Source organism: Ranitomeya variabilis, chromosome 7, assembly GCF_051348905.1.
Source record: "Ranitomeya variabilis isolate aRanVar5 chromosome 7, aRanVar5.hap1, whole genome shotgun sequence".
NCBI lineage: Eukaryota > Metazoa > Chordata > Amphibia > Anura > Dendrobatidae > Ranitomeya > Ranitomeya variabilis.
The window spans coordinates 59280504-59352592 of NC_135238.1; the positions used below are offsets into that span (position 1 = coordinate 59280504).

Here is a 72089-nt window from a genome sequence, read left to right on the forward strand (position 1 = left end):
GGATCTGGATGCTCATAACTAACTTATGCTTGCCCATTTTTTCTTCATTTAACGTATTAACTTCAAGAACTGATTGTTCACTTGCTGCTTAATCCATCCCTCTTCTTGAGGGTTCAATTTATAACAATATAATTTGTGCTATATACTTTGTCTGTTTTAATGTTATGGCTGATTGATATATACATAGTTCATTTATTTTATTCCATTTAATCTGTAAAACACTGGGGGAGAAAAAAACAGAAACAGTCAAATTCTTCCTCCTCTGATAAACACCTCATTTTCCTCATTGTACAACTACATAAAATGCACTCAGCCGAGAAAAACAAGTTATGATTATCAAAGTAAAAAAAAATACAATGGAATCCTAATAGCATTTTGTTATTTTAGCATGCCATTCTTTTCCATTTGCAAATACACAACACTTCATCGACTTCTGGTGTTTTTTTGACACGATATATTATTAGTATAAAGAATCCATTTTCTCAGCATGCCATTCAGATGCAAAATACCTTCAGTCGTGAAGTGGCTCGGAGTCAGATACCGAAAGAATGGAGCCATGTATGACTGCTTTAATTTCCTAATTACCTCTGCTATGTAATGTTATCTGGTATTCAAGTATATTTGATTTGATGGGCTATCCAATGTAAAATCAATGTAAAGTCAAAAACCTCAAAAATTAATTAAAGGAAGCCTGCCAGGTTCCCCAAGCCTCCAAAACCAGCACTATCCCAAACTAAGAATTGCATGTGTCCCAAAATTACTTATTTCAGAGTTGCTCACCATATATTATTTTTCTAGGGCTCGTTCATCAGGGCGTTCCTTCATTGAAACTCGTCTGACATCGGATATAGTGATCACGATCCCCTAGTCCTTGTCAAATGGTTGGCCAAACAGGACTCAGAATCAGCATGCCTCTCTGAGCATGTGCAGTAATGCCAGGTGTACTCTCACCAGCTTCATCACTGAACTATGGAAGTCCAGGAAAGAATCTCGGCTGACCATTCAGATGATCGTCAATATTAAAGGGGTTACCCAATCCTCTGACCCTCTCAGAATGGTTGGAAAAAATAAATTTGGTCTACCGACTAGAAGAATTGTCCAGTTGGGAAACACACACTCTTCATTCTGGAGATCTTGGGCACCTTGGCTACGAAGGTTTGGCGCAAACAAAAATCCAATATAATCTTTAATTCAGCTTTGACCCCCCCCCCCCATTCACCCCCTTATTTCATTGACCACCGCTGACCTCCAATTGCATTTATCTATTTTTTTTATTATAATATGCATTTTTTTTCTCCAAACATTTGTGAGGAAAATGGGGAGTCTAAATGTAGCTTACTGGAGAGTGGCAATGGTGGATCGGGGTCCAGGAAGCAGGGTCGCTGCTGCAGAAAGCCGGTGGCAGCAGCAGGAGTGGTGCAATGCTGAAAGTCCTGGGCTGGGAGGAGGGCATGTCCCAGCGGTGCGAGACTGCAGGTCTTGGGCTTCAAGAAAATGTCCGCGTTGAGGCAGGAGCAAAGTCCCCACTCTTTACATTGATTTTCTGGCTGGTTTCAGGAAAATGGCTGCTGGAGGTCTCTGTGTGAGCAGTATGGTCCTCCTGGGTCTCCTGCCATACCATCTTATTTCATTGAAATGATGATGAATAGTTCATGCTGACACTGATGCACCCTGAGCAGCTTATAATATAGTTGTGCTCAAAAGTTTACATACCACAGAAGAATTTTTGCTTTCTTGGCCTTTTTTCAGAGAATATAAAATATAATACGAAATTTTTTTCTCCACTTATGGTTAGTGGTTGTGTGAAGCCATTTATTGTCAAACCACTGTGTTTTCTCTTTTTAAATCATAATGACAACCCAGAACATCCAAATGACCCTGATCAAAAGTTTACATACCCCATTTTTTAATACCGTGTATTACCCCCTCTAACATCAATGACAGCATGAAGTCTTTTGTGGTAGTGGTGCATGATGTTCTTTATTTTCTCAGATGGTAAAGCTGCCCACTGTTCTTAGCAAAAAGCTTCCAGTTCCTGTAAATTCCTGGGTTGTATGGCATGAACTGTGCGCTTGAGATCTCCCCAGAGTGGATCAATGATAATGAGGACAGGAGACTGAGATGGCTACTCCAGAGCCTTCACTTGGCCTTGTGTTTTGGATCATTGTCATGTTGGAACGTTCAAGTACGTTCCATGCGCATCTTCTGGATTGATGAGTGCAAATTTACCTCCGGTATTTGCTGATAACATGCTGCATTCATCTTTCCTTCAACTTTGACCAAGTTTCCTGTACCTTTATAGTTCACACATCCCCAAAACATCAGCGATCCACCTCAGTGCTTTACATTAGTAATGGTGTTCCTTTCATCAGAGGCCTTGTTGATCTCTCTCCAAATGTAACGTTTATGGTTGTGGCCAAAAAGTTCAATTTTGGTCTCATCACTCCAAAATGACCCTATTCCAGAAGTTTGAGGCTTGTCTCTGTGCTGTTTTGTGTATTGTAGGCAAGATATTTTGTGGCATGTGCGCAGTATTGGCTTTTTTCTGGCGACCTGACAATGCAGCCCATTTTCTTTAAGTGCCTCCTTATTGTGCATCTTGAAACAGCCACACCGCTAATTTTCGGAGAGTCCTGTATTTCAGCTGATGTTATTTGTGGGTTTTTCTTTGCATCCCGAACAATTTTCCTGGCAGTTGTGGACAACATTTTTGTTGGTCTACCTGACCGTGGTTTTGTTTTTACAGAGCTCCTGATTTTCCATTTGTTAATCACAGTTTGAATGCTGTTGACTGGCATTATCAATTCCTTGGATATCTTTTTGTATCCCTTTCCTGTTTTATATAGTTCATCTACCTTTTCCCATAGATCCCTTGACAATTCTTTTGCTTTGCCCATGGCTCACAATCCAGAAATGTCAGTGGCTGGATGACAGATGCAAGAGTCTGTCTGGATCCCAGAAACTCACTCAGCTTTTATGCACACACTGATTACACGAAAACAGGTCACAGCTGAGGATGTTACCTTTAGTAGCCATTCAATCCCATTTGTGTCAACTTCTGTGCATGTTATCAGCCAAAATCACCAGGGTATGTACATTTTTGATTAGGGTCATTTGGATGTTTTGAGTTGTCTTTATGTTTAAAAAAAAGAAAACACAGTAGTTTGACAATAAGTGGCTTCACCCAACCACTAACCATGAGCAGAGAAAAAATGTTGGTGTTATCATTCATATTCTCTGAAAAAAGGCAAAGAAAGCAAAAATTCTGCTGGGGTATGTAAACGTTTGAGCACAACTGTATATAAAAATGGCTTTTCTCATCACAGACAACCCCATTCACAAGGGAGCGATAACAAATATCAGTTGATTGTCAAAGGCCCAACTCTCGTCAACCCTTACTGCAGCTAATTTTACAATGAAAACAAACAGTCAGAAGCAAAGGTGTCAATGAAAAAGAAGTTTTGCATAGCGGTCATTCAGATGGATGTCCATCATTAAGGAATGTCCCTTCTATGGTGTTCACTATTAGTTGAGGGTCAAAAATTTGGTCAGTTTGTTCTAAAGCCCCTCATACAGAAAAGATTGCTGTTAGCTGATTGTTTGGAGAACGTAGGTGTGCTCGGATAAATAGTTGCCAAACAATTGGTAGATAATTTTGCCGACTGCCATCTCTCCCGAATCTGAGTGCTCCTAAGAAACGCTATCAAGACTCCTCTGATGGCTTAACTCAAAGGGAGCAAAAGGATAGGTCATCTGAAATCTGATGTGCCGGATCCATCTCTCACCCAACATAATCTGTCGGGGAAGAGTCAGGTACATATTAGTATGCAGATTTGGCCAACATTAGTATATGATGGTCTTTATTGTCATTGGTTAACAAAGTTACTCGATTTCCCCTTAACCCCTTTCTGACCTAGGATGGGATAGCACGTCCGAGGTCAGATCCCCTGCTTAGATGCGGGCTCCGGCGGTGATCCCGCATCAAAGCCGGGACATGTCAGCTGTTTTGAACAGCTGACATGTGCCCACAATAGCGGTGGGTGGAATCGCAATTCACTCGCTGCTATTAACTAGTTAAATGCCGCTGTCAAACGCTAGCAGCGTCATTTAACTACCGCTTCCGGCCATCCGTTCGGAAATGCGGTCATCGCTTACCCCGTCACATGATTGGGGGTCAGCGATGCATCGGCATAACAACTTTGCTACATAGAGGTGATGCACAGATCACCCCTATGCAGCAGAATTACAGCATTGCTATGAGCTCCACCCTGTGGTCGGCGCTCATATCAATGCTGTAATTCTGCTGCATAGGGGTGATCTGTGCATCACCTCTATGTAGCAGAGATGATCGAGCTGTGCCAGCTTCTAGCCTCCCATGGAGGCTATTGAAGCATAGCAAAAATAAAAAAAAATGTTGAAAAAAATAAAAAAAATATAAACGTTTAAATCACCCCCCTTTCGCCCCATTCAAAATAAAACAATAAAAAAAATCAAATATACACATATTTGGTAATGCCGAGTTCAGAATGCCCGATCTATCAATAAAAAAAAGATTAACCTTATCGCTAGCGAGAAAAAAATTTGAAAAGCCAGAGTTACGTTTTTTTGGTCGCCGCGACATTGCATTAAAAGAACGTATCTGCACCAAAATGGCATAATTAAAAACATCAGCGTGGCATGCAAAAAATAAGCCCTCAACCGACCCCAGATCACGATAAATGGAGACACTACAGGTATCGGAAAAATTGCGCTTTTTTTTTTTCTGCAAAGTTTGGAATTTTTTTTCACCACTTAGATAAAAAATAACCTAGACATGTTTGGTGTCTATGAACTCGTAATGACCTGGAGAATCAACATGGCAGGTCAGTTTTAGCATGTAGTGAACCTAGCAAAAAAGCCAAACAAAAAACAAGTGTGGGATTGCACTTTTTTTGCAATTTCACCACACTTGGAATTTTTTTCCCGTTTCTAGTACATGACATGCTAAATCCAATGATGTCGTTCAAGAGCACAACTCTTCCCGCAAAAAATAAGCTCTCGCATGGCCATATTGACAAGTTATGGCTCTGGGAAGGAGGGGAGAGAAAAACGAAAACGAAATAACAAAAATACCCAGGGTCTTGAAGGGGTTAAACATAATTTCTATTTATCTTCATATTTTAAGAACTAAGAGCAATGAACAGCTCAATTGTTTTAGCGCACACTGTAGATAGTGTTAGGCTACATTAGGTGGCTTTAATGTGTCTTGCTGCTTATATATATATATATATACACACATACATATATACATATATACAGCTCTAGCAAAAATTAAGAGACCACTGCAAAATATTCAGTTTGTCTGATTTTTCTCTTTATAGGCATATTTTTGAGTAAAATGTAAATTGTTCATTTATTCTTTAAACTTCTGACCACATGTCTCCGAATTTCCAAGCAATACATTTTGTATTTTTTTTCTGAAAAGGAGAATTGGTCAAAATTTTAAAACAAACAGTGCTTTCAGACCCCCAAATAATGCAAAGAAAACAAGTTCATAATCATTTAGAAACAACAATACTAATGTTTTAACTCAGGAAGAGTTCAGAAATCAATATTTTGTGGAATAATCATGATTTTTCATCACAGCTTTCATGCGTCTTGGCATGCTTTCCACCAGTCTTTCACACTTCTATTTAAGCAGTTCTTCTTTGTTTGATGTCTTGTGACTATCGATCATCGTCTTGATTATATTCCAGAGGTTTTCAATGGGGTTCAGGTCTGGAGATAGGGCTGCCCATGACAGGGTTTTGATGTGGTGGTCTCTTAATTTTTGCCAGAGCTGTATATCCAGGACATGGGCTACAAGTGTCGCATTTCTTGTGTCAAGCCACTCATGACCAAAAGACAACACCAGAAGCAATTTACTTGAGCCAAGGAGAAAAAGAACTGGACTGTTGCTCAGTGGTCAAAGGTGTTGTTTTCAGATGAAAGTAAATTTTGCATTTCATGTGGAAATCAAGGACCCAGAGTCTGGAGGAAGAGTGGAGAGACACACAATCCAAGCTACTTGAGGTCTAGTGAGAAGTTTCCACAATCAGTGATGCTTTGGAGGCCATGTCATCTGCTGGTGTAGGTCCACCATGCTTAATCAAGACCAAAGTCAGCGCAGGTGTCTACCAGTAATTATTTGCGCACTTCATGCTTTCCTCTGCTGACAAGCTTTTTGGAGATTTATTATTATTATTATTATTTATTGTTATAGCGCCATTTATTCCATGGCACTTTACATGTAAGGAGGGGTATACATAATAAAAACAAGTACAATAATCTTAATTAAACAATACAAGTCATAACTGGTACAGGAGGAGAGAGGACCCTGCACACGAAGGCTCACAATCTACAAGGGATGGGTGAGAATACAGTAGGCGAGGGTAGAGCTGGTCATGCAGCGGTTTGGTCGATTGGTGGTTACTGCAGGTTATAGGCTTGTCGGAAGAGGTGGGTCTTCAGGCTCTTTTTGAAGGTTTCGATGGTAAGCGAGAGTCTGATGTGTTGTGGAGATGGAAATTTCATTCTCCAGCAGGAATTGGCACCTGTACACACTGCCAAAAGTACCAATACCTGGTTTAAAAACAACAGTATCACTGTGCTTGGTTGGCCAGCAAACTCACTGTCATGTCGGACGCTGTTCAGACCAGGTCGTTCGACAGACAGCGTTAATTCCGCTTTTGACCACTATGTGCTCATTGGCGTCGGCTAGATTTTATCTAGCTGGTCCGGGGTTAATTTACCTGATGCTCGGATTGGAAGCTGGGCCATGCCCATTGCCTTTAAATAGTTCTCCTGAACATTGGGCGTCGCCGATTATAGCTTCTGTCTTGTGCGTTGTTATCTCGGTCTGGAGTGGTGAGCTAGTTGTTGGAGTATCGTTGCTGGTGGTGTATTTCCCTTTGTCTTATTTACTCCTTCCTATATTTGTATTTATTTTGCCCTGCGCATTTATTGTGTATTCCTGAGTGACTGCGGCGTGGTGTATATTTTCCGTTATCCTTGTCTGTTCTAACTGTGGGTATTGGTGTATGATCTTTTCACTGGGTGGTGGGCGGTAGTTTCAGCCTAGGGTTGAAATAGGAGACAGGGCGAGGGTCGAGGCCTAGACATGCACACCATCAGTGTAAACTCTAGGTAGAGGGTCAGTCAGGATTTCCCTAGTCTGAGGGAAATTGTAGGGGCCCGGGTTATTAGCTCTTGCCCACCTAGTATCCCCGTGACACTCACCTGACCTTAACCCCATAGAAAATCTATGGGTTATTGTCTAGAGGAAGATGAGAGACACCAGACCCAACAATGCAGACGAGCTGAAGGCTGCTATCATAGCAACCTGGGCTTCTATAACACCTCAGCAGTGCCACAGACTGATCGCCTCCATGCCATGCAGCATTGATGCAGTAATTGATGCAAAAGGAGCCCCAACCAAGTATTGAGTGCATTTACTGAACACACATTTTAGATTTTAAAATCATTTTTCAAGCTGGTGTTTTAAAGTATTCTAATTTACTGAGATAATGACGTTTGAGTTTTCATTGGCTGTAAGCCATTATCCATAATCATCAACATTAACAGAAATAAACATGTGAAATAGATCACTCTGTGTGTAATGACTCTATATAATATACGAGTTTCACTTTTTGTATTGAAGAACTGAAATAAATTAGCTTACTAATGATATTCTAATTTTGTGAGAATATATACGGTATATTCTACTTTTAAATTAATGTGAAAGTATTTAGCGAACAGTATGTTGCTATGTTGAGGAATATGTCGTTACTATAAAACCTATGAAAGAAAAATTAAAGCTAATTGCATTATATCCGCTGGAGGCAACGTCCAGAAAGTAGATGAATCACATGCTTTATGGAGCATCTCATTGCTTCTGATGTCTTCTTTGACGCCATAAACTCCAAAATCCCATGAAAAATAGCACTAACCACTGCCCTTTGGCACCTGTATTATGTTCCCTTCACAGTGTGAGATAGTGAGAGCAGTTTATTAGATATATTGTAATTAAGTCCTGCCGTTACCAGATGTACTTCTAAATAAAGAAACCAGATCAATTCTTAAAATTACATCACAAAAAGCAAGCTGTGAATACTGACAGCATAATAACTTCCCCCCCCCCACCCCTGATAACATTAAAAGAAGGTAATTGCTCCAGTATGAAAACAATGCAACAGGTAGTTCTGTAAATACACCCAGTGCAACCATTAGGATGGCTTCCCAATTGAAAACTCACATTTCGAGCACGCTCATTTCATTAGGATGGTTCTTACATTCTTCTAGGCAGAAAATGTTCACACTGCTTACATTGCTGCATATGGAGAACAAAACACAGAATCTCTGGGTAAAGAAAGAATTTGACGATAGTCAGCGATGGAATGAAACTACCATGGAACTGCAGCGCCCCAGGGTCCTGGTCGTTGCAGTACTGATGCTCCGCCGCTAAGGGGGGCTATGGTACGTCTGATGGCACTGAAGGAGTTCACCTGACCAGGTATCACAGACACCAATACACTTCATAGTCTGGCCTCCAGGGGGAGCTAAGGGTGCTATGTATTAGGCCACTCCTCACAATCTGGTAAAACTGGGGGTTAGATAGGAAATTAGTCAGAAGCTGACTGGGTTGGAACCAGGCAACATCCTGTGGCAGAGGGTGTTGCAGGGGAAGATTCAGGGGGGTCCCTGTAAGGGGTGGGATCCTGACAGAGGCCTAGCGAACAGAAGGAACGTTACGGGACCGCGCCTGCACTTAATCGCGGCGGTACCCCAAGAAAGGACAAGAAGCGAGGTTTATTGTGCTGAGTGAGAAACGAGATCAACGCAACAAGGAGAAATACCAGTAGGAGTCATGCTGTAAGACGAGGCAACATCCTACTGAGGCGCGTAGCCGGTGGCCGGAAACGCCGAGGAAATATTGAGCTCCAGGCCTTACTTCAAACCTACAGCAGGACAGTCGGTTATAGGCGGGCTGTCTCACTCAAATCACCTAAGAAGACATAGGGGGCAACATTTGGAGAGGGGCGACACTAGGGTCCCGGAAGAGCTCCGAGCCTACCCGTCATACGGGTGCGTCCTAGCCATATCATCTGGGGGGACGAAGAAGAACATCATAATCGAGTTGTGAGGGAACTTCAGAAACAGACACAACAGTTGTGGGGACTATCCCATAAGCACAGCAGGGGAGGACCACAACACACAGGCGCTAGAAGGTAGGCACAGATTTCCACCTGCAAAGGGAACTCTGGAGGTGCCATCAGACCGTCCGGACTCAGGTAGCCTGGTTAACCGTATTCCGGACTGAGGATCCTGAAGCCTTCAGTAAAGAGGTAAAGAGACTGCAACCTGGTGTCCTCGTTATTCACCGCGACCTGCACCACACCACAACATCACTCTCCACCCTCATTGGACGCCCCTCAGCAGGGTCACAGGCCGGGTCTAGCCACCGTGACAACCCCAGATCTGCGACAGAGAGGCCCGGTACCAGGTACCCCTCGGCCCTGCGGCAGTGGGGGCGCTCCAGAACCTCAAAATCAATTAGAGGAACCTGTCACATTGGAAAACACTATCTACCTGCAGATACATGGTTAATTTACAGGTAAATAGAGCTACAATGCTGCTAGGCCGCCACCCTGAAAGTGTGGCTATCGGGGGAAATTTTATTTATTTCCTACCCTGGCCGCCGGCTTTCAGTCATAGAGTAGTGCATGGAGTATTAGAAAAAAAAGATTTCCTCCTCCATGATGGCGCCACCCGCACCTGCACAATAGCAGCTATCGGCGATCTCCAAGCGGCACCATCTTGGAGGAGGACTTTTTTTCTTCTCCAACAAGATGACGCCACCAGAGCCTGCGCAATACAAGCTATTGGATTTCTACACACCGATAGCTTCTACTGCGCAGGCGCGGCATTTTCAAATTGACTTTTTTTTTCCTCGCTCAATTAAATAAGCAGAAGTGATTAAACATGCGATTATGCTGCAGCGCAGGTGACAGGGCTGGCAACTGCCTGCAGGAGCATTTTTTTTTTATTCAATGTGTGCTGGTATTCATTATGCAAACTAGGAGGCAGGTCAGTGAGGGATCAATGACCTGTCAGAAGCCATACTGATGAATGCCTAATCCAAGCATTACAGGAAGATCCCCCACAGGCCGCCGCGGGGCACAAGCATATCATTAACCCAAAACTGAAAATAAAGATTACACAACAACCACAAGACGGATTTCACCACCCAATGTATCATTGTAATCAGTATAATGGCGCCGACCTGACACTGTCTGTAGGATACTGAGCACAATCCTACTGACAGGTTCCCTTTAATAAACTAAAATTTGGTATGTCTACTATTGAACACAATTTTACATAAATTTTACCTAAAAAGTTGAGCAATTTTGAACAGTATAGTAATTGGGTACACTTTGTCGCACTGGGATGGCTTTTATGCTTTTTTTTATCAAAATAGTTTTAACTAAGTACTTTATGAAATTTACATGTGCTATTACTATGCAGTATAATTACTATGGGGGTATATGCTATCTCTTGTTTTTTGGGGGGTTTACCTGTGAAATCACCCTTGTGAACGTGCTCTAACACATTACACGTATACCGACTTATGCTCTGGCTCATTGCTTTGATTTTGCAGTATAGTAATTCTTATATTGTTTAACAGTTACAGCCTATATTATATCCTTCCATGTAATAAATCCTGCAGGTGATTGATATTTCTTAAGGGCTAACCCTTTTCAAATGTTCTGCCATCAAAAATATGTTAGAATTGAAAGAATAATACATTGCCGAATTTGATCTATAAAGATGCAAAAATATATACTGTATGTATTGGAACAATAAGAAATCTTTGCCATGTCTAAGGAGAAAAAAGGGTCATGGTGCGTAATCCCATGAAAATGTAGTTTTCTCAGAATAATACCCATTAATTGGGCATTCCGCTCTACATAATTTATCACCTATGTCTGCTGAAATTGGGTGCTTGCATCCCTGTATATCCCCTAACCATAAAGCCACAGCCAGGAGTGGATGGTTAATTGATTACTTATGTAGTCCGGACGCTTAACATTGTAGTTTCCTCTTCCTATATATTTGTGTTATCTAAGGATCAATTTCCTAGAATTGGTGTCAAGACCATTTATGTTGCAAATATTTTACCTACATCTCTAGCAAAAAGGTTTATATTATAATATTTCTTTCAAAGCCTGGTAATGCTTGAACTGACAAAAAGAAATAATAAAAACAGGAAAGAAAGCAGTAAGGACAACAAATTGCAAATAATAACCCTTACTATCCAGATTCTGCATCCGTCTGGAATCACACCGAATGTAAGAAGTAAGAATACAGATTCTTGTTATTGTCATCTATTACCCACATCAGAAAAATATCTGTGTAAGTATGTTTACTAACGTTTAGTTCTTCAGGAAATATCTGTAAAGTAATATCTACAGAACACAATTTCCAGAAGATCCTGCTGCGTTGCTTATGCCTAAAACTTGATATTACAATGCAGAAAAGATGTGAGCACAAGTAAACCTGTCACCTTGAATGGCCATTTGATGAAATAAAACATCAAAACTATCTAAGTGCACTGCTGTTCATGTTCGCCAGAAATAGACACTATCTAAGTGATCATCATCATGGCCACTAATGAAATCACCAGAGATTTCTAATGGCAGCCCTGAGTGTCGGAAAATCACTCTGATCCTGTTGTGTCTTTTCAGAACTTCCTCTTCAGAGTCTCCACGTGATGAAATCCATGCTCTAATCAAGGTCAAGTTTCATCATCTTGGTTCTTTTGCAAAATTGTTTTGAGTATTCGAGAAATGTAAGGAAAAACACAGAAAAAAACAGCCTTGTATTGGTTGCTCCATCAATATTTTGCACCTATACTGCCCTTGCCTTTATCATGGGGGTCTCCTTCATCCTAGTAGTGCATTGGCAATCTAACCTGGAGTTGGTAAGGCTGTTTTTTCTGTGCACATTTTTTCATTCTGCCTCCCAAAGATCGCAGTAAGGCTCGGCGCACATTTATCCTGCACTCTGTGCTGAGCTCTTACAAACAGGCTCTTCATGCATGTGTTGTGACTGTGACACAGCCGCGACACATACAGCTGTGGTGCTGGACAGCTGATCAGCAGGAGCGATCCTGTATTCGGGTTCCCCTTTTCAGCTTATTCGGTAAGTGCTATAGCTTGCCAAATAAGGAGGGTGCCAAACATATTTGCTCATCTCTAATGATAATCTCCTGCTGAAAAAACGGTGATATAAAAACTACACTAGAATAGAACACATACCAATTATTGTCTATGCTGCTGTTCATATACCCATTTTTTTTGTAGACTGTATATTCACAAAAAACAGGTACAAAGCACATATCTACATCACACTTATAAGTCATAAAAATTGTAGACAGCGTAAGAATAAAAATTTGATCCGAAACACTGGTGAAAATCAGTCTGTTTTTTTCATGCATGTGAAAAATCCCTATGAGAAAACTTTTTTTTGAAAAAAATATGTATGTGGTCAATTTAAGGAGCGCTATAGCAATAAAGCACACTGCAATGAGTTAGTGGTGAACAACCTTTTATTAGACCACTACGTGTTTCGGCAGCGGACCGCAGCCTTCCTCAGGTGGATTTACAGACAGTGGAGGAAGTGACACATTAAATATTGGTAGTGACCCATAAGATGAAAGCATTTATTAATGTCAATTAACCCTTTGTATACCAGTCAGCTATCAGAAATGCAGCAATTAAAACCAGAAACCCTTCCAGGTGAGAGGCTAATCCCCTCACCTCTTATCATATCCCCATCGAACCACCAGGTGCTTTTCATGCTGCGCTCTTTCATGTTCATTGTCCTATGAAAAAAACTTGGCACTCATCGACGCTATCCATAGCCTCAGCACGTACTTCCATTCCATAGCGTTGATATATCTCTGTTCCTTTCACAGCAATCCTCTCTACTCATGAAGGTCATTGATTTACCAAAACGTCTACATGTTGGATTGTTTGCACCTAATAAATTTGCTTCTAGAATACCATGGAGTGTCAAGTTTTCTACATTTTGATCTATGGGATAGGAGCCAACTTGGCCATCTAGGACAGGACAGGAGTGCCGTGATTGTATCTTAAAGGTGTAAAATCACTGACATATAAATGAGGCCTTACAGAGGCTATCCGGTACTAATATATTGATAGGGCCTATCCTAAGGATAGGGCACCAATATTAAGTTGGTGGGGGTATAATATCAGGGACCCCTCGCTGATAAGCAGCTCCCGATGCCAGTGGCGGCCGGATGTGATCAGTGGCAGAGCTGCAGAGAACAGCTTCATCAATTGTATTGTGGTCGCGGCCGGGTACTACACATATGCCACTATTCGAATTAATAGGTGTGAATCTACAGTACCCTGCTGCAGCCACTATACAGTTGACGGTGTTGTTCGGTTCCATTCCGCCAACGGCACCGACGGTAGTGCCAGATGTCGCATCCCCACCAATTTGATATTTATTGCCTATTCTAGGGATAGGACTTTCACATAAAAATATTAGACAACCTCTTTAACTGTATTTATTTTAATGAGCAAAAACTCTTCAAACATCAGTTATAGAAAGGATTGTCATGTAATAATAAGTAGATAAGTATCCTAACATTTGTAATAAAGATAACGTAACAGCGATTTGTCGATAAGTTCAAAAAATTAATTAAATCTATTTTTTGTACCGATTTAAACCAACCCTCTATTGTAAAACAATGTTACATGTAGGAGTTTGCTATTCGGCTGAATAGAACAATGAGTCAATTTCAGAAGCTTTGTTCCAATTGCCAATAATAATACCAGTAATTGTTACTCATTCTTTGTAGCTGCGGAGCATTGTAGACGGCAAAGTGAAGTGATGGGACATGTATCACACACCTGATAGAGCTACGCGGATCAGTGACCAGTCATCTAGCATTGACCCTATTACTGTGGCATTTTTCAATGCTTAGACTGCAAAAGCGAAGGTCCTACAGGAAAGCAGAAAGAGGGACGAGTGCGTTCTGTCTGTCAAAACTGGAACAGCAAATTCTGCAGGCTCAGTTGAATACCATATGTTACTGCAAGTAGCCTTGCAGGAATAAAATAATCAGGCAGAAACAATTTGCAAAATTAACCAAAGGGTGAATTCACTGCAAAGGCAGGAAAGCGCAAGAACACAGGCTTTCAATGTTCTGCACTTGCTGCTGTGGCAGATGTCAGCTTGCCATGTGATATAAATATATTAAAGACATTTAGTCAGACATAGCAAGCCACTCGGGGAAGATTGTTTAAGGCGAATATGTTACGCAACTGGTATTCTCAGTTTGTGAGCAGCGATGTTCCCACTTAGCAAGGTGTAACAGAGGTGACGGAGGGTGAAAAATTCAAACTCGTTAAACAGCTTTGTTGCCTCTCGAATATTTCACTAATTTTGTGTTTTAAATTTGTAATAAAATTATCATATTTCTTTCATTGCATTCCTTATCCTCGTCTTTTTTTTTTTTTTATGGGTGGGTGGACAAGTGCAGTGCGAATTTTCTGTACGGTTGAAATGTAATAAAATATGTTGAAAAAGATCAAAGATGAAGTGGTTACTTTCTAGCACAGCAGGATCAAAAAGGGTAGAAAACGATATCAAAGACTATATAAAAGGCTGGATTTGAAATCTTTCGGAATATTACTCAATTTTTGGTAATGTAAAGGTAATGGAAAATTAATAGAATTTTTTTTCAGTATGAAATCAGTTCTAGGTGTTGGAAAGTTTCTATGTATAATTTATGGCTTCTATGAATATCTTTATGCTGTAATACGATAATCAGATGATAAAAGTAAAAGCAGAATCTCTTATTCAATCCACACTAGGGCACTCAGCTAAGCTAAACCCTAAGCTAAGTGCATATAAATGTACATGCAAACTTTGCAGGGCGATGTACTGGGTAGAGATCAGAAGCTATATGCATTTTATTATTTGTCTCCCTATGCAGACAGCGTTCTGCTACTTTGGTCTCAAATCATAAAGATAAGCCAACTCCAAGCCTTAAAGTGACAATCCTCTTGAGACTCTTAGTCCTCTACCAATGCCAATGTGCTTCAGCCTTTTAAAGGACCCTTCCTAAAGTGTTTTGGGCCTTAGAATATCATCAATGTGGCACCTGCTATCCTCTAACTAGTTTAACCCTCAGCTAAATTCACTTGAGACATGGTAATTCCACATCTGCAATATTCTTCTCAATGCACAGTGACAGTGTGCTCCCTCGCTGGTTCTAATGAAAAGTGACAAGCCAGCAAGAGAGTGCACTGTTGGTGCATATTGCAAGGAGTTTACTCAGCAAGCAGGGTGTCAGGGAGAGACTAGGTGAGCGAGAGCTAATAACCCGGGCCCCTGCAATTTCCCTCAGACTAGGGAAATCCTGACTGACCCTCTACCTGAAGTTTACACTGAAGGTGTGCATGTCCAGGCCTCAACCCTCGCCCTGTCTCCTGAGCTCAGCCCTAGGCTGAAACCTCCGCCCACCACCCAGTGAAGATGTTATTCCCCAATACCCACAGTAAGCACAGACAAGGATAAAGGAAAATATACACCACGCCGCAGTCACTCAGGAAGACACTATAAATGTGCAGGGCAAAATAAATACAAATATAGGAAGGAGTAAATAAGACAAAGGACAATACACCACCAGCAACGAATCTCCAACCACCAGCTCTCCTCACCAGACCGAGATAACAACGCACAAGACAGAAGCTATAATCGGCGACGCCCAATGATCAGGAGAACTATTTAAAGGCAATGGGCATGGCCCAGCTTCCAATCCAAGGATCAGGTAAATTAACCCCGGAACAGCTAGATAAAATCTAGCCGACGCCAACGAGCAAATATTGGTCAAAAGCGGAACTACCGCTGTCTGTCGGACGACCTGGTCTGAACAGCGTCCGAGATGACACAGGGACAGTAGGTACCAGCTCCGCCACTGAACTGACATCACTTTTGGGGGCTGGTCTGGTCTCTGTTCTCATTGCTCATTGCGTCACCGCCTTACAATGTTCACTGACAGTGCACTCTTGTTGGCTCATCACTTCTCATTAGAGGGGGTGAGGGAGCGCACTGTCACCGTGCACTGAGAAGAATATTGGAACAGCTACAAGGGAGCTCGCACTGAGCACATGTTTTAATTGACAACTGACGCATGCTCAGTAGAGCAGAGACTAGCCCAGTTCCTGAAATGGCCATCACTGATGACACTTCATTCAGGGTGGAGACAGAGGCTGTGGCAGTGACCGCAGCCTCTGCCCTATGATGACATCTCGTTTAAGTATCCCAGCATGCACTGGGGATTTTCAAATGAAGCGTCATCAAAACAGAAATAGGTAAAAATAAAATAAGGCTGTTAGATTATATAGAGAAGGGTAGAGACTTTTTAATTAAACCATATTAGAAAATCTATTATATTATTAAAACAAATAGAATGACATTTAGGATGAAACTCAATATTAGATTCGGACCATCCTTTTAATCTCTGATCCATCATTCCTCTGCAACTCTTACTGATAATGTATGAGTTGACTTACAAATGGGCATTTCCTTTCTTGTTTTTAAAATCCTGAATTCCCTATCCACTATAAATGATTATGTTATGATATGCATTATGTATCTCTTATTGCATAGCTGACTATTTATTTCTGATAATTAGTGTTGAGCGATACCTTCCGATATCGGAAAGTATCAGTATCGGAAAGTATCGGCCGATACCGTCAAAATATCGGATCTAATGCGATACCGATACCCGATCCCAATGCAAGTCAATGGGACGAAAATATCGGAATTAAAATAAACCCTTTATAAACTTGTAGGTTCATTCTACATGAAGGAAAACAACTAAGAATAATGTAGGATGTATTGGGGGACGTGGCGGAGACATTAAAGGCACAGAGGTTTAGCCCAATGTAATAGAATAGCAGGATTTTGTTTTGTTTTTTATGACGTTCGGCGTTAGAAAGATTTTGACTATGTTAATTTTTTTTTTATTTTGTCAGATATTGATGTTTCACTACTTCCACGCCCTTCACCTTCTTTTTTACTTCTCCCACACTTTCTTCTTCATTATCCTCATCATCAGCTTCTTTGACATCAACTTCTTCACCTTATTCATCTTCTTCTTCATCTTCTACCTATTATTTTTTTGGTTACATTGTTCATATTCTTTTTATTTTACTATTATCTTCATCATATTCTACTTCTTCATCATATTCTTATTTGTGACAGGCATTCCCGTAGTTGTTATCTATAAAAGTTTGAAGATTACACCTTCCGTTCTGCCTGTCACAAAACAGTTACATTTGTCCGCGTTCAGTTTGGCCTGCAGCATCAGGCTTTATCCAGGGGCACCACGAGGAGGAACGGACTCACCCCCATACACTGCTTAGTCTTCTTCTGCTTATAATTTAGATAATATTTTTTGCTCTGATATTTAGTGTTATGCTTAATGTTCTTTTGCTCTTTGTTCTGCAGCCTCTTGTTCTTCTGCTTCTCGGTCTTCCAGGTCGTCGTCGTCTCCAGGGTCGTCGTCTCCGGGGTCGTCGTCATCGGGGTGGTCTTCAGGGTCGTCGTCTCCGGGGTCGTCGTCATCGGGGTGGTCTTCAGGGTCATCGTCTCCAGGGTCGTCGTCATCACGGTGGTTGTCGTCTCTGGTGTCGTCGTCATCTTAGGGGTGGTGTTCCGGGTCATCGTATTTAGTCTCTTGAACTTGGAAATGTAGCAGAAGGTACAAGAAGGCTGAGAAAATGCCGAGAACCAGCTGATGGAACTGGAACTCGGATGGCTACCCGAAGGTCCAAGAGCCAATGGAACTACCGAGGACCAGCTGACGTTACTGGAACCCGGTTACTAAGCAGGAGGTACCCGTGCCTGAAAGCACTACCAAGGACCACCTGACGTTGGTGGAACTCGGATACCCAGAGGGAGGCACCTAAGCCAAAGGCTCTGCCCGGAACCAGCTGACGGTACTGGAACCAGGATGGGGAGCAGAAGGTACAACAGCAAAAGACACTGCCGAGAACCAGCTGACGGTGCTGGAACCCGGATGGGTAGCCGAAGGTCCAAGAGCCAATGGAACTACCGAGGACCAGCTGACGTTACTGGAACCCGGTTACTAAGCAGGAGGTACCCGTGCCTGAAAGCACTACCAAGGACCACCTGACGTTGGTGGAACTCGGATACCCAGAGGGAGGCACCTAAGCCAAAGGCTCTGCCCGGAACCAGCTGACGGTACTGGAACCAGGATGGGGAGCAGAAGGTACAAGAGCAAGTGTCTGCGTGGCTTTTGCAGGACACGATGCCGGCTGCACAGCAGGGGAACAGCTGGCGGTGCTGAACCCCACTGACACATTGGCTGGTGTTTTTCTCTGTGCAGCTAGCAGTACCGGGCCCCAACTGGCGGTGTTAGAGCCCGGGGTCAGCAGGAGGAGGAGAGGGAGCAGAGTGTAGGCCGAAGCCTGCACTGGCGGCAGCTTTGGGTCTGTTGTGCCTGCGTGGCAGTTGCAGGACACGTTGCCGGCTGCACAGCAGGGGAACAGCTGGCGGTGCTGAACCCCACTGACACATTGGCTGGTGTTTTTCTCTGTGCAGCTAGCAGTACCGGGCCCCAACTGGCGGTGTTGGAGCCCGGGCTCTGCAGGGGGAGCAGAGTGTAGGCCGAAGCCTAATTGAACCAATTTCAAAGGTAACCTTTAACCCCCCCTCAGGGGTTACAAAGTAGAAGAGCCACAGCTTATGCAGCAGTAGTGCTGCACAAGTCAAAGGTTGCTCTTTTAATTTTGCTCCTTGCACACGCTGAATGAAACACGTATAACATTTAGCCCTTTATACAGTCAAACTGTGTTGGAGGCGCGAGTTCCCTTTGTAATGAGACGCAGCACAGATGTCAAGAATCCCACCTTGGTGCTGGGTGCAGCCTCCTGAGCGTGGTTATTTGCTGTACAGGAGTCTGCGCTGTCGTGTTATCCCCTGGCCTAGCGCTGTTAGCGCTGCCCATCTTCTGACCTCATTTAATGTCGGCCGGTGCGGTTTGCGATGACCATGAATCCCAGCCCCGCGGTGTCTTAACATTGTTAAAACACTGCGGGGCTGGGATTCATGGCCTGGCGCAGCACATATGTTCGCCTCTCACACTCGGGTCCTTACACCCGCTTCAGACTGTGCGGCGTCAGCTGATCCCTTATCGCATGCCACGGCCATGAAGCCGCACAGTCTGAAGAAGGTGGAAGGAGATGAGGGACAGGCGAACATATGCACTGCTCATGCCCATCAATCACACCCTCGCAGTCCCAATAAATAAGACACCGAGGGGCGTTGTGTGGGTCAGGGCGGCCGCAGAGGCGCAGGCAGCCAAACAATGATGCCAGAAGACGGGCAGCGCTACCAAGGGGGTTGCAGCGTGTCATTACAAAGGAAAGTCACACCTCCGGGACGGTTAAATGGTCACACAGAGGACACATTTTAGATGTGTTTTCAGTTCCACATGTGCGAGGAGAATACGTTTATGAGCCACCTTGCACACATGCAGCATTACCGCTGTACAAGGTGGCTGTAAAACGTACAAACGCCTGGGGGAGGGGGGACAGGTTCCCTTCAATTTCAGTTCTGGTGTCTGCGTGGCTTTTGCAGGACACGATGCCGGCTGCACAGCAGGGGAACAGCTGGCGGTGCTGAACCCCACTGACACATTGGCTGGTGTTTTTCTCTGTGCAGCTAGCAGTACCGGGCCCCAACTGGCGGTGTTAGAGCCCGGGGTCAGCAGGAGGAGGAGAGGGAGCAGAGTGTAGGCCGAAGCCTGCACTGGCGGCAGCTTTGGGTCTGTTGTGCCTGCGTGGCAGTTGCAGGACACGTTGCCGGCTGCACAGCAGGGGAACAGCTGGTGGTGCTGAACCCCACTGACACATTGGCTGGTGTTTTTCTCTGTGCAGCTAGCAGTACCGGGCCCCAACTGGCGGTGTTGGAGCCCGGGCTCTGCAGGGGGAGCAGAGTGTAGGCCGAAGCCTAATTGAACCAATTTCAAAGGTAACCTTTAACCCCCCCTCAGGGGTTACAAAGTAGAAGAGCCACAGCTTATGCAGCAGTAGTGCTGCACAAGTCAAAGGTTGCTCTTTTAATTTTGCTCCTTGCACACGCTGAATGAAACACGTATAACATTTAGCCCTTTATACAGTCAAACTGTGTTGGAGGCGCGAGTTCCCTTTGTAATGAGACGCAGCACAGATGTCAAGAATCCCACCTTGGTGCTGGGTGCAGCCTCCTGAGCGTGGTTATTTGCTGTACAGGAGTCTGCGCTGTCGTGTTATCCCCTGGCCTAGCGCTGTTAGCGCTGCCCATCTTCTGACCTCATTTAATGTCGGCCGGTGCGGTTCGCGATGACCATGAATCCCAGCCCCGCGGTGTCTTAACATTGTTAAAACACTGCGGGGCTGGGATTCATGGCCTGGCGCAGCACATATGTTCGCCTCTCACACTCGGGTCCTTACATCCGCTTCAGACTGTGCGGCGTCAGCTGATCCCTTATCGCATGCCACGGCCATGAAGCCGCACAGTCTGAAGAAGGCGGAAGGAGATGAGGGACAGGCGAACTGATGCACTGATCATGCCCATCAATCACACCCTCGCAGTCCCAATAAATAAGACACCGAGGGGCGTTGTGTGGGTCAGGGCGGCCGCAGAGGCGCAGGCAGCCAAACAATGATGCCAGAAGACGGGCAGCGCTACCAAGGGGGTTGCAGCGTGTCATTACAAAGGAAAGTCACACCTCCGGGACGGTTAAATGGTCACACAGAGGACACATTTTAGACGTGTTTTCAGTTCCACATGTGCGAGGAGAATACGTTTATGAGCCACCTTGCACACATGCAGCATTACCGCTGTACAAGGTGGCTGTAAAACGTACAAACGCCTGGGGGAGGGGGGACAGGTTCCCTTCAATTTCAGTTCTGGTGTCTGCGTGGCTTTTGCAGGACATGATGCCGGCTGCACAGCAGGGGAACAGCTGGCGGTGCTGAACCCCACTGACACATTGGCTGGTTTTTTTTCTGTGCAGCTAGCAGTACCGGGCCCCAACTGGCGGTGTTAGAGCCCGGGGTCAGCAGGAGGAGGAGAGGGAGCAGAGTGTAGGCCGAAGCCTGCACTGGCGGCAGCTTTGGGTCTGTTGTGCCTGCGTGGCAGTTGCAGGACACGTTGCCGGCTGCACAGCAGGGGAACAGCTGGCGGTGCTGAACCCCACTGACACATTGGCTGGTGTTTTTCTCTGTGCAGCTAGCAGTACCGGGCCCCAACTGGCGGTGTTGGAGCCCGGGCTCTGCAGGGGGAGCAGAGTGTAGGCCGAAGCCTAATTGAACCAATTTCAAAGGTAACCTTTAACCCCCCCTCAGGGGTTACAAAGTAGAAGAGCCACAGCTTATGCAGCAGTAGTGCTGCACAAGTCAAAGGTTGCTCTTTTAATTTTGCTCCTTGCACATGCTGAATGAAACACGTATAACATTTAGCCCTTTATACAGTCAAACTGTGTTGGAGGCGCGAGTTCCCTTTGTAATGAGACGCAGCACAGATGTCAAGAATCCCACCTTGGTGCTGGGTGCAGCCTCCTGAGCGTGGTTATTTGCTGTACAGGAGTCTGCGCTGTCATGTTATCCCCTGGCCTAGCGCTGTTAGCGCTGCCCATCTTCTGACCTCATTTAATGTCGGCCGGTGCGGTTCGCGATGACCATGAATCCCAGCCCCGCGGTGTCTTAACATTGTTAAAACACTGCGGGGCTGGGATTCATGGCCTGGCGCAGCACATATGTTCGCCTCTCACACTCGGGTCCTTACACCTGCTTCAGACTATGCGGCGTCAGCTGATCCCTTATCGCATGCCACGGCCATGAAGCCGCACAGTCCGAAGAAGGCGGAAGGAGATGAGAGACAGGCGAAGAAATGCACCGTTCATGCCCGTCAATCACACCCTCGCAGTCAAAATAAATAAGACACCGAGGGGCGTTGTGTGGGGCAAGGCGGCCGCAGAGGCGCACCCAGCCAAACAATGATGCCAGAAGACGGGCAGCGTTACCAAGGAGCTTGTTGCGTGTCAATACAAAGGAAAATCACACCTGAGGGACATTTTAATGGTCACAGAGGACACATTTTAGACGTGTTCAGTTCCACGAGTGCAAGGAGAATAAGTTTCTGAGCCACCTTGCACACATGCAGCATTACTGCTGTACAAGGTGGCTGTAAAACATAGAAACACCTGGGGGAGGGGGGACAGGTTCCCTTCAATTTCAGTTCTTGTGTCTGCGTGGCGGTCGCAGGACACGTTGCCGGCTACACAGCAGGGGAACAGCTGGCGGTGCTGAACCCCACTGACACATTGGCTGGTGTTTTTCTCTGTGCAGCTAGCACATCTGGGCCAAAACTGGCGGTGTTAGAGCCCAGGGTCAGCAGGAGGAGCAGGGGGAGAGGAGTGTAGGCCGAAGCCTGCACTGGAGCAAGTTGAAAGGAAACCTTTAACCCCCCCCCCCAGGCGTTTGTAGCTGAAAGAGCCATTGTGTACAGCACTAATGCTGGAAAAGGTAAACTTAGCTCTTTTAATTATGGTCCTTGCACACGCTGAACCTAACACTTATGAAATGTGTCCCCTCACAGCGTTAAACCGTCCGGTAGGTGGAACTTTCCTTTGTCGTGTGACGCAGCACAGCCATAATTTTTACCCCCTTGGCGCCGTGCGCCGCCTCCTCAGCGTTGTTTGAATCTGTCCCGGAGCCTGCGCTGTTAGGTTAGCCCTTGGCCATGCACACATGTTGCGCTGCCCGTCTTCTGACATCATTTGGTGTCAGGCTGGCTGCGCCTGTGCGGGTGCGCTGGCCGAGATCCCGCCTCGCAGTGTCGTCTAATGTAATCCCACCGCAGGCCTGGGATCCGTGGCCATGCGCAGTGCATATCCTCGCCTCTCACTCCCCTCCCTACGGCTTCTTCAGACTGTGCGGTGTCACGGCCGTGGCATGCTATTAGGGATCAGCTGACACCGCACAGTCTGAAGAAGCCGTAGGGAGGGGAGTGAGAGGCGAGGATATGCACTGCGCATGGCCACGGATCCCAGGCCCGCGGTGGGATTACATTAGACGACACTGCGAGGCGGGATCTCGGCTAGCGCACCCGCACAGGCGCAGCCAGCCTGACACCAAATGATGTCAGAAGACGGGCAGCGCAACATGTGTGCATGGCCAAGGGCTAACCTAACAGCGCAGGCTCCGGGACAGATTCAAACAACGCTGAGGAGGCGGCGCACGGCGCCAAGGGGGTAAAAATGATGGCTGTGCTACGTCACACGACAAAGGAAAGTTCCACCTACCGGACGGTTTAACGGTGTGTGGGGACACATTTCATAAGTGTTAGGTTCAGCATGTGCAAGGAGCACCATGAAAAGAGGCACTTTTTCCCTTTGCATCATTACTGCTGCACAAGGTGGCTCCTTCAGTAACAAACGCCTGGGGGGGGGGGACAGGTTCCCTTAAATTTAACTTGTTGTGCCTGCGTGGCGGTCGCAGTACACGTTGCCGTATACACAGCAGGGGAACAGCTGGCGGTGCTGAACCCCACTAACACATTGGCGAGGTGTTTGGCTCTGTGCGTACAGCACTTCTGGACGGCAACTAGCGGTGTTGGAGCCCAGGGACAGGTGGAGGAGGAGGTGGAGGAGGTAGGAGGGATTGCCACACACACAGCTGGGGAACAGCTGACGTTACTGAACCCCAATAACAGAGGAGGGACTGTTGGGACTGTGCGGACAGCACTTCTGGACGGCAACTAGCGGTGTTGGAGCCCAGGGACAGGTGGAGGAGGAGGAGGTGGAGGAGGTAGGAGGAGGTAGGAGGGATTGCCACACACACAGCTGGGGAACAGCTGACGTTACTGAACCCCAATAACAGAGGAGGGACTGTTGGGACTGTGCGGACAGCACTTCTGGACGGCAACTAGCGGTGTTGGAGCCCAGGGACAGGTGGAGGAGGAGGAGGTGGAGGAGGTAGGAGGGATTGCCACACACACAGCTGGGGAACAGCTGACGTTACTGAACCCCAATAACAGAGGAGGGACTGTTGGGACTGTGCGGACAGCACTTCTGGACGGCAACTAGCGGTGTTGGAGCCCAGGGACAGGTGGAGGAGGAGGAGGTGGAGGAGGTAGGAGGAGGTAGGAGGGATTGCCACACACACAGCAGGGGAACAGCTGACGTTACTGAACCCCAATAACAGAGGAGGGACTGTTGGGACTGTGCGGACAGCACTTCTGGACGGCAACTAGCGGTGTTGGAGCCCAGGGACAGGTGGAGGAGGTGGAGGAGGTAGGAGGGATTGCCACACACACAGCTGGGGAACAGCTGACATTACTGAACCCCAATAACAGAGGAGGGACTGTTGGGACTGTGCGGACAGCACTTCTGGACGGCAACTAGCGGTGTTGGAGCCCAGGGACAGGTGGAGGAGGAGGAGGTGGAGGAGGTAGGAGGGATTGCCACACACACAGCTGGGGAACAGCTGACGTTACTGAACCCCAATAACAGAGGAGGGACTGTTGGGAATGTGCGGACAGCACTTCTGGACGGCAACTAGCGGTGTTGGAGCCCAGGGACAGGTGGAGGAGGAGGAGGTGGAGGAGGTAGGAGGAGGTAGGAGGGATTGCCACACACACAGCAGGGGAACAGCTGACGTTACTGAACCCCAATAACAGAGGAGGGACTGTTGGGACTGTGCGGACAGCACTTCTGGACGGCAACTAGCGGTGTTGGAGCCCAGGGACAGGTGGAGGAGGAGGAGGTGGAGGAGGTAGGAGGGATTGCCACACACACAGCTGGGGAACAGCTGACGTTACTGAACCCCAATAACAGAGGAGGGACTGTTGGGACTGTGCGTACAGCACTTCTGGACGGCAACTAGCGGTGTTGGAGCCCAGGGACAGGTGGAGGAGGAGGAGGTGGAGGAGGTAGGAGGGATTGCCACACACACAGCTGGGGAACAGCTGACGTTACTGAACCCCAATAACAGAGGAGGGACTGTTGGGACTGTGCGTACAGCACTTCTGGATGGCGACTAGCAGTGTTGGAGCCCAGGGACAGGTGGAGGAGGAAGAGGTGGAGGAGGTAGGAGGGATTGCCACACACACAGCTGGGGAACAGCTGACGTTACTGAACCCCAATAACAAAGGAGGGACTGTTGGGACTGTGCGTACAGCACTTCTGGATGGCAACTAGCGGTGTTGGAGCCCAGGGACAGGTGGAAAAGCAGAGGAACACAATGTAGGCCGAAGCTTGAGAAAGTCGAAAGGGAACCTTTAACCCCCCCCCCCCCAAGGCGTTTGTAGCTGAAAGAGCCAGCTTGTGCAGCACAAAAGATGCAAAAGGAAAAGGTGGCTCTTTTCATCATGCTCCTTGCAAACACAGAACTAAACACTTATAAAATGTGTCCCCTGAAACCGTGAAACCGTCCCGGAGGTGGGACTTTCCTTCGTAATATGACGCAGCACAGCCGTCATTCCTACCCCCCCGGCGCCGCGCCCCGGCTCCTCAGCGTTGTTTGATTCCGTCCCGGAGCCTGCGCTGTTATGTTATCCTGTGGCCAGGCACACTTAGCGCTGCCCATCTTCTGACATCATTTGGTGTCAGGCTGGCTGCGCCTGTGCGGCCGCGCTGGCCGAGAGCCCGCCTCGCAGTGTCTTCTGATTTAATCCATGTCCATGGATCCCAGGCCCCCAGTGGGATTAAATCAGAAGACATTGCGAAGCGGGCTCTCGGCCAGCGCGGCCGCACAGGCGCAGCCATCCTGACACCAAATGATGCCAGAAGACGGGCAGCGCTAAGTGTGCCTGGCCACGAGATAACATAACAGCGCAGGCTCCGGGACGGAATCAAACAACGCTGAGGAGCCGGGGCACGGCGCCGGGGGGGTAGGAATGACGGCTGTGCTGCGTCATATTACGAAGGAAAGTCCCACCTCCGGGACGGTTTTACGGTATCAGTGGACACATTTTATAAGTGTTAAGTTCTGCGTGTGCAAGGAGCTAAACAAAAATAGCTACCTTTTCCTTGTGCAGCATTACTGCTGCACAAGGTGGCTCTTTCAGTAACAAACGCCTTGGGGGGGGGACAGATTCCCTTACATTTCAGTTGTTGTGTCAGCGTGGCGGTCGCAGGACACATTGCCGGCTACACAGCTGGGGATCAGCTGACGTTACTGAAACCCAATAACACTGGGTCGTATGTTTTGACTGTGCAGACGGCACTTCTGAGCCTCAACTGGCGGTGTTGGAGCCCAGGAATTTAAGTTCAGGTGGTAGAAAGATGAACACAACAGGAGACCTGGATAACGTATACAGTGACCTAATTATTTAATCAGGAAGAGGAGTGGCAAATTCCTGCGAGATCCAGGCCTTGTTCATTTTCAGGAAAGTAAGCCGGTCAACGTTATCGGAGGATAGTCGCATGCGACGGTCAGTTAGTACACCACCTGCAGCACTAAAGACACGTTCTGATAATACACTGGCCGCAGGGCAAGACAGCACCTCCAATGCATACTGGCTTAGCTCTGGCCATGTATCCAGCTTTGAGACCCAAAACTTGAAAGGGGAAGAGCCGTCTGGGAGTACAGCAAGAGGGCAAGACATGAAGTCTGTCACCATCTGACGGAACCGTTGCCTCCTGCTGACTGGAGCCGTCTGTGATGGTGTAGACTTTTGTGGGGGGCACAGAAAACTGTGCCACAGTTGGGCCATACTGGTCTTGCCTTGGGCAGAGGCACTGCTTCTGCTCCCTCTTTGTGCAGAGCCTCCACCACTGCCTGGACGCACTGAGCTGCTTTGGAATGCACTAGCAGCACTTCTCTCAGTTGGAATGGAGAAGATGATGGAATTCACCAGTGTGTCTTGGTACTCCCGCATTTTTCGCTCCCGGTTCAACGGTGTGATGAGGCTTTCTACGTTGTCCCGGTAGCGAGGATCGAGGAGGGTGAACACCCAATAATCAGACATGTTGAGAATGTGGGCGATGCGGCGGTCGTTTCTCAGGCACTGCAGCATGTAATCCACCATGTGCTGCAGACTGCCAACTGCCCAAGAAACGCTGTCCCCTGCTGGAGGCGTGATCTCTGCCCGCTCGTCATCACCCCACCCTCGCTGTACACACTGAGTACTGGACAATTGTGTAACTCCCTCCTCTGGACGGATGTCTTCCTCCTCCATTGACTCCTCCTCATCCTCCTCACAAACTGTCCCCTGCCTACGCGTTTGTGAGGAACCACGTGGCGCTGACTGTCCAGAAGATGATGGAAATGGTGAATCCTCATCCTCCACCTCTTCCACAACATCATCCCTTAGCGCTTGCAGTGATTTTTCAAGCAGGCAGATAAGGGGGACAGTCATGCTGACTAGTGCATCATCTGCACTCGCCATCTGCGTGGAATAATCAAAGGGACGCAAAACCTGGCAGACGTCATTCATAGTGGCCCACTCTGTGGTTGTGAAGTCTGTACGGCGCTGAGTGCGACTTCTTTGCGCCTGAAGCAGCTGGTACTCCATTACAGCTTGCTGCTGCTCACACAACCGCTCCAACATATGTAACGTGGAATTCCACCTGGTAGGTAGGTCACATATGATGCGATGTTCCGGCAGGCGGTGTCGGCGCTGCAGAGCCGCAATGCACGCTTTTGCCGTGCTGGAACGCCGCAAGTGAGCACACTCTAGGCGGACCTTGTGCAGCAGTGCATCAAGATCCGGATTGTCCCTCAAAAAGCTCTGCACGACCAAATTGAGCACATGTGCCAGACATGGGATGTGAGTGAGGTTGCCGAGGCCCAGAGCTGCCACCAGATTTCGGCCATTATCACACACTACCATGCCTGGCTGGAGATTCGCTGGCACAAACCACACATCGCTCTCCTGCTTGATGGCATTCCAGAGCTCCTGCGCTGTGTGGCTACGATTCCCCAAAAAAATTAATTTCAAGACGGCCTGTTGACGTTTGGCCACGGCTGTGCTCATGTCGGTCGTAACAGGTACACGTTCATCACGGGTCCATGTGGAGGTGGACTGTGACGGCTCCTGCAGCGATGATTCTGAGGAACTGGTGTAAGAGGAGGAGTCAATGCGTACAGAATGGATTCCTGCAATCCTTGGAGTGGGCAGGACACGTCCTGCGCCACTCGCACGGTCTGTACCCGGCTCAACGACATTAACCCAATGGGCAGTGAGGGAAAGGTATCGCCCCTGTCCATGTTGACTGGTCCACGCATCGGTGGTGAGGTGGACCTTGCTACTGACGGCGTTCAGTAGCGCGTGTTTTATGTGTCCCTCCACATGCTTGTGCAGGGCAGGGACGGCTTGCCTGCTGAAGTAAAAGCGGCTGGGCACATTGTACTGTGGGACTGCCAATGACATCAAGTCACGGAAGCTGTCAGTCTCCACCAGCCTGAATGACAGCATTTCCAGTGACAGAAGTTTGGCAATGCCTGCAGTCAGAGCCTGTGCTCGTGGGTGGTTTGACGAGAAAGGCCGCCTTTTCTCCCATGCCTGTACTACCGATGGCTGTAGACTGGGCTGGGAATGTGTGGATGACTGGGAAAGTGGTGCTGCGGGTGGAATTACAGCGGGTCTCTGGACAACAGGGCCAGAGGTTCTTCCACGGCGATCCTGGGAGGAAGCCGAACCAGCTGCGTGTGAGCTGGAGGAAGAGGCAACACGAGCTGAAGAGGTGGTAGCTGCTGCTGTTGGTTGGCCTAGCTCTTCAGTGTGTTTTTCTAACTCCGCCGGGTGCCTGGTGCGCACATGTTTCCACATGTTGGAGGTATTGAGGTTGCTGACATTTTTCCCTCTTTTGACTTTTTGATGACACACCTTGCATCTGACATAGCAAATGTCATCTGCAACTGTGTCAAAAAAGGACCAGGCACTGCAAGTCTTGGGAGCGCCCTTTTTGGCTTTTGGAAGAGACATGCTCCTAACGGGTGCCAAAGCGGAGGCTGCAGGATCCGCAGTCTTCCCCCTCCCTCTCCCTCTTTGGGCCGTACGGGGAATCTCTTCCTCAGAGCTGCTCCCACCACCTTCCTGTCCCTCACACCAAGATGGGTCAAGGACCTCATCATCTACACTACCCTTTGCCCCCAACTGCTCCTCCTGGGTAGTCTCAGCAGCAGAGCACGCACCAGTAAGTGGCACCTGAGTGTCATCATCAGCTGATGCGGCCTGCGATGTGGTGACCGGAGCCACTGGCCCACCCGCCTCTTCAGAGGAAGAGAGAAAAAGCTGTTGGGCATCACTGCACCCTGCCTCTTCTTCCATTTCTCCAATGCTGCTTGGCTGGCCCCCTGTTTCCAAGCCAAGAGATTCAGAGAACAGAAGTAGAGACGGCTCCTGTCCTGGGCTCTCTGTCTGCCTGGGCAATTTGGCAGGTGGTGAAGAGACAGATGGCTGCTCTCCAGTGCTCTGTGTCTGAGAGGATGTGGCACTAATTGAAGTTGATGCATTAGCTGCCATCCATCCGACAACGGCTTCAATTTGTTCTTCACGCAGCAGCGGTGTACGGCACTCTGACACAAAGCTGCGCATGAATGACTGTTGCCTGGTGAAAGTGGGTGCTGATGAGTCACCGGTGCCCGCAGCAGGCACAGAATCCCCACGTCCCCTCCCTGCTCCGCACCCACGCCCACGCCCACGTGCCTTACTCACTGCCTTCTTCATCTTGGTTGACTGATAAAGATAAGCAGAAAAGTACTAACGGCTTTGTGTGCTTATTCCTGAACAACTCCTCCTAACAGGTATAAGAAACACTAATTTTCTAAAGTGTGGACTAGACTTTAATATGAGCTAATGTGGCCTACACAAATGTAAAGTGGTGTAACTGGTGTGTTTGGTGAACTTTATTATTTATTTATTTTTTGGGGGCTGAACTGACAACAGATAGAGCTGCAGTCACACGGAGACCGTGCAGACAGCCGTAAACGGCGCTGCAAGGCCCAAAAACCCTCCTCTACGTTATCCTATGTAGTGTTTTTCCACAAGTTAGCTGGAGACGGGTGGAAAGACACTAATAGGAATTTTTTGAAAAAATGTGCAGCAGCCTGCACTACTTAAAACAAAATGAAAATTGATTTGGCGGTATGACGCAGTGAACAACCCTGAGCTGGAGACAACCAGGCTATGGCTGCTCACAGACTACAGGGCGAGCTGCAGTCACACGGAGACCGTGCAGACAGCTGTAAACGGCTCTGCAAGGCCCAAAAACCCTCCTCTATATTATCCTATGTAGTGTTTTTCCACAAATTAGCTGGAGACGGGTGGAAAGACACTAATAGGAATTTTTTGAAAAAATGTGCAGCAGCCTGCACTACTTAAAACAAAATGAAAATTGATTTGGCGGTATGACGCAGTGAAGAACCCTGAGCTGGAGACAACCAGGCTATGGCTGCTCACAGACTACAGGGCGAGCTGCAGTCACACGGAGACCGTGCAGACAGCCGTAAACGGCGCTGCAAGGCCCAAAAACCCTCCTCTACGTTATCCTATGTAGTGTTTTTCCACAAATTAGCTGGAGACGGGTGGAAAGACACTAATAGGATTTTTTTGAATAAATTAGCAGCAGACTACACTACTTGGAAAAAAAAAAAAAAAAGAACAGTATGAGGCAATGAACCACCCTCCCTGAACTGAATACAACCAGCTATGGATGGCCTATGTGGCTGCACTCAGACTAGAGAGTGGGCTGCACTCACACACACACACACACACACAGACCTTGCAGATCGCTGTGAAAACAGCGCTACAAGGCAAAAGCAAGGTGAATAGTAGGTGAACACAGCGGTTGCTAAATTAGCCTTTGGAAAGCACAAAGAAGCAAATCGCTATCTCTAAACTGGCCCTCAGTCAGCAAACAGCGTCCTGTCACTAACTGAATTCACAGCAGAGTGATCGCAAAATGGCGCCAGCGACTTTTAAACTGCATCATGACATCATTTCAGCAGCCAATCACAGCCTTGCCAGTAGTTTCATGCCCTCCATGCTAAACAGGATGTGCCCACACTTGGAATCATTCTCATTGGCTGAATTTGTGCATTTTGAATCTGGGAACTTCCGATTCCGGTATCCGATACGGGGCAAGTATCGGAATACCGGTATCGGAATTCCGATACCGCAAGTATCGGCCGATACCCGATACTTGCGGTATCGGAATGCTCAACACTACTGATAATGCAATAAAATGTCCCAACAGAATATCCTATTTAGACTTGCCCTTTTAATTTATAAGGACATCATAGCAGTTAGGGACCCCTGCTTGGGACCACTCTTTGTCCGAAGAGAAGAGACCCTAAGGCCATGATTCATCCAGGAGTTTTCACAAGTTTTATGGAGTAAAACTCCTTGAAATCTTGAAAAATGTTATTATTCATTGCAAAAAAAATGTAACTTTTGGCATTTTTACACTAGTGTCAGCCAGCTCCACCAACTTTTTGACAGTGGATGAGGCTTAGTCAAGACAGCACATTGCCAAGCAGGTTGAGAAATTTGTCAGAATTTATGCCAAAAAAATTGCATAAATCTACTATATAATTGTCTAAGGGTCACTTCCGTCTTTCTGTCTGTCCATCTGTCTGTCCTTCTGTCTGTCCCTTTTTTTGTCACGGATATTCATTCGCTGATTGGTCTCGGCAGCTGCCTGTCATGGCTGCTGTGACCAATCAGTGACGGCCACAGTCCGATTAGTCCCTCCCTACTCCCCTGCAGTCAGTGCCCACTCCATACTCCCCGCAGTCACCACTCACACAGGGTTAATGCCAGTGGTAACAGACCGCGTTATGCCGCGGATAATTCACTCCGTTACCGCCGCTATTAACCCTGTGTGACCAAGTTTTTACTATTGACGCTGCCTATGCAGCGTCAATAGTAAAAAGATCTAATGTTAAAAATAATAATAAAAAAAAAAATTATTATATACTCACCTTTCACGCTCCTCGCGACACTCCGGTGACCTCTCCATGAAAGCGGCAGCTTCCGGAGCTAACGATGGTACGGGAGAAGGACCTGCCATGACGTCATGGTCATGTGACCGCGACGTCATCACACCCTGGGACTGGAAGCTGCCGCCTGCACCGTGCACAGGCGACAGAACTACAGGGGGCCCTCGGATCGGAAGGTATGTTTATTATTTATTTTTTAACCTGTGACATACGTGGCTGGGCAATATGCTACGTAGCTGGGCAATATACTACGTGGCTCTGTGCTATATACTACGTGGCTATGTGTTATATACTACGTTGCTGTGCAATATACTACATCACTGGGCAATATACTACGTCACTGGGCAATATACTACGCGTCTGGGCAATATACTACGTGGGCTGTGCAATATACTACGCGGCTGGGCAATATACTACGTGGCTGTGCAATATACTATGTCACTGGGCAATATACTACGTGTCTGGGCAATATACTACGTGGCTGGGCAATATACTACGTGGCTGGGCAATATACTACGTGGGCTGTGCAATATACTACGTGGCTGGGCAATATACTACGTGGCTGGGCAATATACTATGTGTCTGGGCAATATACTACGTGGCTGGGCAATATACTACGTGACTGGGCAATATGCTATGTGTCTGGGCAATATACTACGTGGCTGGGCAATATACTACGTGGCTGTGCAATATACTACGTGGCTGGGCAATATACTACGTGGCTGGGCAATATACTATGTGTCTGGGCAATATACTACGTGGCTGGGCAATATACTACGTGGCTGGGCAATATACTATGTGGGCTGTGCAATATACTACGTGGACATGCATATTCTAGAATACCCGATGCGTTAGAATTTGGCCACCATCTAGTTATTGTATAAATGTACACAAGTCCTTGACTGAAACACATTTTTCCAAGGTGCATGGAAGCTGAAAGATGCACCAAAGTCATAAAAAAGTGCATTCCACTTAAAGGGAATCTGTCAGTAGGATCAACTCTCCTAAGCTGTCTATATGAGCATGTAGGTCATAGAAAGCTGAATAAAATGATACCTGGATATTTGCGATCAGATATCTTATTTTAAAGAAATCCACGTTTTTCTTAGAATGTACATGAGTTGCTAAGATCTATGGGTCAGATCAAGATAGCAGTCTGTCAGTTATTACATGTCTCATACTGGTAATGCCCCCTTGCATTTAAAGAAAAGAGCTCTGGTGGCAGATTCTGTGTCCGGCTCATAGATCTTAATAGCTCATTTACTGAGAACATGTACTCACTAAAGTCTATGATTCTGCTCACATGTCTGATTCTTTTGCAGACCATGTGTCATGCAAAAATCATGGAGACATATACATCATACTGTAGTACTGGGTACTTATAATTACTAAATTTACCTTTCTACTCAGTCAATTTTTCTATTTTATCTGCTCTATGTAGAAACAGGAAGTCTCTTTTCCCTACGTGAGTCATCAACTCCTGACCCATCTGCTCCACTCCTACCACTTTTGCAGTAATGTAGAATTGTAGTTCTAATGATGACTCATGCAGTGAAAAGAGATTTCCTATTTTTACATAGAGCTTAGAAGGATTCAGATAGTCTATTTTTAATCATGTGATGTTATAGACTTAATGGAAAAGAGAACAATTGACTCTGTAGAAAGGCAAAATGAGCAATTGTAAGTACACAGTACTATAGCATATGATGACTGCAATATATTAAGAGAATAGAAATTTTGATGGGACTGATGAGAGTGCTTCTTTAACATTACTGTGTGTAGGAGAAACTTTGTAATTTATTTATTGATCTATCCATACTTGAAAAACGCATGTTGATTTATCCATACGTATCTATACATGTGGGAGCGTCTGATAATTTGCAGAGCCCGTTAAATTCCATACGCTTGTCATTTAGTGAAATAAAGCTAGTTAAATGTCAGTAGAGGAGAAATTCAATGGCTGTTATTTATTGTTGGCACCCCTGACTGTGATGATCACAGTTTATATCTTCTGACTAACTTTTCATTGTCAAGCTGAAAGTTAAAGCAGCTTCCCAACAGAGGCCCTTGTCATCGTCAAATATGAAAAACGATTATGTTGTACAGTTATGGGGCTTAAAAATGACTGTGTTCTGAATTACAATATTGTCATATGGAAAATAAAGATCTTTTTATATACTGGATGATAAGCTGTTGATTTAAGGCATTCATATACATTTTCAGCTTTACGACTGATGTGTTCACTTGGATGCACATTTCAATCACTAAGATTCTAGACAGTGTAAAAATATATACCGTGCAAAACACTGAAATTATTCCCGTAAATCTAAAGGACAATGCTGGAGACATTATTACTTCAGGATTGCGGTGCCTTGTAAATGTCTTAGTCATGGTAAAATGACTGCTGCTACGTATATAACTAAAGTGGTTGACATGTAATGCTGCTTAAGTTTTCATGCAAACATTCCACTTCGTGATTTTTCAAAGGTTATATCAAATACGATACAAACAACACATGCTATGTAAATTCTATTCAGAATGATAGAACACTCCAGGAATGATAAGTCACTATGAATGGTGACGTTCTTCTTGATGCCTCTATTCTTTCTGAAGGTCTCGTGCAGTCAATCGGGGGTTCTTATTTGCTTCTCAAGCAATCCTACAAGCAGCTCTCACTGAAATTTTACTTGGTCTTCCAGACCTAATCTTGACCTCTACTGCTGCTGTTAACTTCCATTTCTTAATTACATTTCGAACTGAGGAAAGGGCAACTTGAAAATGCTTTGCCATCTTCTTATAGCCTTCTCCTGCTTTGTGGGCCTGCCCCCATTTTCATTTTCAGAGTGCTAGGCAGCTGCTTAGAAGAACCCATGGCTGCTGTTTTAGGGCACAAGGTTAGAAGAGGCTGGGTTTTCATAAAGTTTAGAAATTGGCATCACCTGGCCTTTCCTAACGATGATGGTGAACAAGCCACAACCCTAAAACGCTAATTAAGATTTGAAACCTTGGTCAAAGCTATCTGAGCACACAAATCTCAAACTTTTACATACGCCCATTTTTAGAATGCAAAAAATGACTATTTTTTTGCCTAAAATACAGAAGAAATGTGTCATCTTTAACTTTAGACCTTTTAGAAATAATTTCATCTTCAACGTGCTTAACTGTTCACAATAACTGTAATTTTGATCATGGGTGCACAAACTTTTACATGCCACTGTAGATGCTGGAATATGTCCCAAACTTGTTCATTCCATTCCTAAAAGACATGGTGATGTACATAACAATCATGGACGTCATCCAAATAAATAGATGTAGTTGTTTTTTAAGTGGAGTGTATTCATATTTGCTTGGTTTGTTAGGAGGGACTGAAGAGCTTTGGAGGGGTAGGTCATTCCCATACTCCATTCTACATCTTTTACTTCTGGACAGAAACCACAGGTGGAAGTGTAATTGATTAAAAGCACAAACTACCAAAGATTTGTGTGCTCTGTGTCTGCTGGACTGATTGGAAGTAGAGCTTGGGATGAAAAGGTCTGAAGAGATCACTGTAAAAAGTGAAGGATTATTCTTTGAAATGAACCTAAAAGGTTTGGTGAGAAAATTTAGATTTACGTGCAAGTGACAATATATGATATTAAGAGCATTTACTTTCTAATTTCCTGCTGAAGTGAGCCTGTTTCAGTTGCTGTTTATTCTTTAACTACCAGCGTGTGCTTATTTGGCTATCTGAAGGGTCCCATTCACAATATTACATACACTATATTACTGTGCAAAACTTTCAGACAGGTAAGGAAAAAAATGCCACAAAGTAATAATGTTTCAAAAACACAAAGGTTAATAGTTTATTTTTATAATTTAACAAAATGCAAAATGAATGAACAAAAGAGAAATCTAAATTACCCTAATATTTTACGTGACTTTGGCTTCAAAACAGAATCAAACTATCAATTCTTCTAGATACACTTGCACATAGTTCTTGAAGGAATTTGGCAGGGAGGTAGCTCCAAACATCTTGGAGAACTATCCACCGATCTGTGTATATTGCTTGTGTAAATCCTCCTGTCTGTTTATATAATTCCATACAGACTTGATGATGTTGATATCTCCTTGTTCTCCAGGTCCAATGGCTGGATGTTCTGAAAGACAGAAATATCCAAGAAGGATGGTAGATTTTGATAAATGAAATTTTCATTGCACAATCAGTAACAATCCTGAAAAGAAGGAAGAATTGGAGGCATTTAAAGGCAACCCATCAATGGGAATGTGCTGAGTAACCTACAGACAGTGTCAGGTTGGCGCCATTATACTGATTAAAATGGTTGGTTGATTAAATCAATCTTGTGGTTATTTAATCTTTATTTTCAGTTTTGAGTATCTGTTGTTTCAGATGCTGGGGTCATCTGAAGGCAATTGTCTACGCTGTGAAGATACGAGATGTGCAGCATCTGAAACAACGGATACTGGAAACCTGTGCTAGCATTTCTTCTGCGGTGTTGCTATCAGTGTGTCAAGAGTGTTGACAATCCAACACAATGGGCAGCACTTTGAGCACATTTTATAAGTGGTCATAAACTTGTAAATAACTCATGAAAGAATAAAGGTACGATAAAACCAAGCACACCATTGTTTTTCTAGTGAAATTCTCAATAAGTTTGATGTGTCACATGACCCTCTTCCCATTGGAAAAAGTAAAGTTGGATCCCAAATGCCGACTTCAAAATGGCCACCATGGTCACTACCCATCTTGAAAAGCTTTCCCCCTCCCATATACTAATGTGCCACAAACAGGAAGTTGATATCACCAACCATTCCCATTTTATTTAGGTGTATTCATATAAATGGTCCACCCTGTATATGAAAAAATACTAAAAATTATATTTCATATATTTTTGTTGCATATATGTGGCATGTCCAGCAAATAAAGGTGATCGGAACTTAATTTCATCTCTGCTCTAATATAATTTGATCCTGCAACAGATTTAGTTCAATACAGTATAGTGGTGCTCTATATAATGTATAATCCATCTGGAAGAAGCGTCAAATGGGGCAAAAAAACAGCCGTCGTACCTGGCTCAAAAGAGAGGTTGTTACTGTTGTCTCTGCCTGTCTGTCTGCATTTTAACATTACATATGGAATAAAGATCATATCAATTTTTTCTCGGTGAGTGGCATAAAAATTTCTACTATCAAAATCTAAAATCAATATTTGGAGTGATCACCTTTTGCCTTCAAAACAGCATCAGTTTTTCTAGGACACTTGCACACAGGTTTTGAAGGAACTCGGCAGGGAGGTTTTTCCAAACAACTTGGAGAACTAACCATAGATCTGATTTTGTGTGGATGTAGGCTTACATGAATCCTTTCGTCTCTTCATGTAATCCTCATCTTGATGATGTTGACACCAGGGCTCTCTGGGAGCCATATCATCATTTCCAGAATTCCATGTGCTTTTTTATGCTGAAGATCATTTGTAATGACATTGTCTGTATGTTTGGGGTCTTTGTCTTTTGCAGAATAGATTTGGAGCCAAACAAGATTCCTCCCTGATGGTACTGCATGATGGTTAAGGGTCTACCTGTATTTCTCAACATTGATGACACTATGAAATGGTTAACGTTGAGGTCCATAGTCGCATTGGTCGGCCAAGGAAACAGCAGATGAAATATGCATAATACTTCCCTTCAAAATCTTGAAAATATTCAGCATCGCCAGAAGCGGCAGGAACTAGTGGGACCCAACTACACTCATCTAATGTTTGGTGACATCTGGCCAGAAGTGGTCTTTATGGAAGAAATCCGAATGCCATGAAGCATGGCTGAGGATCCTTGCAAGTTTTGGGCTGCATTTCAGCAAAAGGAGTTAGGACTTTGGTCAGGATCACTGGTGTCCATAATGCTGAGAAAGAAGAAGACAGGTACTTATTCGTCATGCAATACCATTAGTGTGATTGCTTCCAAATTAATTCTGCAGCAGGACAATGGCCCCAATAATACAGTCAGTGTCATTAATAATTGTCTTCAGCGCTAAGAAGAACATGGATTCCTGGAAGTGATGATACGGGCCCCATAGAGCTCTGCTCTCAACATCACCAAGTCTGTGTGGGATTACACGAAGAGATAGAAGGATTTGCAGAATTCTACATCCAGAGAAGATCTGTGGTTAGTTCTCCAAGATATTTGGAGCCACCTTCCACCGAGTTGCATCAAAAACTGTGTGCAAGTCTACCTAGAAGAATTAATGCTTTAAAGGCAAAGGTTGGTCAGAGCCAATATTGACTTGATTTAGATTTTTTTCTTGCTTAAATTTGCACGTTTTTAATTAATGAAAATAAATTATTAATTTACTTCTATTTTTTAAAGCATTCCTACTTGTCGGCATGTTTATACACCTGCCTAAAACTTTTGCACAGTACTGTAAATTCATGTGTGGTTTTATGTCTAACAGTGTGAAATCTTTATATTATCATTTGTGTAAGGGACAACAAGCAGGAACAATCTGAACATTTGTCCATAAGTTTTTAATAGGTATATGCAAATTATTCCTGGAATTTAAAATATTCTCTACATCTTGACCTTGATATTACATAGGCAAGTGTTAGTGTGTGGTCATGAGTACAAATGAGGACTCATCATAATAGGGGACACATCATAATAAGATTATTCCATAGCGATGATGAATATTCCATAGCGATGATGTCACAATATTGTGCAGGAGTTATAGCAGGATGATCAAGTGACTGAGCCCTTTGAGGGTCAGTGAAGGCGAATGGAGATGGAAGGTCTGTAGAAGGGTAAAACATTACTATTGGAGGGGCATAATGAAATAGAGGGGGAGTTAGTAGTGAAGCTTGACCACTAAATTACTGGGTATATATAGCAAGTGAGGCAGGAGTGGAGACATTGATGAAAGGGGGAGTAATATAGAGGGCTGCAAGGCCAAAAGAGCAGGGTAGAAAGAAACACATATTGAACTCGCTTGGTGCTGATCAATTTGATTGGGTCCCATACAGAGTTTGGTATCATTACTTGCTACCGATTTCATTTAAAGCTTCTTTGATAATCTGACATTTGAAATAATATAGAATTTCTTGGTTTAAATGACCCAAGCCCAGCATTTTAAGCTGATTATATCAAATAAAATCTTGTACAATAGTACTGTCTACAATACAGACCATTCTTTTCGGAATTTTAAACGGCTACAGACAAATAAAAACTACAACCTGCCACATGATAAACCGCTGTGAGTTCTTATTATGCATGGCAGATCTCATTATGACTGGGTATTACATATACTACATAGGTTCTATGTCACAATGCTGAGCAGGGGTGTGTGCAGAATAGGACTGGTCAGCTCATTAAGCCCTTTGAGGCTGAAGTAATGGGGAGAGGACATGGCAGGTCAATACTTTGCGATATTTTGGAGGTTGCATTGTTTGTACAGTTGTGTGATAAAGATTTTGCCACCTTCCTGGTTTCCTATTCTTTAGGGGCCCTGTAGGTTTGGATTTCTTCTTCCCTTAATATAATAAAGACCTTCTTTTATAAACTGCATTTTGTGTTACTTGCGTTATCTTTGTCTAATATTTAAATTTGTTTATTGATCTGAAACATTTAAGTGTGACAAACATGCAAAAGAATAGGAAATCAGGAAGGGGGCAAACACTTTTACACATCTGTATATGTCTAACATGGGATTGACAAGCTCCCAGGCACAAGAGCGTATTACAAGGGTAGAGGCCCGAGAGGTAAGGCCCGAGAGGTAAGGGGGCCACTTCTACCTCGAAAGCAAGTGGGAATGTGCATTATGATGAGCTATTGCTCTTGCAGGGGGCCCTTCCTTATCTGCCTGCGTCTGCCCCTGGGGTAATATACAGGTTTGGTTTCTAGAGGCACATATTTGATTTTTGTCTTTCAATAACAGATAATTAATGTTGTGACTTTATACCATGAACTATTTTTAACCCATCTATTTCTATTTTGCATACAGGAGTTAATACAAGTGTGTTTTTTTGCATTTTTATTGTGGTGATTGCAGTTTTTATTACTGCTGGGATTATCAGTTACATCCGGTAAGTTGCTGATGTCACCCAATATTAGGAATAATATTACACTTCTCTAATCACAGTCATTGTCAGCTGAACCTTATACATCTGCTTATTTGTTATAATAGGGATATTATTAAAATGGGGAAAAATGTTCATTGGACATAATAATGGGAACTAATAATCCCAATCTGTGAACGATACAGAGGACAGGCGGGAAGAAGGCAGTGTGAGATATGGGGCCGGAAAAGGTTATTATTACATCACGACAAATGTATAAATCACTCTTTACAGATATTGTATATAATATATAATGGACATCATGGCTATAAATATGTTGTTTAGTTTCCTGATTTGTAACTTTATAATACACTATGGACACATAACGAAGCCCTGTCTGAAAACATTTTATTCCCTATTCCCGTCTAAGCCTATGTTCACAAGCAAAGTGTCGTTTTACAGGTTTTAGAGTTTTTTGCCGCATTTTTAATGCAAATTATGCAAACTAAAAGCTGCTTTTTACATTACCAGAAAAAGCAATGAGATTTCAGAAAACTCATGAACATGCTTGCCATTTATTTACTGACTGTACTTTAGCTTATCAGTTCTTTCAGTGTTTTTGCAGTTAATGTTCTTTCACCCACAGAAAGCAATGAAAAAGTGAAAAAACATTGCCAAAAACGCAACAAATGCTTTAGTAGTGTTTTCACTGCCTTCGTCATTGTGTTTTTGAAGCATTTTTGGTAAATAAAACTAACTTTATTAAACATGAACTGTAGATAAAATACATGTAATCTGCACCCCCAAAAAAAGGTTGCAAAAATGCAGCGAAAATGTCAATAAACATGTAATTTGAAAGCAACATTTTTATTGCCAAGAGAGCGTATTTTGGCTACAGAAATAAAGCTGCATGTGAACATAGCCTAAATATGTATGCAATGTAGTATGGTCACTTCACTGTTCTCTCTGCCCCTGCCCTTCACTCTTCTATCCTATAAATCGTTTTATTAAATCCTTTGCATTTATCAAACAAGAGAATACAGCAGCACCCTGTATAGGGTAAGATATGTGCAAATATTAACCCCTTTCCAACACTGGGCACAATAGTACACCGATGTTGCACTCCCCCTGTTTGGTGCTGGCTCCAGCGCTGAGCCCGCACCTTTCTGGGCACATGACAGATGATCTGTATAGGTGACATGTGCCCGTAACAGCCGCGGGTGGAATTGCGATCCACCCGCAGATGTTAACCTGTTAAATGCCGCTGTCAATCTCTGACAGCGGCATTTAACTCGTGCTTCCAGCAAGAATGCCGGAAATCTCACCCATCGGTAACCCCATCATGTGATCGCAGGTCACCAATGGGTCGGCATGACAACCAGAGGTCTCCAGCAGACCTCTATGGTTGTCACTGCTGGATTGCTATGAGCGCCCCCCGATGGTCGGCACACATAACAAGTGAGCATTTCTGCTACATACAGGCAATCTGATCATCACCTGTGTGTAGCAGAGGCGAACGGACTATGGCAGCTTCTAGTCTCCCATGGAGGCTATTGAAGCATGCAAAAAGTAAAAAATAAGTTTTTTAAAAAGATTACAAAAAGCAAAATAAATAAAATTTCCAATCACCCCCCTTTTGCCCCATTCAAAATAAGACCATAAAATTTTTCAAACATACACATATTTGGTAATGCCATGTTCAGAATCGCCCGATCTATCAACATAAAAAAAGAATTAACCCGATCTTTAAACGGCGTAACTAGAAAAAAAGTAAAAACACCAGAATTACATTTTTTTGGTTGCCGCAAAATTGCATTAAAATACAATAACGGGCGATCAAAAGATCGTATCTGCACCAAAATGGTATAATTAAATATGTAAACTCGGTACGCAAAAAATAAGCCCTCACCCGACCCGAGATCATAAAAAGTGGAGACGCTAAGGGTATTGGAAGATGGCGCAATTTTTTTTAACAAACTTCGTAATTTTTTTTCCCCCACTTAAATAAAAAAAGAACCTAGACATGTTTGGTGTCTATAAACTCATAATGACCTGGTCAGTCATAGTCAGTTTTAACATTTAGCGAACATGGTAAAATACAACCCAAAAAACAACTGTGGAATTGCACTTTTTTGCATTTTTACCGCACATGGAATTTCTTTCCTGTTTTTCAGCACACTATATGTTAAATCCAATGGAGTCTTTCAAAAGTACAACTCGTCCCGCAAAAAACAAGCCCTCAAATGGCCATTTTGACCAAAAAAAAGAAAAAAGTTGTGGCTCTGGGAAGAAGGGGAGCAAAAAAAGAAAATGCAAAAACAAAATTACCTCTGGTCATTAAGGGGTTAAATATATGAGATGTGAACTGCATTACTGCTATATAGAATGTACTTATGAAAATGAAGGTACTTAGCGCATAAATTTGCCATTACATGAGAGCCGTCAACCAGGGCAAGATGACATTTCTTTGATAGGATCCTAAACCTAATATTTAACATGCCTCTCCGGGGCTCCAGAGTCCCATCAAAGAAAGGTTGCCTTGCTGTGGCTGATGGGCTCTCATGAATTGGCCAATTTATGCACCAACCTTCCTTTCTATATTGCAGTAATGCAGTTGAAATGTCATAAATTCAATGTTTTCATACATCTTAGCGCTTACAGGGTGCTGCTGTATTCTCTCGCTAGTCAGTTTTTTTTTTGCTTTTGTTACATGTCTTTTAATTTTTAGGATGAAGATAATAGACCGTCGGCATCAGAAGGTTCTGGCTACATTTGCAGATAAGCTGGGTAAGTACAGTCATGTGCCTACTACACATGTTCTCCATTCTGTAGCTGTAACGATTTATAGTCAGGTTTGTGACACCTACGAGTTACAGTTACCGGCCCAGTCACTGTTATAGCACATATTACGAGTTAGTAGGGCCTCGTTCAGACCTGGGATTTCACTTACCTGTTCTCACAGATAGGACATGTGCCCATCATACTCCATGTGCATGTAATACCCTAATAGAAACATAGAACAATTTACATCTTCTCTTCCCCTTCCCAACAGAGAAGCAGTATCCGGATATGATTGAAGATGACACGGAGCTATGGGTGGTGAAACAGTGGCAGGCTGAAGGAGGGAAATATAAAAAATAACATCAACATCATAATCAAATAATGTAACATCATCATAATATGGTATGTACTGTGCTGGAGTATTGTTGCTATTGTACAGTCATGTAAGACGAGTCAGAAACTGTATATATGTCCCATATCTGGATGCTTTACAGTATGAGCCACGTCGGATATATGTTTCTATTTTTATTATGTTCTTCCTCAAACTAAGTGGTAGCACAGGTATATGGATGCCACCAAAATCTCCTCCCTCCACTAAGGTAATACATGGGCTACGTCAAACCAAGCCTGCTGTTCAATGGGGATCTGGAGATGATGTGTAGATCTATTATTCACATACAGTATATAGATATCAAGGAAAAAAACTATAAGTATCAAATATTTCCTTTTTTCTGGACTGAAATCTGACGAAATCTCTTTGCTTCCAGATTGTAACACCATCTACAATCGCTTAACATCTCTATGACCAAGAAGCAAGGATGGGATAATATCCATAGGGGAAACATCCGCTAAATGTTCTCCGGAATGACTGATTTACTTTATTTTTAAAATAAAATAATAATATAGTTGTCATGATCTCTTCCTTCTATAATAACTGCACATCTTATACAGAATTGGAATCTGAGCAACCTTGATCACCAGCTGTGTCTGTGTGTGCGTGCGTGCGTAGGTGCGTGCGTGTGTGTGTGCGTGCGTGTGTGCGTGCGTGTGTGCGTGCGTGTGTGCGTGTGTACGTGTGTGTAAATTGGCTAATTCCTGTGTGTACCAGCCATGAAAAGGCTGAGAGAGATCCTTATGATTTCTTCCAATTATGTTTCACCTCTGTAGAGTTTGTCATCCAGATTTCTTCACTTCCTAACTCTATCTACAGTATATTCATCTATATGGCTTGTGACAGGTCACTGACCCCCAGTGACCTGCCCCCCTATTTTACATACTGATTATATGTATTGAAAAAAATAAATCACCTTCAGCAGGCAGGCGCCGCCGCCTATGCTGCAGCCTGATCACATGTATAATGTGCATTACATTGTTTTATTTAGGCCACATGCACACATTGAGTATTTGGTGAGTTTTTACCCCAGTATTTGTAGTCCAAAACCAGGTGGGTGAAAAATGCAGAAGTGGTGCAAATATTTCCATTATGTTTTTCCTCTGACTGTTCCACTCCTGGTTTTGGCTTAGGCCGGCCTCACATTAGCGAGTTTTACGGACGTATGAGCGCATAAACTACGTCCGTAAAATACGCATTACACACGGCCCAATGATTCTCTATGGCCCAGCTCCTATCTGCCGTATATTACGCATCCGCAATATACGGTCTTGTACGGCCGTAGAAAATCACAGCATGCTGCGTTTGTCACCGTATTGCGCAAAAAAATCGCCAATGAAAGTCTATGGGGGCGAGAAAAATACGGATTCCACATGGACCAGCAGTGTGACTTGCGAGAAATACGCAGCGGTGTTAGTGAAAAGCCGGTAATTCAATTGCCGGCTTTTCATTTCTCCTTGGAAAAGTTCCCACGCTCGAGTTCATATGAGGACATCCAGCAGAGGGCGCATCACCGCAACTCAAGGTAAGTACAGATCATCCTGCTTTCCATTCAGCACCCGGGGTTTACAGGCACGAGCGAGTGCTTTAGCACAGCTCCTGGCTGTAAAATGATTTAACCCCTTCAGATGGATTTACTTTGTGGGACGTGACAGATCATCTGAAGGTAAGTATATTGTTGGTTTATTATTTTTCAGAGCGAGGGTCTTCAGGTGGATTGAGAGAGCAATAAAATATTAAAACAACCTGTGTGTTTATTTAATTAAAATACTTTTTAATAATGTGTGTGTGTTTTTTTAACCCTTTCATACAATTGGGTTAATAATGGATAGGTGTCATAGTTGACGCCTCTCCATTATTAATCAGGCTTAATGTCACCTTACAATAGCAAGGTGACATTAACCCTTCATTACCCCATATCCCACCGCTACACTGGAGTGGGAAGAGAGTGGCCAAGTGCCAGAATAGGCGCATCTTCCAGATGTGCCTTTTCTGGGGTGGCTGGGGGCAGATGTTTGTAGCTGGGGGGGGCAATAACCATGGACCCTCTCCTGGCTATTAATATCTGCCCTCAGTCACTGGCTTTACCACTCTGGCGGAGAAAATTGCGCGGGAGCCCACGCCAATTTTTTCCGCCATTTAACCCTTTATTTTAGCAGCTACAGCGCCCAAATTTTACACATACACACTACTAACATTAGTAGTGTGGAATATGCAAAAAAAAAAGGGGATATGAGATGGTTTACTGTATGTAAACCATGTCTCATATCCTGTCGGGTTTGGGAAGGAGAAATGAAAAGCCGGCAATTGAATTACCGGCTTTTCACATATATCGCGCTGAATTAAATATAAATACAGAATATATATATATGTGTCTCAATGACATATATATATATATATATATATATATATACTGTATATATGTTTTAACGAACATTTGAGCACATAAATCCATTAAATGTCGGTTTTGCAAGCCTGCGAGAAAATATCGCAGTACGGATGCCATACGGATTACATACGGAGGATGCCGTGCGCAAAATACGCTGACACACCCTGCCTACGGATGACATACGGATCACTATTTTCTGCGTATTACGGCCGTAAAAAACGGACCGTATTTACATACACTGAGTGTGAGGCCGGCCTTACAAATACTGGGGTAAAAAAAAACTCACCAAATACTCAATGTGTGAATGTGGCCAAGTCATATACACTGATTCTGAAAAAAAAATCATTCTCAAAATGGCACCGATTGCGCCTGCGCAGTAGCATCTATCAGCGGTCCGATACATGCTACTGTGTTGGAACTGAAGCTGCCATCTTAGTGGAGACAACATTTTTTTCCTCTGGCAAGATGGCGCCACTGGCGCCTGTGCAGTAGCATGTGGTTCGGATCGCCGACAGATGCTACTGCGCAGGTACGGCCAATGGCATTTTGATAAAGATTTTTTTTATTCCGAATCAATGTATATGACTAAATAAAACTATTTCATTCATATTATACATCGGATCACGCACCCACCTGCTGAAGGTAATTTTTTTTCAATACATATAATAATCAGTATGTAAAATAGGGGGCAGGACACTGAGGTTACTGACACTGTCTGTAGGTTACTCAGCACAATCCTGTTGACAGGTTCTTTTTAAAGAGACCAGGATGGATGAACACAGAACTTAAACACTTGTTAAAAAGAAAAAAATGTATATTAAATGGAAATTGGGGGTCTAAAGAAGAATATAATGCTGTCAGCAAGGAATGCAGGGCTAGAATTTGAAGAGCTAAAGCCAGTAATGAACTGAGGCTTGCAAGGGAGACCAAAATCAATAAAAAAGGATTTGGGGGTATGTCAAAAGCAAAAGAAATGTTAAAAATGCAATAGAATTTTTACAGGATGAAAAGGTTGAAGGGGTCAAAAATGATGTTGAGAATGCAGAACTTTTAAATTCTTATTTTGCATCTGTGTTCTCTAAGGCCAGGTTCACATTAGCATTCGGGGGCTTTGTGGAGGGCTGCATATGTCCTCTGTTAAGCCCCGCCTACTTCTGCATACTTCTGCATGTGTCCTGCATACTTCTGCATGTGTCCTGCATACCTACCTTTAACATTGGGTATACATCCGCATACATCCGCATGTCCTGTGTACCCAATGTTAAAGACAGGTATGCAGGACGCATGCAGAAGTATGTGGAAGTAGGCGGGGCTTAACAGAGGACGCATGCAGCCCTCCTCCGCAAAGCCTCCAAATGCTAATGTGAACTTAGCCTAAGAAAGCAATTGTAAAATCAATTGATCTTCACAGTGCTATCTAAAGAATTAAAGACTCCACACTATTTATAAACAGAGAGATGGTGAGGGAACACTTGGCTAATTTAAATTAATTTAAATCTACTGGTCCAGGTGAATTACATCCTAGGTTAATGAAAGAGTTAGTAGAGGAAATTGTAGAATCACTAGCCAGAATCTTTGAAAAATCCTGGAGAACAGGAGAAGTCCCAGAAGATTGTAGAAGGGCAAATGTTGTCCCTAACTTCAAAAAAGGAAATAAGATGGAGGCAGGAAATTACAGGCCAGTAAGCCTTACCTCTATACCAGTAGAGATCTTTAAACAAATTATGAAGCAGTATGTAAGTACTTGGATAAGACTACAGTAATTAACCAAAGCCAGCATAGGTTTGTAGCAAACAAGTCATGCCAGACTAAACAAATTTCCTTATATGAAGGAATCACTGACTGGGTAGATCAGGGAAATGCAGTAGATATAGTATATCTCGACTTCAGCGATGCATTTGCAAAAAAAAAATCCTTATTGAAAAAAATGACCAAGTATGGGATTGACAAGGCTACGGTTTGGGGGATTCATAACTGACTCAATGATCGTGCTCAAAGAGTGATGATAAATGGTTGCACATCCGATTGGACGTGTGCTTCAAGTGGAGTACCACAAGGCTCAGTAAATTTTTATAAATGATCTAGATAAGGGAGCTGAAGGTCAAGTAATCAAATTTGCAGATGATGCAAAGATAGGAGGGATATATAACAATAGAGAAGACAAAGACTAAGGAAAAGCTAGGAGGGACAGCTAACACTAGAGAAGGCAGCGACTAATAGAATGGTATTTAACAGAATGGGAGGAATAGAAGTAAGCAACAGCACGTCTGAAAAAGACTTGGATATACTAATAGATCACAAACTTCACGAGTTAATAGTGTGATGCAGCAGCAAGAATTGCAAATACAGTTCTAGGATGTATGAAGAGAAGCATAGAGTCTAGATCACGTGCAGTAATTATCACCCTCTACTCCTCCTTGGTTAGGCCTCATCTGGAATACTGTGTCCAGTTCTGGGCACCATATTTTAAAAAAGACATTGAAAAACTGGACCAAGATAAGAGAAGAGCTACCAGAATGGTAAGCGGACTGCAAAACTATATAGAATTGTCAGAGCTTTCCGAACCTTCTGCAAATTATCTTGCAATTGTGGGCCAGTCCCTTTAATAATGCATTAACCAGATGAAACAGAAGTGCAATTTTATTGTAAACCTTTGGGGCTAAATTGTTTTTCATTAACCATATCAACTTCTCCAGAAATACAAAGCTGAGAGACCACCAGATAATATCGATAATGTGCATGCATGTATTGTCAACTAACTTTCCCAGAAACAAATAAAATATATCACATCACTTCAAAATTATGATTGTCATAGTCTATGGATCATAAGACACCTTTTAGGAAGAAAAAATCTTGATTAAAAATGTGAATTTTATAGTTTGGAGTCAATGTCCTATAACACTGCATTCTTTTCGATTAATGCCTGAAATATGCAGCATCACAGTTCTCTATCCTCCAATCAGACACTGATCATTCTGATTAAGTCATGTAATCAGTCATAGATCTGAAAGGAACTTCAAAATGTAGTAGTGTTGACACAGTGTGCAGCATAGATACAGGTGCTTCTCACAAAATTACAATATCATCAAAAAGTTTGTTTATTTCGGTTCTTCAATACAAAAAGCGAAACTCATGTATTATTTAGAGTCATTACAAACAGAGCCATCTATTCCTAGTGTTTATTTCTGTTAATGTTGATGATTATGGCTTACAGCCAATGAAAACCCAAAAGTCATTATCTCAGTAAATTAGAATACTTTATAACACCATCTTGAAAAATGATTTTAAAGTCCGAAATAATGGCCTCTTGAAATGTATGTTCAGTAATTGCACTCAATACTTGGTCGGGGCTCCTTTTGCATCAATTACTGCATCAATGCACCATGGCATGGAGGCGATCAACCTGTGGCACTGCTGAGGTGTTATGGAAGCCCAGGTTGCTTTGATTGCCGCCTTCAGCTCGTCTGCAATGTTGGGTCTGGTGCCTCTCATCTTCCTCTTGACAGGAAGATCAGGTTAAGGTCAGGCGAGTTTGCTGGCCAATCAAGCACAGTGATACTGTTGTTTTTAAACCAGGTATTGGTAGTATTGGCAGTGTGGACAGGTGCCAAGTCCTGCTGGAGAATAAAATTTTCATCTCCAAAAAGCTTGTCGGCAGAGGGAAGCATGAAGTGCTCTAAAATTTCCTGGTAGATGGCTGCACTGACTTTAGTCTTGATAAAACACAGTGGACCTACACCAGCAGAAGACATGGCTCCCCACACCATCAATGATTGCGGAAACGTCACACTAGACCTCAAGCCTTGGATTGTGTGCCTCTCCACTCTTCCTCCAGACTCTGGGACCTTGATTTCCAAGTGAAGCGCAAAATTTACTTTCATCTGAAAGCAACACATTGGACCACTGAGCAACAGTCCAGTTCTTTTTCTCCTTGGCCCAGGTAAGACGCTTCTGGCATTGTCTATTGGTCATGAGTGGCTTGACACAAGGAATGCGACACTTGCAGCCCATGTCCTGGATGTGTCTGTGTGTGGTGGCTCTTGAAGCAATTACTCCAGGAGCAGTCCACTCCATGTGAATCCACCCCAAATTTTTGAATGGCCTTTTCTTAACATTACATTCAAGACTGCAGTTAACCCGGTTGCTTGTGCACCTTTTTCTACCACACATTTTCCTTCCACTCAACCTTCCATTAATATGCTTGGACACAGCACTTCTATAGCAATGACCTTTTGTGGCTTCCCCTCCTTGTGGAGTGTGTCAATGACTGCCTTCTGGAAATCTGTCAAGTCAGCAGTCTTCTTCATGATTGTGGAGCTACTGAAACAAACTAAGGGACCTTTTTAAACACTTAGGAAGCCTTTGCAGGTGTTTTTTGTTAAGTATTATAACAAATTAACTTTTCGATGATATTTTAATTTTGTGAGAAGCACCTGCATGTGGGAGTGTGTTGAAGGAGCAAAGCTGTATGTGGGTCGCTGTAGCAGGGCTGTGTGTGTTGATGTATTAGAGCTTTGTGTGTTCATTTAGCAGACCTGTGTGTGCAGGCACGTGTAGCAGGGCTGTGTATGTAGTAGTGCTGTGTGTTGTGAATTCTGCTCTTGGGTTCCCTCCGGTGGTTGTTGGTGGTAATGCAGTTGTCCCTGGCTTGCAATCCTGGGCAGGTGTCCCTGCTGATTGCAGTGCTGACTGGGGTATTTAAGGTTGCTGGATTCATTAGTCCTTGCCAGTTTTCCATTGTTCTTGGAAGTTTTGGATCTCAGTATGGTTCCTCCTGCCCTGCTGCCAAATCAGCAAAGATAAGTGTCTGTTTTTTGTTTCTGCAGCACACATGCTGTGTGCTTTACAGATCAGTGCTATTCATTGTTTTTTCTTGTCCAGCTTAGACTGTGTCAGGATTTTTCCAGTCAAGTTGGATTCTCAGGAGATGCAGATATACGTTCCGTGTCTTTAGTTAGATGGTGGAATTTTTGTATTATCTGCTGTGGATATTTTCAGGGTTTTATTACTGACCGCTTAGCATTCTGTCCTATCCTTTCCTATTTAGCTAGAGTGGCCTCTTTTGCTAAACCATGTTTTCTGCCTGCGTGTGTCTTTCCTCTAATACTCACAGTCAATATTTGTGGGGGGCTGCCTATCCTTTGGGGTTCTGCTCTGAGGCAAGATAGGATTCCCATTTCCATCTATAGGGGTATTTAGTCCTCCGGCTGTGTCGAGGTGTCTAGGATTGTTAGGTACACCCCATGGCTACTTCTAGTTGCGGTGTCAGTTTAGGGTTTGCGGTCAGTATAGGTTCCACCTACTCCTGAGGAAGTCTCATGCGGCTCCAAGGTCACCGGATCATAACAGTACTGTTAATGATTTTTCATGACTATGAAAATTGTACATTCACACTGCAGGCATCGAAACTATGAATTAACACATGTGGAATTATATACTTAACAAAAAAGTGTGAAACTACTGAAATTATGTCTTATATTCTAGGTTCTTCAAAGTAGCCACCTTTTGCTTTGATGACTGCTTTGCACACTCTTGACATTCTCTTGATGAGCTTCAAGAGGTAGTCACCGGGAATGGTCTTCCAACAATCTTGAAGGAGTTCCCAGAGATGCTTAGCACTTGTTGGCCCTTTTGCCTTCACTCTGCCGTCCAGCTCCAGATTGGGTTCAGGTCTGGTGACTGTGGAAGCTGTTGTGAACTGTATTTCTTGGCTCCCTCTTGTGATCACTAGCGGTATGACACTTGGATTGTCTTTCTCCAGGTTGGTACCCACCTGGTTCGTTAGGCCTTGGGTGTTCCTATTTAGACTTCCTGGAAACTCAGTCTAGTGCCTGGAATCGATGTAGTCAGTCTATGTCTGTTTGCTCCTGACTCCTGGTCTCCTGCTTTTTGCAAGATAAGCTAAGTCCTGCTTTCTTATTTTTGTTTATTCGCATTTCTGCTATTTTGTTCCAGCTTGTTACAATGTGATTCCTGATTTTTGCTGGAAGCTCTAGGGGGCTGATATCCCCCCCCCCCCACACCGTCAGTCGGTGCGGGGGTTCTTGGATATTCAGCGTGGATATTTTTGTAGGGTTTTTGCTGACCGCATAAGTTCTCTTCCTATTTTCTGCTATTAATTAGTGGGCCTCTCTTTGCTAAATCTAGTTCATACTTACGTTTGTCTTTTCTTCTTACCTCACCGTTATTATTTGTCGGGGGCTTGTATTATAACTTTGGGGTCCTTTCTCTTGAGGCAAGTGAGGTCTTATTTTCTTTGAAAGGGTTAGTTAGTTCTCCGGCTGGTGCGAGACATCTAGAATCAACGTAGGTACGTTCCCCGGCTACTTCTAGTTGTTGTGCTAGGATCAGATATACGGTCAGCCAAGTTACCACCTCCCTATGAGCTGGTTTTTGTGTTTGCGGACTTAGCTGGAACTTCTGAGATCCTCTACCACTAGGATCATAACAGTATTCCAGGCCAAGAAGTGAATATTTAATGCATTGCAGAAGCGGGATTAAAAGAAAAGAAGTTCAGAGTTTTGTTTTTTTTTCTTTCTTCTTCCCCTTTTTCCTCTGAGTGGCTTGAAGCTCTGCTGCAGACATGAATGTTCAGACTCTGATTACTAGTGTGGATCAGCTTGCTGCACGAGTGCAGGGCATTCAGGATTTTGTTACTAGTACTCCTATGTCAGAGCCTAAGATACCTATTCCTGAGCTTTTCTCTGGTGATCGATTTAAATTTAGGAATTTTAGGAATAATTGTAAATTGTTTCTATCTTTGAGACCTCGTTCGTCTGGAGACTCAGCTCAGCAAGTTAAAATTGTTATCTCTTTCTTGCGTGGCGACCCTCAGGATTGGGCTTTTTCATTGGCGCCAGGAGATCCGGCATTGGCAAATATTGATGCGTTTTTTCTGGCGCTCGGATTGCTTTATGAGGAGCCCAATCTTGAAATTCAGGCAGAAAAAGCGTTGCTGACTATCTCTCAGGGCCAGGATGAGGCTGAAGTGTATTGCCAAAAATTTCGGAAATGGTCCGTGCTCACTCAATGGAATGAGTGTGCTCTGGCCGCAAATTTCAGAAATGGCCTTTCTGAAGCCATTAAGAATGTGATGGTGGGTTTTACCATTCCTACAAGTCTGAGTGATTCTATGGCTCTGGCCATTCAGATAGATCGGCGTTTGCGGGAGCGCAAATCTGCTAATCCTCTGGCAGTGTTGTCTGAACAGACACCTGACTCAATGTTATGTGACAGAATTCAGACTAGAACTGAACGACAAAATCATAGACGTCAGAATGGGTTGTGTTTTTACTGTGGTGATTCTACACATGTTATCTCAGCATGCTCTAAACGCCTAACAAAGATGGTTAGTCCTGTCACCATTGGTAATTTGCATCCTAGGTTTATTTTGTCTGTGACTCTAATTTGCTCATTGTCTTACTACCCTGTTATGGCATTTGTGGATTCAGGTGCAGCTCTGAGTCTTATGGACTTGTCGTTTGCCAAGCGCTGTGGTTTTGTCCTGGAGCCTTTAAAAAATCCCATTCCTCTTAGAGGAATTGATGCTACGCCATTGGCGGAGAATAAACCGCAGTATTGGACACAAGTGACCATGTGCATGACTCCTGAACATCGGGAGGTGATTCGTTTTCTTGTTCTGCATAAAATGCATGATTTGGTCGTTTTAGGTCTGCCATGGTTACAGACCCATAATCCAGTCTTGGATTGGAAGGCAATGTCTGTGTCAAGTTGGGGTTGTCAGGGAATTCATTGCGATTCCCCGTCGGTGTCTATTGCTTCTTCTACTCCTTCTGAAGTTCCGGAGTATTTGTTGGACTATCAGGATGTATTTATTGAGTCCAGTTCCAGTGCCCTTCCTCCTCATAGGGACTGTGACTGCGCTATAGATTTGATTCCTGGTAGTAAATTTCCTAAGGGACGATTATTTAATCTATCTGTACCTGAACATGCCGCAATGCGTTCTTATATAAAGGAGTCTTTGGAGAAAGGACATATTCGTCCATCCTCTTCCCCTCTCGGTGCGGGATTCTTTTTTGTAGCCAAAAAAGACGGGTCTTTGAGACCTTGTATAGACTATCGGCTTCTGAATAAAATCACGGTCAAATTTCAGTATCCTTTGCCACTATTGTCGGACTTGTTTGCTCGGATTAAGGGTGCCAAGTGGTTCACCAAGATAGATCTTCGTGGTGCGTACAACCTTGTGCGCATTAAGCAGGGAGATGAATGGAAAACTGCGTTTAATACGCCCGAAGGTCATTTTGAGTACTTGGTGATGCCTTTTGGGCTCTCTAATGCTCCTTCAGTGTTTCAATCCTTTATGCATGACATCTTCCGGAAGTATCTAGATAAATTTATGATTGTTTATCTGGATGATATTCTGGTTTTTTCTGATGATTGGGATTCTCATGTAAAGCAAGTCAGGATGGTGTTTCAGGTTTTGCGTGATAATGCTTTGTTTGTGAAGGGCTCAAAGTGTCTCTTTGGAGTGCAGAAGGTTTCCTTTCTGGGTTTCATTTTCTCCCCTTCTACAGTGGAGATGGACCCAGTCAAGGTCCGAGCTATTCATGATTGGACTCAACCCACTTCTGTTAAGAGTCTTCAGAAGTTCTTGGGTTTTGCTAATTTCTACCGTCGTTTTATTGCTAATTTCTCTAGCGTTGTTAAACCTTTGACGGATATGACCAAGAAAGGTTCTGATGTGGCTAATTGGGCTCCGGCAACCATGGAGGCTTTCCGGGAGCTGAAGCACCGGTTTACTTCGGCGCCTGTTTTGTGCCAGCCTGATGTCTCACTTCCCTTTCAGGTTGAAGTGGACGCTTCTGATATCGGTGCAGGGGCTGTTTTGTCGCAGAGAGGCCCTGGTTGCTCTGTGATGAGACCTTGTGCTTTTTTTTCTAGGAAATTTTCGCCTGCAGAGCGGAACTATGATGTCGGTAATCGGGAGTTGTTGGCCATGAAGTGGGCATTTGAGGAGTGGCGTCATTGGCTCGAGGGAGCTAAGCATCGTGTGGTGGTCTTGACTGATCACAAAAATTTGATGTATCTCGAGTCTGCTAAGCGCTTGAATCCTAGACAGGCTCGTTGGTCGCTGTTTTTCTCCCGTTTTGACTTTGTGGTCTCATACCTGCCTGGTTCGAAGAATGTGAAGGCTGATGCTCTTTCTAGGAGTTTTGTGCCTGACTCTCCGGGAGTCTCAGAGCCAGCTGGTATTCTTAAAGAGGGAGTAATCTTGTCGGCCATCTCTCCTGATTTGCGACGTGTGTTGCAGAGATTTCAGGCTGGTAGACCTGACCCTTGCCCACCTGATAGACTGTTTGTTCCTGATAAATGGACCAGCAGAGTTATCTCCGAGGTTCATTCCTCAGTGTTGGCAGGGCATCCTGGGATTTTTGGTACCAGAGATTTGGTAGCTAGGTCCTTTTGGTGGCCTTCCTTGTCACGGGATGTGCGTTCTTTTGTGCAGTCCTGTGGGATTTGTGCTCGGGCTAAGCCTTGCTGTTCTCATGCCAGCGGGTTGCTTTTGCCCTTGCCCGTCCCGAAGAGGCCATGGACACACATTTCCATGGATTTCATTTCAGATCTTCCGGTGTCCCAAGGAATGTCTGTCATCTGGGTGGTGTGTGATCGCTTTTCCAAGATGGTCCATTTGGTGCCCTTGCCTAAGTTGCCTTCCTCTTCCGATCTGGTTCCTTTGTTCTTTCAGAATGTGGTTCGTTTGCATGGCATTCCTGAGAATATCGTGTCTGACAGAGGATCCCAGTTTGTGTCCAGGTTCTGGCGATCTTTTTGTGCTAAGATGGGCATTGATTTGTCGTTCTCATCTGCCTTTCATCCTCAGACTAATGGCCAAACTGAGCGAACTAATCAGACGCTGGAGGCTTATTTGAGATGTTTTGTTTCTGCGGATCAGGACAATTGGGTGACCTTCTTGCCATTGGCTGAGTTTGCCCTCAATAATCGGGCTAGTTCCGCTACTTTGGTTTCGCCATTTTTCTGCAACTCTGGTTTTCATCCTCGTTTTTCCTCGGGTCATGTTGAATCGTCTGACTGTCCTGGGGTGGATTCCGTGGTGGATAGGTTGCAGCGGATTTGGAATCATGTGGTGGACAACTTGAAATTGTCACAGGAGAAGGCTCAGCGTTTTGCCAACCGCCGCCGCGGTGTGGGTCCCCGACTTCGTGTTGGGGATTTGGTTTGGTTGTCTTCTCGGTATGTCCCTCTGAAGGTTTCCTCTCCTAAGTTTAAGCCTCGCTTTATTGGTCCTTATAAAATTTTGGAAGTCCTTAATCCGGTTTCTTTTCGTTTGGATCTTCCGGTGTCGTTTGCCATTCACAATGTGTTCCATAGGTCTTTGTTGCGGCGGTACGTTGTGCCTGTGGTTCCTGCTGTTGACCCTCCTGCTCCGGTCTTGGTTGAGGGCGAGTTGGAGTACGTGGTGGAGAAGATCTTGGATTCTCGTCTCTCTAGACGGAGGCTTCAGTATCTGGTCAAATGGAAGGGCTATGGTCAGGAGGATAACTCCTGGGTGGTCGCCTCTGATGTTCATGCGGCCGATTTGGTTCGTGCCATTCACGCTGCTCATCCTGATCGCCCTGGTGGTCTTGGTGAGGGTTCGGTGACCCCTCCTTAAAGGGGGGGTACTGTTGTGAACTGTATTTCTTGGCTCCCTCTTGTGATCACTAGCGGTATGACACTTGGATTGTCTTTCTCCAGGTTGGTACCCACCTGGTTCGTTAGGCCTTGGGTGTTCCTATTTAGACTTTCTGGAAACTCAGTCTAGTGCCTGGAATCGATGTAGTCAGTCTATGTCTGTTTGCTCCTGACTCCTGGTCTCCTGCTTTTTGCAAGATAAGCTAAGTCCTGCTTTCTTATTTTTGTTTATTCGCATTTCTGCTATTTTGTTCCAGCTTGTTACAATGTGATTCTTGATTTTTGCTGGAAGCTCTAGGGGGCTGATATTCCCCCCCCACACCGTCAGTCGGTGCGGGGGTTCTTGGATATTCAGCGTGGATATTTTTGTATGGTTTTTGCTGACCGCATAAGTTCTCTTCCTATTTTCTGCTACTAATTAGTGGGCCTCTCTTTGCTAAATCTAGTTCATACTTACGTTTGTCTTTTCTTCTTACCTCACCGTTATTATTTGTCGGGGGCTTGTATTATAACTTTGGGGTCCTTTCTCTTGAGGCAAGTGAGGTCTTATTTTCTTTGAAAGGGTTAGTTAGTTCTCCGGCTGGTGCGAGACGTCTAGAATCAACGTAGGTACGTTCCCCGGCTACTTCTAGTTGTTGTGCTAGGATCAGATATACGGTCAGCCAAGTTACCACCTCCCTATGAGCTGGTTTTTGTGTTTGCGGACTTAGCTGGAACTTCTGAGATCCTCTACCACTAGGATCATAACAGGAAGCCAGGTCATCTGGCGTAGCACCCCATCACTCTCCTTCTTGGTCAAATAGCCCTTACACAGCCTGGAGGTGTGTTTGGGGCCATTTTCCTGTTGAAAAATAAATGATGGTCCAACTAAACGCAAACCGGATGGAATAGCATGCCGCTGCAAGATGCTGTGGTAGCCATGCTGGTTCAGTACGCCTTCAATTTTGAATAAATCCCCAACAGTGTCACCAGCAAAGCACCCCTACACCACCACACCTCCTCCTTCATTCTTCACAGTGGGAACCAGGCATGTAGAGTCCATCCGTTCACCTTTTCTGCATTGCACAAAGATCTCAAATTTGGACTCATCAGACCAAAGCACAGATTTCCACTGGTCTAATGTCCATTACTTGTGTTCTTTAGCCCAATCAAGTCTCTTGTGCTTGTTGCCTGTCCTTAGCAGTGGTTTCCTAGCAGCTATTTTACTATGAAGGCCTGCTGCACAAAGTCTCCTCTTAACAGTTGTTGGAGAGATGTGTCTGCTGCTAGAACTCTGTGTGGCATTGACCAGGTCTCTAATCTGAGCTGCTGTTAACCTGCAATTTCTGAGGCTGGTGACTCGGATAAACTTATCCTCAGAAGCAGAGGTGACACTTGGTCTTCCTTTCCTGGGGCGGTCCTCATGTGAGCCAATTTCTTTGTAGCGCTTTATTACGTTTACTGAGGCAAGAACGAGAGTGGACCCTCTGGACCGTGGAAGACCTACCCCCTGGTCGAGCAGACTTAGTATTAACCAACCCCTATACAGGGGCTGTCAGGAGCAGGCCCAGAGGTCACCTATCCACGGTAGCAGATACCAAGAGGGACAGCTCAGATGGAGGTTAAACAAGAGAAGAGAACTAAACAGAAAACCAGGAATGAAGATGGTGAAACCAAAAGCAGAGGATACGGGGAATGGATGTCAGGCTTGAACTGAAGGATACCAGAGGCGGAACTGTAGGGAGAGAGGGAGAGAGGATGAGCAGAGTAAATGGAGACACATAAAGCGCGAGCCAGAGAGTAGAGCGCAGAGCCTGCACGGAGGTACAGAACACAGAGAGGAAGGTGGCCGGAGGCAGAAGCAAAAAGCAAAAGACACTCAGGCACCTCCTAGCAGGGGAGGTGGCCTGAAATACCATGCACTCTACTTGGATTGGCCGCAGAAGCACTCAGGACCAAAACATCCGGTAACAGAAGATCCAGGACTGGGAGGTGCGTCTATCGCAAGATCCTGCATGCCTGCGCAGAAGCTGAACTCCCAGGACGTGGAGGAGGAGCCCGCCGAGGCCGAGCGTACCACCCACCGGAAGCCGGACAGCAGGGACGAGCAGCGATGGAGGGAGTCAGCGTAGCCAAGGAGGAAGAGAGAACAGCACGCCGGGACCCGGAAGAAGAGTGGCCGACGCGAGCAGGAGCAGCAGCCACAGCAGGAGAAGCAGGGACAGTGCGCCGAGAACCAGGGGCGGAGCGGTGAGTAGCGGCCGTAACAGTACCCCCCTCCTTAAAATCCCCTCTCCTAAAACTGGAGAGGAATTTGTTAAGAAGACGAGGCGCATTGATATTCTCCCGAGGCTCCCACGATCTCTCCTCAGGACCAAAACCCTTCCAATCCACCAGGAAAAATTCTCTCCCACGAACCCTCTTCATGGCTAAAATATCCCTCACCTCAAAAATGTTATCGGCACGGACAGGCTGAGGAGAGGTACAGGAAGAAGGATGGAAGCGATTAAGAGTAACAGGTTTGAGCAGGGACACATGAAAAGTATTGGGAATATGGAGCAAGGCAGGCAATTTCAGCTTGTAGGCGACGTCGTTGACTCGACTCAGAATCTGAAAGGGACCGATGAAGCGAGGACCAAGTTTATAGGATGGTATCTTGAGCCTAATGTAACGTGAGGAAAGCCAAACCTTATCGCCAGGTAAAAATGGAGAAGAATCTAAACACCTCTTGTCAGCATGTTTCTTCATCTTAACAGATGCCATATCGAGTGCTTCTTTAACTTCACCCCATATTGCAGAAAAGTTTAAAGTCAAAGAGTCTGCTGCCGGAACTCCAGACGTGGAGGAAATCGGGAGGGGCATATTCGGATGCTGTCCAAACACGACAAAAAAAGGAGATTTAGCTGAGGACTCATTAGAGTGATTGTTATAGGCAAACTCGGCCCAAGGCAGAAGGCTTACCCAATCATCTTGGTGGGCATTAGTGAAGTGACGAAGATAGGCAGCCACTATCTGATTCATTCACTCAGCTTGACCATTAGTTTGAGGGTGATAGGCAGACGAAAAATCCAAAGACACCTACAAGAGTTTGCATAACGCCCTCCAAAAATGTGACGTAAATTGTACTCCTCGGTCTGACACGATGTTTTGAGGAAAACCATGAAGTTTGAAGATATTCAAAATAAAGATCTTCGCCAATTCTGGAGCCGAGGGTAGTCCAGGCAGGGGAACAAAATGGGCCATCTTGGAGAACCGATCTACTACCATAAGGATGACTGTACAACCTGAGGAATTCGGTAAATCGGTAATGAAGTCCATGGCGATATGTTGCCATGGACTAGAAGGTACTGGAAGAGGAAGCAGGCCCCCACGAGGTAACTGTCTTAGCACTTTGTACTTAGCACAGGAAGGACAAGAGGCGACAAACTATTCGATATTTTGACGAAATGAAGGCCACCAATAGTAGCGGGAGATGAGGAAGAAGGTCTTCTTTATCCCGGCATGGCCTGCCAATTTAGAGGAATGTCCCCAAGGAAGCACCCTTTCTCTGTCATCCTCAGTCACTAGAGTCTTACCCGGAGTGGGACAGATCATCCTTAAAGGAGCCACCGTGACGACCTTGCAGGGATCCAATATATGAGCAGGTTCTTCATCGATGTCCTCTGGCTGCGAAAGCCTGGACAGTGCATCTGCCTTGACATTTTTGTCACCAGGCCGAAAACGAAGCTCGCCTGCCGTGGATTAAGTCTGTGCGCGGTTTGAAGATAGGCCAAATTCTTGTGGTCAGAGAAAATTAAGAAAGGATGAACAGCTCCTTCAAGAAGATGGATCCATTCCTCCAGAGCTAGCTTTATGGCCAAGAGTTCTCGGTCCCCAATGGTATAATTATGTTCCGATGCAGAGAACGTTTTAGAAAAGAAGCCACACGGAACCAGTCGACCAATAGGGGACCTTTGGGAGAGCACCGCTCCGGCACCCGTGGAGGAGGCATCCACCTCGAGAACGAATGGCTTATTAATCTCTGGATGGTGTAGTACAGGAGCGGAGGAAAAGGAGACACATAAAGCGCGAGCCAGAGAGTAGAGCGCAGAGCCTGCACGGAGGTACAGAACACAGAGAGGAAGGTGGCCAGAGGCAGAAGCAAAAAGCAAAAGACACTCAGGCACCTCCTAGCAGGGGAGGTGGCCTGAAGTACCGTGCACTCTACTTGGATTGGCCGCTGAAGCACTCAGGACCAAAACATCCAGTAACAAAGGATCCGGGACTGGGAGGTGCATCTATCGCAAGATCCTGCGCGCCTGCGCAGAAGCTGAACTCCCAGGACGTGGAGGAGGAGCCCGCCGAGGACGAGCGTACCACCCACCAGAAGCCAGACAGCAGGGACGAGCAGCGATGGAGGGAGTCAGCGTAGCCAAGGAGGAAGAGAGAACAGCACGTTCCGGGACCCGGAAGCAGAGTGGCCGAGGCGAGCAGGGGCAGCAGCCACAGCAGGAGAAGCAGGGACAGCGCGCCGAGAGCCAGGGGCGGAGCGGTGAGTAGCGGCCGTAACACGCTTGATGGTTTTTGCCACTGCACTTGGGGACACTTTCAAAGTTTTCCCAATTTTTCGGACTGACTGACCGTCATTTCTTAAAGTAACGATGGCCACTCGTTTTTCTTTACTTAGCTGCTTTTTTCTTGCCATAGTATAAATTCTAAGTCTATTCAGTAGGACTGTCATCTGTGTATCCACCAGACTTCTGCACAACACAACTGATGGTCCCAACCCCATTTATAAGGCAAGAAATCCCACTTATTAAACCTGACAGGGCACACCTGTGAAGTGAAAACCATTCCTGGCGACTACCTCTTGAAGCTCATCAAGAGAATGTCAAGAGTGTGCAAAGCAGCCATCAAATCAAAAGGTGGCTACTTTGAAGAACCTAGAATATAAGACATAATTTCAGTTGTTTCACACTTTTTTGTTAAGTATATAATTCCACATGTGTTAATTCATAGTTTTGATGCCTTCCGTGTGAATGTACAATTTTCATAGTCATGAAAACACAGAAAAATCTTTAAATGAGAAGGTGTGTCCAAACTTTTGGTCTGTACTGTATGTATGTTGCAGAGAGTGCACATGATGTGTGTGCTATAAAGCTATATACAGTGGCATGTAAAAGTTTGGACACCACTGTTCAAAATTACAGTTATTATTGGGAACAGTTAAGCAAGTTGAACATGAACTGATCTCTAAATGGCCTAAAGTTAAAGACGACACATTTCTTTGTGTTGTAGGTTAAAAATATATATATATTTTTTCATCTTTTCACATTTTTAAAATTACAAGAAGGAAAATGGGCCAATGCAAAAGTTTGGGCACCCATCCTGGTTAGTACCTAGTAGCACCTCCTTTTGAAAATATTACAGTTTGTAAATGCATTTTGTAGCCAGACAAGAGTCTTTCAATTCATCTTTGAGGAATTTTCATCTATTCTTCATTAGAAAATTCTTCCACTTCTGTGAGATTCTTAAGTCATCTTGCATGCACTGCTATTTTGAGGTCAGCCACAGATTTTCAATGATGTTCAGATCAGGGGACTATGAGTGCCATTGTAAAACCTTCAGCTTGTGCCTTTTGAGATAGTCTATTGTTAATTTTGACATGTGTTTAGGATCATTATCCATTTGTAGAAGCCATCCGCCTTTCAACTTCAGTTTTTTCACAGATGGTGTTAGGTTTGCATTAAGAATTTGTTGAAGTTTCATTGAATCCATTCTTCCCTCTACTCATGAAATATTCCCTGCGCAATTGGCTGAAACACAACCCCAAAGCAAAATTGATCCACACCTATGCTTAACCCCTTCACGCCTGAACCTGTTTTCACCTTCATGACCAGGCCAAACGTAACAATTATGACTAGTGTCACTTTCCATGGTAATAACTCTGGAATGCTGCAGCAGACCCCACTGATTCTGAGATTGTTTATTTTCATGACACAAACATTTGGCAAAAGTTTTTAAAATTTAGCAATTTTCAAACTTTGAATTTTCATCTCCTTAAACCAGAGAGTTATTTCACACAAAATAATTAATAACTTACTTTTTTCAGATGTCTAGTTTACATCAGCACAATTTTTGAAACATAATTTTTTTTTTTTAGAAAGTTAGAAAGGTTAAATTTTGATCAGCGATTTCTCATTTCTCCAACAACCTTTTTTTTATTAAGGACCACATCACATTTGAAGTGACTTTGCGGGGCCTACATGACAAAAAATACCCCCAAAAATGACACCATTCTAAAAACTGCACTCCTCAAGGTGCTTAAAACCACATTCAAGAAGTTTATTTACCCTTCAGGTGCTTCACAGGAATTAATGGAATGTGGAAGGAAAAAATTGCTGATGCCTCAGCAATGTTGGAAATTGTGCCGGTCAAGTTTGTTCTTTTGTTGTGTTTTGTTTTTTTGAGACTCAAATCTCAAGATGTTTGAATTCAAGAAAAACCTTGAAGTCTATCCTCCGCAGATCAATCCACCCATCTCTAGTGAGCATCTGTTAAAAGCTATTAGAGATATGCTGTGCAGCAGCCACATGGACCATAAAATAATGTGAAGAGATTTATTGATTTCTACGGGAGAGTTTTCATGGCATGCTCTGTGACCATCGCCTATTGTGAAGAGTGGGATGCTGTGTTATCTATATTCTGGTGTTGTCCTGCATCCTGTATGTGATGACAATGATATGACTGCAAAGGAGTGATCTCTACAGAACAGGTATTGTCAGTCTAACCTCAGTGGCCTTAAGTGAAAAAAATTTTTTAGTATACTAAAAATGGTGACCTAATGAAAAAGATTACCAAAAATTATTATGGAATTGATTGAATATAAAATCATGTTTTGTAACAGATTGTTTTCTGATGATAAATGCACTTAATAGGTACTGTATAAAGCACCTGGTAAATTTACAGGACCACTCTATCAAATGACACTATTCACAAATTATGAAATTTGTCAGTTTAAGCTCAGGTTTTTATAGACTGATACACGAGATCTGAGATAGCCATAGGTTAACACTTTAAAATGGTTCAGTAGAAAAATTCTATTACCATAAATCTAATAAAAAAATCTCAATATGTAGTAATGCTTGTCCTATATTATGTTTTGTAACCTTTTTAAGTTATTCTACAGGGTGCCTGCATTCTCCAACAATAGGTTATCTAGATGACATCATGATTTGACAAGTTGAGAAACTTTTCTTAACAACCTTAGAAATAGACGGTTGCTAAAGTGTTTCTTCTAGGATTAATGACATCTTTATTTAAAAAATGTCATACATTCAATCTGCATCATCAGATCCTTTCTAAATACTGTAGCGGCAATGCATTCAAACTAAGACAGAATTATGTGCTGATTGCAGTAACTGAGAAGAAAATTTACATAGTTTTTTGGGACTAAGTATCGTTGGCTTAAATCCCACAAAGAGAGCAGAAAGGAGAAAATGTGAGTAGTAAATATAGCATATCTTTTAATTAAATATTTTAAAAAAAAATTAATGGCCTTTGTCTTGATCCTGAGTCAAGATGACTTGATGAATGAATGATCTGTAGAAAGTTTAATCTTGTGCAAGTGAGTCGCCCATCAGGGCAGTGGGGTACTCGGTACCGGGTCTGGTCGCAATTAAAGGGGTGGTCACAGTGGCAGCGACCCGGTCCGTGGCCCTGGGCGCCCAAGTAAAAGGGACGGTCTTTAAAAGGGTTGTGGAAATAATGAAAGTTCGTGACGCCACCTGTGGTATTCGGTCAGGGATGACCAATGCTGCTGAAAGGGGTCCTCTGGGGTGATGTTATGGCAGCCAGATGGTATAACTTCGCACAGGTGAAGTAGGTCCCCAGGGCTCCCGTGTGTAGATGGAGATGGTGAACGATGCAGTAAAGAATGAAGGACGCAGTTGTGCAGTCTTTTTACCTTTTTTACTGATGGTAGCTGGCAGCCCCAGTCCAGGGCACCAGATCACAGGTACAGGCAGGGTCCGGTCGCTTGGAAGCGAGTTCAGAGATCAGCTTTACCAGGTCAAGTTAAAAGCCTTCCTTCTAGCGCTGTGTTATTGTAGTCCCTTACTGCCTATGTCTTTTTAGCAAGGTCCTCTCAGTTCTCTCTGTCCTTTAGTGAAGTAGGACACAAACCCATATGACAGGTGACTCAAGCCTTTTTACAGGGTCTCTATCATGACCCGGGCTCTATGTGTCACTGTATCTCCTGGGTATAAGGGCGGACAGGTTACGTGTAGTCTAGCTGTCCTACTGGTTTCTGCTCTGCCTCTTAGATTATGACACAACCTCGGTCTTCCGGTTACCGGTATCTGCGCTCTGTCAGGGAGGTAGCTATTCTCCCTTGTTGTTACACTCCTGTGCTTCGCTCTCCAGCATGTTTGCTACAAGCTGTTCTTCCTTCTTTCTCTCACTATCTAGGAGCTGCATCAGGCTACATGGCCCTCACTCATCCTTCTGCCTCAGACTGCTCCAGTCTGCTGTATGGTACGAACTGTCTAAATCTTCCTAACTGCCTAGCAACTAACTCCTCCTCCAGAGAGAGCAGCTTCCCTGAAGTCGGGTGCAGAGCTCCCCCTTCTGGCCTGGAGTCAGAATGGTGCTGTATGTGCTAATTACCTGTCAAAATGAATCCTCCATCGCTTCCAAGCGTGACATCACTCTCCCCGTGAGGAAAGCAATGCTACTGTGACAACCAGGACCCTGGGGCATCACACTAGCCTAAATAGGCCCACCAAGGTCGTTTCCACCATTATCTTGATAGTATCAAGCAATCCAGTTGGTGGTCTTCCTATTCACCTTGCTCATTCTATTCTACCAACCAAGATGTCCTTCTCCAGTGATTGCCCTCTTTATTAAATGTGTCCAAGTAGGCAAGTCATAGCTTAGTGTTCCTTGCTTCAAGTGACGTGTCTGGCTTGATTTGTTCCAAAATTGATTTATTTCTTCTTCTTGCCAGCCACGGTATTGAAAACTAGTGATGAGCTAATTTGTTCACCATTTGTTTGTCATTTAGTGCTGTGGTGATATGAAATTGTCTGCAGACCTAATGCACATTAAAAAAAATTATAATTTTTCAGTTGCAAAAAGACAGCCCGCCGTGTCACGCTTTGTAATTTTTTGGATTCAAATTAAGTTGTCTGCAGATCAAATAACCCCAAAAAAATTTCTGTTGCTAAACATCGTACAGTAGGGGACCTGACTTTAAAATACTTTGTAGCATCTTGAATGTTACAGAGGCCTGTTCCAGAGGTCACAAAAAAATCTTCTGTTCCTAGTGTCATACATTAAGGGACCTGACTTTAAAAGGGCTTGTAGTATCTAGTGTGTTATAGAGGCCTGATCCAGAGGCCACCAAAAAAACATTCTGTTCCTAGTGTCATACAGTAGCGGACCTGACTTTAAAATAGATTGTAGCATCTAGTGTGTCATAGAGGCCTGATCCATAGGACTGATCCAGAGGCCACAAAAAATTCTTCTGTTCCTAGTGTCATACAATAGGAGACCTGACTTTAAAATGCTTTGTAGCATCTAGTGTGTTATAGAGGCCTGATTCAGAGGTCACAATAAAATGCTTGTGTTCCTAACTAGGCAAAAACAAACGCATGCACAATACCTTATAACGGCCCCAAATGCTGCAAAAACAAATTAAAAGAGGGACAAACACCAGGTAAGTGGCCTCAATTCACCCACGGTACAAATTGCAGCATGGTACTGCAGCAATTAGCCAGGCATGAGGTATTGGGGTCTGGGACAGCATTTACAGATTTAAATTAAACGTCACAGTAAGACGAGGAGGGTGAGGGATCGGTGAAGGCCGTCTTTGCTTGGAGCCCTGATACCACTTGCAACACCTCTACCTGCTTTCATGCTGAGCCACACTCAGGTGGCATAAATATCAGTTTTGTAGACTACCACTGTCAGAAAAATTTAAGGATAGTAACAAGGGTAGTTGAGTTCAAGGAACTGGAGGCATGACGGTCTCGGAAGCCTACTGCTACAGGCAACACGCAAGAAGGAGACCCAACCAGGAGTGTTCACATTTCTAAAAATTATTGGCAGACACCAACAAAGTGGAATCAATTTCACCACAGTAGGAACAGTATAATAGGGACCAATAGGTCTTCCACTAAACCCAATCCGGCAGATGGATACCCAACCAGGAGTGTTCACATTTAAACAAATGAGGGCCTTAAGGTACCTTCACACGAAGCGACGCTGCAGCGATAGCGACAATGATGCCGATCGCTGCAGCGTCGCTGTTTGGTCGCTGGAGAGCTGTCACACAGACCGCTCTCCAGCGACCAACGATGCCGAGGTCCCCGGGTAACCAGGGTAAACATCGGGTTGCTAAGCGCAGGGCCGCGCTTAGTAACCCGATGTTTACCCTGGTTACCAGCGTAAAAGTAAAAATAACAAACAGTACATGCTCACCTGCGCGTCCCCTGGCGTCCGCTTCCTGTACTGTGTGAGCGCCGGCCCTAACAGCAGAGCGGTGACGTCACCGCTGTGCTTTTACTTTCACTTTAGGGCCGGCGCTCAGTCAGAGCAGGAAGCGGACGGCAGGGGATGCGCAGGTGAGTAAGTACTGTTTGTTATTTTTACTTTTACGCTGGTAACCAGGGTAAACATCGGGTTACTAAGCACGGCCCTGCGCTTAGTAACCCGATATTTACCCTGGTTACCAGCGTAAAACATCGCTGGTATCGTTGCTTTTGGTGTCAAACCTGACGATACATGCCGGTCTGACGACCAAATAAAGTTCTGAACTTTATTCAACGACCAGCGATATCACAGCAGGATCCAGATCGCTGCTGCGTGTCAAACACAACGATATCGCTATCCAGGACGCTGCAACGTCACGGATCGTTGTCGTTCTCGTTGTAAAGTCGTTTCGTGTGAAGGTACCTTTACACCACAGAAGTGTCAACAATTTCACCACAGTAGAAATAGTATAATAGGGACCGACAGGTCTTCCACTACACCCAATACATCAAATGGACTCCCAACCAGGAGTGTTCACATTTACAAAAATTACTGGCAGTCACCACAAATGTGGCATCAATTTGACCACAGTATAGATAATATAATAGGGACCGACAGGTCTTCCACTACACCCAATCCAGCAGATAGACACCCAACCAGGATTGTTCAAATTTACAAAAATTACTGTCAGACACCACAAAAGTGGCATCAGTTTCACGGCAGTAGAAATAGTATAATAGGGACTGACAGGTCTTCCACTACGCCCAATACAGCAGATGGACACCCAACCAGGAATGTTCTCATTTAAAAAAAATGTGGGGCTTCCACCACAGAAGTGGACTAACTGTCATGAGAATAGAAATAGTATAATTGGGACCGACACGTCTTCCATTTCAGCTAGCCCAGCAGATGTACACTATGTTCCAAATTATTATGCAACTGACATTTTTCTCAGATTTTCCTAAATGGTCGGTGCAAATGACAGTCAGTCTAATAAAAGTAATCACCCGTTAGAGTATACATGGAATTTTATTGAAGAAACCTCCCAATGATAACAGTATAATCTCCAAAATGAATAAAAACTTAAAATGCACTGTTCCAAATTATTAGGCACAGTAGAATTTCTAAACATTTGATATGTTTTAAAGAACTGAAAATGCTCATTTGTGGAATTTGCAGAATTAGGAGGTCACATTAACTGAACAAAAATGCTATTTAACGCCAAAACCTCCTAACGGGCCAAGTTACATGTTACCATAGGACCCTTCTTTGATATCACCTTCACAATTCTTGCATCCATTGAACTTGTGAGTTTTTGGAGAGTTTCTGCTGTATTTCTGTACATGAAGTCAGAATAGCCTCCCAGAGCTGCTGTTTTGATGTGAACTGCCTCCCACCCTCATAGATCTTTTGCTTGATGATACTCCAAAGGTTCTCTATAGGGTTGTAGTCAGGGGAAGATGGTGGCCACACCATGAGTTTATCTCCTTTTATGCCCATAGCAGCCAATGGGGTATTCTTTGCAGCATGAGATGGTGCATTGTCAGCATGAAGATGATTTTGCTCCTGAAGGTACATTTCTGCTTTTTATACCATGGAGGAAAGTTGTCAGTCAGAAACTCTATACAGTATACTTTGCAGAGGTAATTTTCACACCTTCAGGAACCTTAAAGGGCCCTACCAGCTGTTTCTCCATGATTCCGGCCCAAAACATGACTCCTCCACCTCCCTGCTGACGTCGCAGCCTTGTTGGGACATGGTGGCCATCCACCAACCATTCACTCAATGCTCAATGCTTATCAGTAAACAAGACTGTTTGGAAATTAGTCTTCATGTATGTGTGGGCCCAATGCAACCATTTCTGCTTGTGAACACTGTTTAAGGGTGGCCGAATAGTAGGTTTATGCACCACAGCAAGCCTTTGAAGGAGCCTACACCTTGAGGTTCGAGGGACTCCAGAGGCACCAGCAGCTTCAAATATCTGTTTGCTGCTTTGTAATGGCTTTTTAGCAGCTGCTCTCTTAATTCGATGAACTTGCCTGGCAGAAATCTTCCTCATTATGCCTTTATCAGCACAAACACATCTGTGCTCAGATACAGCCACAAATCTCTTAACACTACGTTGATCACGCTTAAGTTTTCGGGAAATTTCTAATGTTTTCATCCCTTCACCAAGGCATTGCACTATTTGATGCTTTTCGGCAGCAGAGAGATCCTTTTTCTTTCCCATGTTACTTGAAAACTGTGACCTGCTTAATAATGTGGAACATCATTTTTAAGTAGTTTTCCTTTAATTAGAATCACCTGGAAAACCAATTATCACATGTGTTTAAGATTGATTTCAGTGATACATTGAGCCCTGAGACACAATACCATTCACAAGTTTATTTGAAAAACAAAACAATTAAATCTTTATGACACTTAAATCCAATTTGCATAATAATTTGGAACACAGTGTAGACCAACCATGACTGTTCACATTTCCACAAATTTGTGTTAACATCATCAGCAGCAGCCACAGCAGGCACAGAAGCCACACTAAAGATATCACAGAGTGCAATTGCGTGACATTAATGCATCACACTTAAAAATGCAATGTCATCTAGTTTGTACAGTCAGCGATTGGGGTTCAAAAGTCCTTAGAGATCCATGGGGACAGACAGCTGCACTTATCCGTCAGGACACCACCAGCAGCGCTGAAGACACGTTCTGAGAGAACGCTGGCTGCCAAGCACGATAAAACCTTCAAGGAGTGTGAGGCCTTGGAGGTTTTTGGTGAATATATACACTCACCGGCCACTTTATTAGGTACACCATGCTAGTAACGGGTTGGACCCCCTTTTGCCTTCAGAACTGCCTCAATTCTTCGTGGCATAGATTCAACAAGGTGCTGGAAGCATTCCTCAGAGATTTTGGTCCATATTGACATGATGGCATCACACAGTTGCCGCAGATTTGTCGGCTGCACATCCCAAAGATGCTCCATACAAGGCAGGATGGATCCATGCTTTCATGTTGTTTACGCCAAATTCTGACCCTACCATCCGAATGTCGCAGCAGAAATCGAGACTCATCAGACCAAGCAACGTTTTTCCAATCTTCTACTGTCCAATTTCGATGAGCTTGTACAAATTGTAGCCTCAGTTTCCTGTTCTTAGCTGAAAGGAGTGGTACCCGGTGTGGTCTTCTGCTGCTGTAGCCCATCTGCCTCAAAGTTCGACGCACTGTGCGTTCAGAGATGCTCTTAGGCCTACCTTGGTTGTAACGGGTGGCGATTTGAGTCACTGTTGCCTTTCTATCAGCTCGAACCAGTCTGCCCATTCTCCTCTGACCTCTGGCATCAACAAGGCATTTCCGCCCACAGAACTGCCGCTCACTGGATTTTTTTTCTTTTTCGGACCATTCTCTGTAAACCCTAGAGATGGTTGTGCGTGAAAATCCCAGTAGATCAGCAGTTTCTGAAATACTCAGACCAGCCCTTCTGGCACCAACAACCATGCCACGTTCAAAGGCACTCAAATCACCTTTCTTCCCCATACTGATGCTCGGTTTGAACTGCAGGAGATTGTCTTGACCATGTCTACATGCCTAAATGCACTGAGTTGCCGCCATGTGATTGGCTGATTAGAAATTAAGTGTTAACAAGAAGTTGGACAGGTGTACCTAATAAAGTGGCCGGTGAGTGTACATACATATACAGTATATACATATACATATATATATATATATATATATATATATATATATATATATATATACAGCTCTGGCAAAAATTAAGAGACCACCACATCAAAAGCCTGTCATGGGTAGCCCAATCTCAAGACCTGAACGCCATTGAAAACTTCTGGAATGTAATCAAGAGGATGATGGACAGTCACAAGCCATCAAACAAAGAAGAACTGCTTACATTTTTGCTCCAGATGCAGTGTGAAAGACTGGTGGAAAGCATGCCAAGACACATGAAAGCTGTGATTAAAAATCATGGTTATTCCACAAAATATTGATTTCTGAACTCTTCCTGAGTTAAAACATTAGTATTGTTGTTTCTAAATGATTGTGAACTTGTTTTCTTTGCATTATTTGAGGTCTGAATGCACTGTTTGTTTGTTTTTAATTTTGACCATTTCTTCTTTTCAGAAAAAAATACAAAATGTATTGCTTGGAAATTCGGAGACATGTTGTCAGAAGTTTATAGAATAAATGAACAATTTACATTTTACTCAAAAATATACCTATAAAGAGAAAAATCAGACAAACTGAACATTTTGCAGTGGTCTCTTAATTTTTGCCAGAGCTGTATACCGTATTTTTCGGACTAAAAGATGCACCGGACCATAAGACGCACCCCAAATTTTCAGAATAAAAATAAGGGAAAAAAAATGTTTCAAATGGGGGTACGTCTTACAGTCCGAATTCAGCTTACCAGTGAAGGGATCGGTACAGGTGGAGAAGTGGTCACAGGGGTCTTTCGGTGGTCCAGGTGGAAGGAGCCAATAGCCATAAAGGTTCCCAGGCTATTAATATCAGCTAACAGATGTTTGCTTAGTCTTTATTGGCTAGTTTACAGAGGAACTCCAGAAAAAAATTGGCATGTGGTCCCCCTATAAAATCAAACCAGCGAAGGCTAGACAGACAGCTGCGGGCTGATATTAATAGCCTGGGAAGGGGCCATGTGTATTCACACCCCCCAGGCTAAAAACATCAGCTCTCAGCTTCCCCAGAAATGTCGCATCTTATAGATGCACCGACTCTGGCACTTAGCCTCGCTCTTCCCACTTGTCCTGTAGCGGTGGCAAGTGGGTAATATTTGTGGGGTTGATGTCACCTGTGTGTTGTTCGGTGACATCAAGCCTACAGCTTAGCAATGGAGAAGCGTCAATAAGACACCTCTCCATTACTAATCCCATAGTTATATGGTAAATAAAGACACAGCAAGAATAAAGTCCTTTATTTAAAATAATCACACAGACTCATTTATTAATCTTAATTAACCATTCTTACTGCATTGCCTAATCCCCAAATCCCTAGATCTCCTGCAGCAAAAATAAAATAATAAACCAACACAAATACTCCCTGTCCAACGTAGTCCATTTACCAAGTGTCCCACGACGATCTCACATGTACCGTAGAGTGTCACATCAGCAGATGTGACTGCTCTACACGGCCTCCAGTGATACACTGAGAGTTCACCGGAGTTCATGCTTTCACTTATGGCACTACCGCTGTGTGAGAATTTTCTCACGCAGTGGTGCCACAAGTGACAGCATA

General features: G+C 44.3%; 1 long non-coding RNA gene across 1 annotated transcript; it reads left to right on the plus strand.

The window, feature by feature from the left end:
• The first annotated feature begins 40059 nt into the window (after window positions 1–40059).
• Window positions 40060–43805, plus strand: LOC143784942 (uncharacterized). The gene is made up of 4 exons (XR_013217926.1): window positions 40060–40143; window positions 42845–42903; window positions 43169–43299; window positions 43665–43805. It is a non-coding gene; the product is annotated as an uncharacterized LOC143784942 (long non-coding RNA).
• The last annotated feature ends 28284 nt before the right edge of the window (window positions 43806–72089 follow it).